A 72,089-nucleotide genomic window follows, 5' to 3' on the forward strand; every position below is an offset into this window, starting at 1 on the left:
TTAATGGTTATATCAATAGAAGGAATGGGTGATATTTGTTCTAGAAGTTTTGTGTGTGTTGGCTTAGGAGCAGGCAGTTTTGGAGTGGTAATCTTGGAAGTTTCAGGTTTAGTAGGTGTGAAGTGCTGAAGCTGTGTCCTTCAAGGAATTTGACTAGAGCAGGTAACTCGGCTTTTTGATATGTTTGTGATCTCTAGGTCTCTTTATGAGCTTCGATGTGGTTGGTTCTGTGTGTGAGATTCTGCCCTTCCATTTGTTGGTGTAGATGTATCTTCAGACAAATAAGCATAGTCTGGGACTGCAGCCATATTCAATGGGATTATTTTACATGCCTTCAAGCTAAATTTAACAAGTGCTTCGTCTCTCCCAAATAACTCTGGTCAGTCTACACCAACTGTCTGGGAGAGGTGGGCCACACTGGCTAATTTATTAGACACACTTCTTGCATTTAGCTCCGTGTCTACAATACAGTACCATAGCATGTGTTGATTGTCCTTGTTCGTTTGTGTTGTGTAGTTCTCCACAGTCTTTAGTATGGATAGGGACTGTGAGTGCTGTGTGCGCATGCGAGCCGAATTGGCGATGCTCCAGTCTCAGCTCCAGGCTGTGATAGCTTCAGTTACACAGCTTGAAGCTGCAGTGGATGGGCATCACTGTTGTGGGCTGGCTGTGGGGACCCATGACGTCTGAGTTTGACGATCAGTCCACACCGGTGGCCAGCCCGGTTACTTCTCACACTGTTGCCCCCACACCCGTGTTCGAATGGGGGTCGCCTCAGTGCGTGGCAGGTGGCGAAAGAATTCCCAGGGAGCCGCACATAGGCCTCCCCGGTTAGCCTGAGAAACAGGTTCCAGCCAATGCAGTTGCTTGTCCTGTTTCGGAGGAAACCTCTCAGTCTGCAAGATCTGGAGATTCACAGAGGGTGTATTACTGGTAGTTGGGAGATCCTACGTTAGGCATGTTATGGGGTCCCTTATGAACATGGCAGCCAAGGAGGGGAAGGAAGCCAGTGTGCAAACTGGGTTGAGTCATTCCTGATGTAGAATGGGCCCTTCGAGATGTCCTGAAGAGCTCAGGTTGCAGCCAACTGCACGACTGTACCCATGATGTATGTCACTTTGGATCAGAAGAGATTCTCTCTGATTTCGAGCGGCCAACCGAAGTGGTAAAGGTTGCCAGTTTTGCTTGCAAGACGAAAGCAGATCTCACCATTTACAGCATAGTCGATCGGACTGACTGCAGACCTCAGTACAGAGCCGAGTGAAAGGTTTGAATAAGAGGCACAGACGGTTCTGCGACTGTATAGGCTGCAGATTCCACAGGCTGGTCGGGTTTCGGGTTCCGCTGAATAGATCAGGAGTCCACTACATGCATGAATTGGCTACACCGATAACAGGGGCTATGTGGCATGGACTGGGCAGCTTTTTACGTTAGACGGTCTCGAGGAAACCCAAACAGGACTTCAGTCTCAAATGGTGCAGGTGAACACAGGAAGAACATAGATCCAGGAATCATCGGCATAACAGTTGTAAATGGTCGTAGCTGTGTTGGGACAGTATAAAAGCTCCAAGCACTAATAGAAAGCACTGATGCTCAAATCATTATGGGGCTTGAAAGCTGACAAAAGTCGCAGATAAGTTCATACGAAATTTTTGCTAAGAACTTAACGGTGTTCCGAAAGGATATGCTAAACACAGTTGTCGTGACGTGTTTGCTGCTGTTAGCAGTCGTAGCGAAATTGAAGTAGATAGTGCCTGTGAGTTATTATGGGCAGAATAAAATAACTCTGACTATACAATTACTGAAAGCTTCAAGGAAAACTTGAGTTTAATTTCAAAAACATACCCAACTCATACAATTAAAGTTGGTGGTTACTTTAATTTACCCTCGACATGTTGGCGCAAATACATGTTTAAGTCAGGAGGAACGCATAATGCATCATTAGAAATTGTGCTAAACGCATTCTCTGACAATTATATCGAGCAGTTACTTCATGAACCCACCCAAATAGTTAACGCTTGTGAAAACATACTTGACCACTTAACAACAAGTAATCCTTAGCTAATAACAAGCGTGCAAACGGATAAAGAGATTATTGAACATTGGGTTGTCGTAGCGAGATTGAATATTGTAGCCCCCAAATCCTCAAGAAATAAACGAAACATATATTTATTAAAAATGTAAATAAAAATTCATTTGACGACTTCTTGAGAGACAATCTGCACTCCTTCCAAATTAACAATGTAAGTATAGACCAAATATGGCTTGAATTCAAAGAAATAGTATCGACAGCAATTGAGCGATTTATACCAAATAAATTAGCTAACGACGGAGACGAACGCAAAATCTCCAAGATTGGCGAACTTTTACAGAAGCTCGAAATTTAACGCGGACTTCGATGCGAAATGCTTATAACAGCTTCCACAACGAAATTTTGTCTCGAAACCTGGTCGCATGTAAAGTATGCTAGCGGCAAGACACAATCAATGCTTTCTCTGCGCCATGACAATGGACATACCATCGACAACAGTTCTGCTAAAGCAGGGTTACTAAACACAGCCTTCCGAAATTCCTTCACCAAAGAAGACGAAGTAAGTATTCCAGAATTCGAGTCAAGAACAGCTGCTAACATGAGTAACTTAGAAGTAGATATCCTCGTAGTAGTGAAGCAACTTAACTCACTTAATAAAAGCAAGTATTGCGGCGCAGACTGTATACCAGTTAGGTTCCTTTCAAAGTATGCTGACACAATAGCTCTGTACTAAATAATCATATACAACCACTCGCTCGACAGAAGATCCGTACCCAAAAACCAGAAAGTTGCACAGGTCACACCAATATTCTAGACAGGTAGTGGGAGTAATTCACTAATCCACTGAATAACGGGCCCATATCATTAACGTCGATATTCATCAGGATTTTGAAACATATATTGTGTTCGAACATTTTGAATTACCTCGAAGAGAATGGTCATTTGACTCACACTCAACATGGATTTAGAAAACATCGTTCTTGTGAAGCACAACTAGCTCTTTATTCACACTAAGTGTTGGGTGCTATTGACAAGGGATTTCAAATTGAACCGTATTTCTGTACGAAACAAGCGGCTTGCATTGTAATTGCGTGATTATGGAATGTCACCTCACTTATATGAATGGATTCCTGATTTCCTGTCAGAGAGGTCGCAGTTCGTAGTAACTGATGGAAAGTCTTGGAGTAAAACAGAAGTAATTTCTGGCGTTCCTCAAGGTGGTGGTACAGGCCGTCTGCTGTTTCTTATCTATATAAACGATTTAGGAGACAATCTGAGCAGTCGGTTTAGGTTGTTTGCAGATGATGCTATAGTTTATGGTCTGGTAAAGTAATCAGAATATCAAAACAAATTACAAAACTATTCAGAAAAAATTTCTGTATGTTGCGAAAATTGGCAATTGACCCAAAATAATGAAAAGTGGGAGGTCATCCACATGAGTGCTATAAGAGATCCGTTAAACTTCGATTACACGATAAGTCAGTGGAATCTAAAGGTCGTAAATTCAACTAAATACCTAAGAATTACAATTATGAACATCTCAAACTGGAAAGAACATATAGAAAATGTTATGGGGAAGGCAAACCAAAGACTGCGTTTTATAGGCAGAACAATTAGAACTTGTAATAGATCTATTAAAGGGAGTGCCTACACCACGCTTGTGATTCCTGTTTTGGAGTACTGCTGCGCGGTCTGGGATCCTTACCAGATAGGATTAACGAAGTACATCGAGAAAGTTCAAAGAAGAGCAGCACGTTTTGTATTATCACGAAACAAGGAAGAGAGTGGCACTGACATGATAATTGTCACGAACTTTCAATCACCAATTTTCACCTCCGACTGCGAAAATATTTTGTTGATGCCGACGTACATAGGGAGAAACGACCATCATAATAAAATAAGGGAAATAAGCGCTCGCCCGGAAAGATATAGGAGTTCGTTTTTTCCGCGCGCTGTTCGAGTTTGGAATAATGGAACATTACTGTGAAGGTGGTTCGGTGAATGCTCTGCCAGGCACTTAGGTAGCGTACTCGGCTGCCATTTTAGCTAAGCCTTAATAGTAAAATTATTTAACTACACGATACAAGTTTTCAGCTTACCGGACAAACAATGTGTATTTTCTCCAAAACTAACTCGAAAATGACAGCAACACTTTTGCACAACGTTTGTTCACATGTGTCATAAGTACTGGGAGCTGCTCTGCAGCGGCGCATATGTCAAATACGCCACTGTTCCGTCTACCCAGTGGTCCATCTCTCCCGGACTCACCCTGTGGATCTTCAGAACATTTTTTTTGTGGGGAGTGGGGGGGGGGGGGCGAGGGGGGGAGGGGGAGGTGAGGATGAAGGATGGGGTATCCTTAGTTTGATAAATTACCACAAATGTTGGGTGCCTCTACAAGATCTTCATTTGCAGTAAAAGGCATTATCCGACAAGCAACACATGTTCTCCCAAAAGTGGACAAATGCATTATAGTTGACGGTGGGATATTCGAACATTTATTGTGAATTGTACAATAGCTGTAATGTGACGTGAACGGTAATACTTACAAGGGAACCTCCCCATCGCACCCCCCTCAGATTTATTTATAAATTGACACAGTGGATGGGCCTTGAAAAACTGAACACAGATCAATCGAGAAAACAGGAAGAAGTTGTGTGGAACTATGAAAAAATAAGCAAATTATACAAACTGAGTAGTCCAAGTGCAAGATATGCAACATCAAGGAGTGTGTAAGCTCAGGAGCGCCGTGGTCCCGTGGTTAGAGTGAGTAACTGGGGAACGAGAGATCCTTGGTTGGAGGCCTCCCTCGAGTAAAAATTTTACTTACTTTACTTTCGCAAAGTTACGATCTGACCGTTCATTCATTGACGTCTCTGTTCACTGTAATAAGTTTAGTGTCTGTGTTTTGCGACCGCACCGCAAAACCGTGCGATTAGTAGACGAAAGGACGTGCCTCTCCAACAGGAACCGAAAACATTTGATCGCAAATTCATAGGTCAACCGATTCCTCCACAGGAAAACACGTCTGAAATATTATATACGACACTGGTGACGGCATGTGCTTCACATTACAGGAATATGTTGTCGACCCACCTAACTTGCACACTTGGCGAACGGGTAAAAAGTTTCTTCTACCTTGCCCGATTTAGGTTTTCTTGTGGATGTGATAATCACTCCCAAAAAAGTGATGAAAACATAAAGAGTTTGTCACATAAACGGCAACAAATGAATGCAAGTTTCACAGTCGCACAGTTTTCCCTGTGCTCTGTCAAAATATACGTTTTTAACGTTTTCAAGTTTTTCCGTGTGTAGACCGTCAAATCCTGCATGTGTCCAAGCAAATCTGAACATGTCCTGGAATTTTGGAGAGCGAAGTTGATCATGTCTGAGTGCATGAACTTTGATAATTGTCTGAAAATAAAAAATTAAAACTTTTCACTCGAGGGAGGATTGAACCAGGGACCTTCCGCTCCGTAGCTGCTCGCGGTAACCACGGGACCACGGTGCTCCTCAGTGTACACGTACCTTGATGTGGCTTATCTTGCACATGGACTACTCAGTTTGTATATTTTGCTTATTTTTTTTCATAGTTCCATACAACTTCTTCCTGTTTTCTCGATTGATCTGTGTTCAGTTTTTCATGGCCTATCCCTGTGCCAACTTATAACTAAATCTGAGGGGGTGCGATGGGGAGGTTCCCTTGTTAGAGATGAATATGATAAAAAATTCGTATTTTTCAATTGATACTTTCTAAAACGCATATTTTAATGTTTACTAACTGTTGTACTTGTACATGTGTAACCTTAGAATGTGTAGAATAATACAGAAAATAAATAATGATGTACAGCTGTTCTACCTCGGAAACCATTCGGTATAGGTCATATGTCAATTATTATGAAGTTTCTTGCTTCAAATGATCGTTCCTGTCTTATCCGTGACTATTGACCATTCCTCCCGGGTCACCCTGTATAAGGTACCAACTTTCTGCTTCAAAATGATGTCTAGGTTATAAGTTAAAATTGAAAACTGGACATATTTGACGTATAATTAAAATGTTTCCCATCATTTTTTAATGCGGGGAACTGAACGGCAAGGGCTATGATCCGTGCAAGCAGTCTATACACAAATGATCTAAGTATTCTTGTATACACGATGTTTTATTTTGGGTTCTTGTATATCCCAAGCGTTCACTGGTAATTTCATAAGAGGTTACAGAAAAGCATTTCATAAACACGTGGTAGCAGATCCATGTGTTACATGATCGATTGTTAATTTGGGAGCAACGCTCGATCCGTGTCTGAGGTAAATCAGTGTACCCAGAGAGGGGAGAAGCTGTGGCGTCGGTGTCATTAAACGAAGGAACCAAGAAGAATGACTGAGTTGGTTAACTGCAGCAGATAGGGGCAGCGCTTTCTGTCCAAACAATAAGTCATAAATATTCGTAAGGCAACATTAACGTATAAAAAAAAGGCTGCAGCAGAGCCAGAAGAAAGGAACGGATGTTTTATGGAGATGGAGCAACCGTCAACCGGGATATAAAGCAGTCGCTTTGTGAGCAGTTAAGATACTCTTCTGACGTAAACCACCGAAATACGTATTTGTACACTAGCTAAAATGTAATTAAAGCAAAAAATTGCCATGTCTGACTCCTGATACTCGTTTTAAAATATCAAAGGTATTAGTTGTATTTCGTAAAATATGAAAACGGTCTGCTGTAAAAAATAAAACAAAAAATTAAAAATAATGTACTCAAATACGAGCACAAACAAACGAAGTACGTAATTTCAGGAATGAAGAGGAACTACGTGAATTACGTCCTTCCTTTTTCATACTGCACCGCAGATCTCACAGGAAAATAATTCCCAGTTGTCCACTTTGACAGCAACAAAATGTTGTTCAGTAAGCTCCATTAAGAAGATGGAAAAAAAGCCGATTTCACCCACAGTGCGATTACTGTACCACCAGCTCATCGACAAGGATGGACAGCTTTCGTCAAGAGAAGGAAACAACGACTGCAGCAAGCAGAACTCCATGTAGCACAACTAAAAAGATTTCGCTTAAGGGAATCTTCTTTTATAGGTCGCAGACCAATTCTGACACTTCGTTAATGCAGTAAAATGACCGTGGTGAAAGAACACAAACTAAGGTACAGGATGTAAATTATTTCTTGCTACGGGTACTTACAGACTTCACTAAAATTCCCAGGCATCACAAAATTGGCAGAAAAAAGAGCATAAATACGTTGAAAGTACGAGACAGGCATTTGCCCTGTGCGGGGTACACCGTGATTGCTTGTTCTGATTGGGATTGATGCTGTGCCTGCAAGTAGTTGGCACAGCCTGCTGAACATTTTTTTAGGTGGAATGTGACACTGATGATATCGTTCGGCGTAGATGACACGTGTCTGTCGATTACAGCTGTCGGCTAAACCGTAGCAGCCCGCATCTCGTGGTCGTGCGGTAGCGTTCTCGCTTCCCACGCCCGGGTTCCCGGGTTCGATTCCCGGCGGGGTCAGGGATTTTCTCTGCCTCGTGATGGCTGGGTGTTGTGTGCTGTCCTTAGGTTAGTCAGGTTTAAGTAGTTCTAAGTTCTAGGGGACTGATGACCATAGATGTTAAGTCCCATAGTGCTCAGAGCCATTTGAACCATTTAAACCGTAGCAGAATACTATGTCTGCCATTTTCAGACTAGAATAATAGGATATCAGCTCAATGTTTATACGGTCCACACTCCACAGCATAATTACTCTTGTTCAAATGGCAGCACGATACATACGGAATGGCTGCCATAGCAGACAGTTGTAAATGGTATGTGTGACTGAAGAATCGCAGTCAGAGGTCTAAACAGTAAAAGACTGCATACGCCACTGAGTACTGAGCAGGGTGGACACAATATAATGGCCCATATCTATATGTTCCCAGACACACAGCCGGCCGTTGTGACCGAGCGATTCTAGGCGCTTCAGTCTGGAACCGTGCGACCGCTACGGTCGCGGGTTCGAATCCTGCCTCGGGCATGCATGTGTGTGATGTCCTTAGGTTAGTTAGGTTTAAGTAGTTCTAAGTTCTAGGGGACTGATGACCTCAGAAGTTAAGTCCCATAGTTCTCAGAGCCATTTCTGAACCAGACACACACTGCCGGAAAAATGCAGTTGCCTTAAGGTTCAAATGGCTCTGAGCACTATGGGACGAGGTCATCAGTCCCCTAGAACTTAGATCTACTTAAACCTAACTAACCTAAGGACATCACACACATCCATGCCCAAGGCATGATTCGACCTGCGACCGTAGAGGTCGCGCGGTTCCAGACTGTAGCGCCTAGAACCGCTCGGCCACTCCGGCCGGCAGCTTCCGTAAGGCCTGCGTTCGGTGGCACCAGGGTATAACATGAGCATAGTGTTAGTGATTCGTGATTAGTGATTCGTCTGTCACGGTCATCAGCGATCAGATGGCTTTCAGGAGGCCAGACCGTGCATTCTCCGTTTTGACTCTGCACGCAGTAACTATGCTGAGTTTAGAGGTGTATAGTGTTTCCAACATTGGTACAACCATGCCCAGCCAACGAGTACATACTCCTGTTGAATAACTTCATACATTAAAACGGGGTAATATAATGAGCCTGCAGGAGGCTGGACGGACGTATCGACAGACTGCTGCATATGTTGGGCGCAATGTGTAGGTGGTGTGTCGCTTCTTTAAACAGTGGTCTGTGGAACACAAACGCACCCGTAGACCAGTTTATGGACCTCCGCGTAGTACAGAGCAATAAGATCGACGTAAAGCGGGCACTGGTGGCCGACAGAACATCACCCAGGGAAGAAAGCTGGGCTTATGTTGTTCGTGCTGCTGACTTACCAAAGGACACTGAGGATCGTCCATTTGCAGCAGGACTAAAAACACTAGTGCCTCTGGTCAGACTAACACCGAAACTACGATACCGTCAAGCACGGCTACTCTGGTGTCGTGAAAGAATGGACCGGAGAGTAGAATGGGGCTCTGTTATCTTCAGTGGTGAGTGTACGTTCTGTCTGTATGGGAGTCATCAACGTACATGTGTACGGCGTCGACCTGGTGAGACCAGCGAGGTGGAGTAATGGTTAGCACACTGGTCGCATGCGGGATGTCGACAGTTCGGATCCGGTTTTCCGGGCTTCGCTCCACGCAAATCTGGGATTGTTCCTCCGAAAGAGCATTGCCGATGTCGTTCCCCATTTTTGAAACAATCTTACTTCGTGCTCCGTCTCTAATGACCTCGACATCGACGGGACGTTGGACCCTTATCTTCCCTACACCTGGTGAGCGGTCTATTCCGGAAGGCATTCGCCCACGACACGCAGGTCATACCCCCTGTTTCGTGGTATGGGGGTGGGGGAGTGGGGGCCAATCAGTTGCAACTCGCGGTCACATTTGGTGTTTCAGCATGATAAAGTAAACAGTGCTTTTTCAGCAGGATAATGCACGTCCGCATAAAGCTGCTGCGATACAACGTGCTCTTCATCATGTACAGCTACAGGATTACCAGATCTCTCGTTAATCGAGTACATGTGTGACATGGTGAAACGAGAAGTTACTCGTTGTCCACAGCCAGGTCGTCATTCTGCGTCTTTACGGGCACCCTATACTGTGTGACACGTGTGTACATTTGGTTTGGATTTGTTAACATACAGTCTCAGAATGACGAACCACCTCTCTCATCACTTGTCAATAAAATGACCTTGTTCTTAGAGAATTGCATTTTTCCAGCAGTGGATGTTTGCAGTTTTTTCCTATTATTAATCAGTTCTATCGCCTGTAAGAACACAAGACCTCTTTTTTAAGCACTTCGTTCTGTTGAAGTGCAGTACTGTTTTAAAAGAATCTACCAAAAGCGTAAACGAAGTTACGATGAGTGACAGTATAGTGACGCATGATGGTCTAAACAATATGCTCTAGCAGCCCATAGGGGCTGGCGTACACCTCCAGTGGGCGTCAAAACGCAAGCAACCAGGTCCACGAGAGTGTTGATGGGGGGTTATGCAAATGAGGATCTTCACATGACCGCAACGTCCATTGACGTGTATGAACTGTCCCAGCTGACACTGGAGGAGAACCGCTACGACTATGAATTGTTTGTTATCCATACTCTATATTAAAATTATTTCAATTGTTGAAACAGAGTTAATGTTTATAGGTAACAAGCTTAAGGTTTATCGGCGAAGTTGATATCCATCCCGCAGAAGGTCTAGTTGAAAGAATAACGTTTCCTTCTGTACGTGATTAATGTTGGCCATTATTGTTAGTGTGCGTGGCGTAGGCCTTCGAGGAGTGTTGAGTGTAATACGTGGTGCAAGTTGGAGATTCTACGACATTCTGCAGTTGCTTAGGTTATGCTTAAAACGATCCTTCTGTGTCGTTTTATTTCAATAAAAATAGAAAAATTCATATTGTAGTTTAAAAAATGAAGCGTTCCCCTTTCTGCATGCTTGAAGGTTCCGCGCGAATTACTGATTGACGTGTCGAATACTGAAGACTAATTACGTGTGGAAACTGAACCACAAAAGAATAATAATGGCACCCAGAATGAATTAAGTTTCAATCAGGACATAGTATATCATGACTCCACACTTTGCAGCAAAAATACTCTTACTGAGTGAGCTATCCAGGCACGATCCATCATCTTTCTGACATCTTCCAATCTACCAGTACCTTTCCGCCACTTTCCAAGCCTCACACATGTTCTGCTGCATATGTTTCTGGACAAGCACTAGGGAAGAAACGATACTGCGAAGAAACAGCTTGGCCACAGCCTAGGGGATGGTTTTTATGATGAATCTTTCTTTCTGCGCCGGAGTGTGTGGTGGGTTTTTGAAACTTCTTGGCAGATTAAGATAATTTTCTACATCGGGTCTCAAACGTGGGACTTTTGACTTTCGTGGCATTGCAGTAGAGCTTCCGTGATTTCGAAATTAGGGACAAGGCAATGGTAGATTTGAATCTGTGAAGACAGATTGTGAGTCGCGCCTGCATCACTCAATAATAAAGGAGCATTGCCCTCGAAATGCGGGTTCTGTGTTCAACTTCCGTCAAGGCACACAGGTTTAATCTATTAGAAAGTTTCGAAACATGCAGGCTGATGGTACTGCTTAATTACTATGTAATGCTGGATGAACAGTTATATAAATATTATCCAGTCCACGGTGCACCTACTTGCTAGTATCGTCAAGAACCATGTAGCAAATCTATTATTATTTACTATCATTATTTTCCTCGCGTCAGAAATACGTACATTTACACAGTTAATAAACATTACGTTATACAAAACTTGATCAAAACTTAGATACTTCTACTGCCCTGCCAGAGACATAATACAAATAATTCACCGTGTTGGAGTTGGACACAGTCCACTCTAAGGCATATTCCTAACCGTCTGATATCCTCCGCAGTCGCATTACACATGTCTTCTTTGTCGTAACCCCATTTTGCCATATTAACCCTGGATCTGCCCACTCTTGATTTCAGTCTATTCAATGACTTCCCTGTCAGCCATACCTTGTCGTAAACATGTGCCAGAGTTTAGATACTGTTTTCCCACCATGAGGAATGGGGTTCTTTGCTTTCCACAGTTGTGACCTATTTCATCTGTGATTGTGACCACGTCTGATGTTCTTCGTGGATTTCAATCTTTACACTTGCATTTCTTGCCCGTGTATTGGATGAGTTACCACAAGCCCCATTTTCTTCCTTTCCTTGTTCGCAGCTATTTCTCTTCGAACATAAGGCAGTAAAACCACACAAGTAGAGTAGATTTTAAACAGCCTGTTCTAAGAATACATGTGTCGTTGAGGGTTACATGCAACTGTTTGGCGTTATCTGAGTTACACTGTACAGGATAGGCGTACTCTGCAGTGTAATAACACAATGATATTGCATAAGTTCGAATTGTGTCGGACTACGCCACTGTGTACTAGACAGCTTTCTGAGGAGTTTCTTCCTGGTGGAAACTTTCAATTTGGTGTTCATGCAATGCTTCTTATATGTTAGAGTCCCATTGAGTATAATTCCTCGGTATTTTGGAGTATCGTACTGCGCCATTTCAACACCTGATCAGATCTCCTTTCATTTCCGAGAGGCTTACTGGTTTCTCAAATGCACGCACTGGTGTCTTAGACAGATTTCGTTTAAGCTGCTTAGCTCTTTAGTATATTGACACTCCTTCAAAACATTAGTGAGGATCTTTTCCACTGTGTTTTGTAGTAAAAGCAAGATCATCAACATACAAGAAACTGTTATTAGGAGCCATTGGTTAGTAACTTCCGTTCATATGCAGAACACGATTGTGGCAAGTACATCTCCTTGAAAAAGATCCCTCTTATGTAACATTCATAGGCTGTGCTGTTCTTTAAAGTCAACGTAGAACATACGTGTTTGCAGAAAAATGGAAACGAACCTAATTACGTAGAAGTCATTGATCAGGTTGTGGAGCTTAGTTAATAGTAGCTGATGGTTGACGGTGTCGTACGTTGCTGATAAATCGCCAAATACGGCTCTAGTCATGTTACAATTTTCGAAACCAGCTTCTATGTTCTGCGTGACATTCAGGAGCTGTCCACAACTTTGGCCAGGGCAACATTCTGCTTGCTGACCTATAAGTTAAGGGTCAATTACAGGCAGAAGGCGATTTAAGCTTATTTCTAGCACTTCGTAAGAAGTGACACAGTAATGGACCTGCCCTAAAGGTCTTCGGATTGTCTCCTTCTTGACCAGGTTTTAGCAGAACAACTAATCGGCTCTGCTAAGATACTTGTAGTATGTGTTATCTGCTAGTATGTTGACCAGTACTGTTATTATTTCAGGCGCCATTGTGTCTTCAATAACTCCAAAGCATCCAAGTTCCTGAAATATTTGTGACTAGTATTGTCTGCTGTACCGTATGTTTCTGTACTATATGAAGCACTAGCAACTGCCCATGAAGTTAAAGTCGAAAAATTTCAGGCGGGCAGGTGCAAATGTCTTAGTGCGTTCAGCGTAGACAGTAAAACGAGCATCGCTCTCCAGTTCTCCGATATTATCTGTGATGTGTGGCACAGTACGTATATTTATTGTTTAGTAACAGGAAAGACAAGAAAAGAAGTTAGCGCCTACTGCCGAAATGTTCACCGCTTCAGCAACACCTGTTTTACCACGGCAGTCCGCTGCCTCCCACGCGATGTCAAGCGCTTATTTATTAGGCGCTAAGGTCAAACGTTTCCTGCACGGTCTCTAACTCGACAACACGGCGTGAAGAATTTGGCGAGCGAACGTAGCCGACATTGACCCACTGAACGCCAGGTTTGTGCGTACAGCATGTGCGTGCGGGCACACCTGCGTACTTGAATGTTGGTAATGGGTGCCTTTTGTGTACTTGCGTGTGTTCGTATGTATGTGTTTTCGTGGGCGTGTATTTTTGAGTGAGCGTCAGACTTTAACATTCAATAATATACATTCGAATGATGACGACGTTTCGAACTGTCGCTTTGGAGGTTACCTACTAACGTATCACTTTATGTTAATGAGTGGAGAAATGGAAATCTGTTCGATGGAAATAGGTACCCCAGAAAGTTCATAGGGGATACGTTTCGTAAACACTGATTAACGCACTGATGGAAGCGTAACTGCGGTTTATGAACGTCCTTTAGTGAGGCCGTAGGATCTGTGTTAATGAAGAATAGAACAGTCGAGCCGTGAGCAGGCTTTCCCACGTAGCCTCTCTAAATCCGCCACCTTTAAGAAAAGTAACATCCAATGACTACGCTACATGTAGTATTAAGTTTTTAATTATCGGCTCAAAAAATGAAGTTGCCACCATGAAACGTGGTATTGGCGCTACTCCTTCTCTAACTATTCACCCTTGAATGTAACACATTTTTCCAAACTATGGATGACTTGACAAAGATCTTGGTCATAGGAGTCTACACTTCGGCTGTTCGAGAAACGTTCCATCCCGAAAGTCACCTCGTCATCAATTTGGAAATTCCTTACTCACATAGGTTTCATCATGCAGTAGGATAGTTTCAGTAAGATTTTGGAACGTATACTGTCTTCGAACATTATGAATTACCTGGAAGTAAATGATTTATTGACAAACAGCAAACACGGATTCAGGAAATACCGTTCTCGTGAAACAAGAACTAAGTAAAGAATGCTATCGACAGGGGAAGTCAAATTGCTTCCATATTTCTAGATCTCCAGAAGGTATTTGAGACCATTCCCCACAAGCGAGTTCTAATCAAATTGCATGCTTATCACGTATCGCCTTAGTTGTGCGACTAGTTTCGTGATTTCCGGTTCTAAGTTCGTAGTAACTGACGGCAAGTTATGAGTAAAACTGAAGTAATATCTGACGTTCCCGACTGAAGTATTACAGGCCCTCTGCTCTTCCTGATCTATAGAAACGACTGAGGAAGCAATCTGAGCAGGCCTCGTAAATTGTTTATAGGTGATGTTGTCATTTACCATCTTATTAATTCAGATAGTCAAAACCAGTTGCAAAATGATTTAGACAAGATATCTGTATGCTGCGAAGTGTGGCTGTTGACTCTGAATAATGAAAACTGTGAAGTCATCCACATGGATACTAAAAGGAATCCTCTAAATTTTGGTTTCGGGGTACATCTCAATAATCTAAAGGCTGTAATTCCAATTAAATACCTAGAGATTACAAAGTTGGAGCGTTATGAGCACGGTCCTCCAGCCAACACGGGATTTTGACGCCGTAACGCGCCAGTTGGATAAGATTTGGCCAGATGTCCCTGATGAGGACATGCAAAAACTCTATTTGACAGTGCCAAGTCGAATACCTATTTGCGTAAGAGGTGGACCAATGCCTTAGTGTCTTTCTCAGTTTGTGAGGGTCTTTGTCTTGAATAAATCATCCAATTTTTCTGACAGTGTAATAATGTGTTTATGTATGTACGTCACAACTATCAATTTCCGTCCCATTTGGATAACTCCTTGGTGCGTTTCTTATTTTATTTCTTGTCTTAGAGTGCATTTTGTTGAAACCCATAAACGTAGGGAGAACCGATCATCGTAATAAAATAAGAGAAATGAGAGCTTGCATGGAAAGATTTAAGTGTTCGTTTTTCCCGCGCGCTGTTCAAGAGTGGAATGGTAGAGGAAGAGCTTGAAGATGGTTCGATGAACACTCTGCCAGACACTTAATTGCGAAGGGGAGAGTAATCATTTGGATGTAGATGTATGTACGAGGAAACAGGAAGAAGTCAGTGGGTTCTATATCATGAAAAAATCGGGGATGAGGCTAGCCTGATCGTTCAAAGAAGCAGTAAGTGTGGCAGTATCGTGAGCAGAATGATGTGGTGAGTTGCAGGGGAGCAAAGACGTCCCCTGGACAGCTACCGCAGACTGTTTGCCTTAAGAGTCTTCAGTAACCTCGTCATGGTATTTAGATAGTACGGTCCTGTAGTCGTTTTACACTCAGGAGCACAACCTGTTAGCACCACACGGTGGCAGTCTCCAAAAAGAGATCTCAGCATGACCATATTGTCTTGGCCACGCTAGCGGCGTTCTACGCTACAGTGGCGGGCGGATTTTCGGTGTCTGCCAGGAATGCAGACAGATGCGTCCGAACGAGAAGTTAACTGTGCAGTTTCATGTTTTTTACTGTCATACTTAAAACTTTGTGACAGCGACTCGTATTTAACTGCATGACCAGATTCAGTCGTGGAGACGAAAAGTACTAAAAGTGGTTTTAACTGATCTTTTACGAATAAAATAAATTGTTTGGAAGGCTTAGTTTCTCAGCCATGCATCAGGACGTATGATATAAGTGGTCAAGACGATTATCAACAAAGTAAAGAATAGAGATTCTGAAACGTATTGTATCGCCATACTTAACACCTATACTAACTAGCTGTCTCCTGACAGCAAGCTTTGTTGAAAGTCGAAAAATCCGGTCCATAGTAATCCAATTGTACTTTGAGAGTAAAACGTCTGACGACACCATTTGTCAAGGAATGTCCTCAAACGTAAAATTCAAATGGTTCAAATGGCCCTAAGCACAATGGGACTTAACATCTGAGGTCATCAGTCCTCTAGACTTAGAACTACTTAAACCTAACTTAAACCTAAGGACATCACACGCATCCATGCCCGAAGCAGGATTCGAACCTGCGACCATAGCAGCAGCGCGGTTCAGGACTGAAGCACCTAGAACCGCTCGGCGTCAGCGGCCGGCTTCAAATGTAAGAAAATATGTAACTGACATGGTACGGGAACAAGTATTGTTGCGCTAAGAAATTGCTTTCACGGCAACAAAAGCCATTAAATACGCTGTGTAAGATCACTGATCGATCACTTATCACCTCTTTCACGTCTGGAAGTGATTTGTGTTTATGAGGCTCCCTTACCAGTGGCGGCTAAGTCAGTTCAAAGGTCAGAGGGGGACAAGTTCACTCCTCCTCCAACAGGACTACGGCTAGTAAAACACTGCGGCATTCAAATCACATTTCGAGATGGAAGACAACTGTACCTTACAACAGGGTGACCAAACGTCCCGGAAAACCGGGATTGTCCCGGTTTTCATCCCTGTGTTCCGGTGTCCCGAAAATTTGTTTCTGGACGCTCAAAAGTCCCGGAATTCAGTTTTTAAATGCATTTCGTGAAACTTTCTCAAATTTTTGGGATTTCGCTATATTAAAGGAAATACAACACAAGAAATTAATTTATTTTAGCTTATTTATCTAAAACCTCCGTTGTCCCATACTAGTAATCACAGTATCAGTATTGATACACTCAGGCAATAATTTACTTTGAGCGGTACTTTGGCCAACAAGTAGTAAGTTGTATTATTGTAACAGAGCTATGAAACCGTCCGATTGTCGCGCCACTTACTCACACACTCATGTCAGAACAGTGTAGTAGTTGATGGTTTGTCAGACAAACTGCAATAGTTTTTTCTCATATTTGTGGTATTATTGCTGCAGTACTGTGAAACGCAATGCCAAAACGTGCCTGCAAGTTCAGTGACTGTTATTCCAAGGAATAGGATTTCATTAAGAAAGGTCGGTTTGATTACGAAGCAGAGTGTTCCGTATGTAACTGTTTTATTAGTATAAGTCATGGTGGACATTCCGACATAGTTGATCACATCAGGTCAAAGAAACACATTAACAGATACAGTGCACCGAGCTGCAGTAAAACTACAAAATTATTTTGTGAAACATCAGTCAAGTGATAAGAGGAAAGTCCGAGCAGCCGAGCTTACACTAGCCTACCACATCGTAAAACATCACCAAACTTATAGATCTAGTAATTTTATTAATAAGCTTAACAGCATTATGTTTGATGGTTCTTCCATTGCAAAAAAGTTTAGTTCAGCAAGAACTAAAGTGTCAGCCTTAGTGAAAGGAGTTATTGCTCCCCAGAGTGTAAAGGAAAGCCTTGAATACATCAAAAAGTATTATTTCTACTGGATATCCACTGATGCCAGCAATCTTAAGGCCACTAAAATATTTGCGTTTGTTGTTCAGTTTTTCGAAATTAATCAGGGAATTCAGACCAAACTTTTGAAGGTGAGTTCCCTACCTAATGAAACACCTGACGAAATTTCATGATTTTGTGTGAATACTAGCGAAATGGTTGATCTTGAGAAAAATAAATGTGTGGCATTTTGTGGAGACAACACCAACACAAACTTTGGTGGTTTAAAAAGACAAGGCAAATGCAACGTATTTACCAAATTAAAGGCAACATTGCATGAAAACGTTGAAGGCATAGGATGCCCTGCACATGTTTTACACAACAGCGTGCAGACATCTGGTGACAGTTTAAGCTGTGATGTTGAAACTATCGTCATGAACGTATACTCACAATTTTACATATATACTGTTAGAACAGAGAGGCTTAAGGAGTTCTGTGATTATGTGGGAACTGAATATATGACTGTAATTTGTCACTCGAAAACTCGCTGGTTATCACTGTTTCCAGCAGTTGAAAGAGTAATTCGCCTGTTTGAACCGTTAAAAGATTTTTCCCTACATGAAGACAAAGCCCCCAAAATATTGGTTCAGTTTTTCAGTAACCCTTTAAGTGAAGCGTACTTATGGTTCATTCACAGTCAGCTTAGCATTTTGCAGCATGGGTTAAAGGAAATTGAGGGAAGCACGAAAAGTGTAATAGAGGTAAATGATGTTTTGAAAAATACTCTGGAAACCGTTACTAAGAGGAGAGAACAGCAGTTCATTTCTTTTAATAATAAATCTGTCCTTAAAAGAGCAGAAGTATCAGAAGCAGCGGAAAGGAGTTTTAGAGAAGAAGTTAACAAGTTTTATGACACTTGAGTAGAATATCTCAGCAAGTGGAGCGCCTCATATTTACCCTCATCGCCGGTGTTTGATTGGATGTTACTGAAGAGAGTGCAAAAATGGGAAAGTATTGAAGAGACAGTTTCTTATTTGAAGAGTAAAGAGATTGAAATCGATGATTCCATTCTCTTTGATCAGTTCGGCATACTGACAAGTTTTGTTGAAGAAAGTCTTCACAAGTGGAATGATGAAAAAAAAAAAACCACCATTGGAATGTCATGAGAAGTGGGTGAGTTTTTTTAAAAGCTGTGACTGTCTTCATCATTACTCTGAGTTGGTAATAACTGCAAGGTATTTATTTGCAATCCCAGCCCATAATGCCAATGGAGGTGGACTCTCTTGAAGCAATCCTGCAGATCCTGTACAACTACAAAATGGATTGTGCCGAGTTTTATCACTGTGTCTCAAAGAACAAAGACATGATCAAGAAGGCTGGAGGCAGTGAAAAATACACTTTTCTCCAAGGACAGTCAATTCCATCTACAAGTGCTCAGTAATGTTAAAGCTCATGTTAATATTAATTGATTAAAAGTTGAATGGCTGTAACATTTTGTTAAATCATAATACATTTCTTTATTACTGTATACGTTTATTAAATGTCATTAATTATACAGATAATCTAGATTATATCAATCTTTTGTATCCTATTGTTAGTTATAATAATCGGGTTAACAAAATGTATCAACAAAACACCAATATTTAAAATTAGGAAACCTGGGTACATGTGGAATGAGGTGTCCATTGGCACCTGGGTGAATGTGTCCCGGTTTTCACCAAAAATAATTTGGTCACCCTACCTTACAAGTGCAACACGGACGAAGAAAGGTGCAACAGAAGGTTTGACGTACTCTGAGGTGACAAAAGTCAAGATACAGCATTATTAACATATAGAGAGGGGAGGTAGTATCGGTTGCTCAAGGTACAGGACAGTGGACTTGCGGGGCTATCATTTGTACGCAGGTGGTTCATGTGAAATGGTTTTCGACCTGATTATGGCAGCACGACAGGAATTACACAGACACGGGAAGCGGAATGGCGGTTGGAGCTAGATGCATGGGACTTTCCATTTCGGAAATCGTGAATGAATTCACGCCACAGCGTCAAGACTGTTCCGAGAATAGGAAGTTTTAGGCACCACGGACAACGCAGTGGATGCCGCCCTTCACTAAACTACCGAGACGAGCGGCGTTTGCTAACAGACAAGCAAAACTGGGTGATATAACCGCAAAAACCAATGTGGGATAGTGCGGCGAAATCTGGCGTTAATGGGCTATGACAGCAGATGAACGGCGCGAGTGCCTTTGGTAACAGCATGACATCGTCTGCAGCGGCTCTCCTGGGCTCGTGACCATATCGGTTGGAGCCTAGACGACTGGAAAACCGTGGCTTGGTCATCTGAGTTCGGATTTCAGTAGGTAAGAGCTGATGGTAGGGTTCGAGTGTGGAGCAGACCCCATGAAACCATGATCCAAGTTGTCAACAAGGCACTGTGCAAGCCGGTGCTGGCTCCATAACGGTGTGAGCTGTGCTTACACGGAACGGACTGCGTTCTTTGGTCCAGATGAATCGACCACTGACTGTAAATGTTTATGTTCGACTACTGGAGACCATTTGCAACCATCTGCGACGGAGTTTTTATGGATAACAATGCGCCATGTCACCGGCCATAATAGTTGGCGATTCATTTGAAGAAATTTATGGTCATCTCGAGTGAATGATTCGGCCACCCAGATCGCCCGCTTTGAGTCCCATCGAACATTCATGGGACGTAATCGAGAGGTTAGTTCCTGCACAAAATCCAGCGCCGGCAATACTTTCGCAGTTATGGAAAGCTATTGAGGCAGCATGGCTCAGTATTTCTGCAGAGGATTCAATGCCACGTCGAGCTGGTGCACTATGCCGAGCAAAATTAGGTCCGTCACGATATTAAGAGGCATCCCATGACTTTAGTCACCTCAGTGTGAGATCGAAACAGAGGTCATTAAGGACGAATCCTAGCTGGTTGACTATGGGTTGATTTGGAATCGGTCATCGCCCTAGTGAAGTAATTCCAGGAAATTACACCTCGAAACACAATTAAAGGACCACTTTTTCGAAAACATTTCCAAAGTACTCATCAAAGGCGGGTGGGTGGCCCAGAGGATGTTGCCAAACATGGGAAGGCGGCGGAGGGGGAGGGGGGGGGGAACCTTTTCCGTTTGATTCATGCACGTGTTGTCACATTTCTCTGTGATCACGCCACTGGACGACCATGTTCAAATTTCGTCGAATGGTTTGAAGAGTCCCTAGTTGTTCTACCCTGTACACCAGAGCAAGAATTACCGTCGTAGTGCACTTCAAAGCGGTGAGATCACATCCAACGGAGTTGTTTGCCCATAATGTTCTTAGAGTTGAATCGTTCGGGATGTCAGCAACGTCAAAATTGGCAAGAACGTCGTCCTGTTGAACATCACATTGTAAACTGTTGATTTCGACCCCAGCATCTGTGGCAAAATCAACGCTCCAAGGAAAGCGGTGGTTTCACTGAAACGTTTTATGGCAACCACTAAGGCCTTTTCGTGTCAGTTCTGCGCTGTGAAGTGTCTGAAATGTTTTCCTCACCACCCATAATAAAAACCGCGTGAACGCTGGGTGCCGGACTTCTGACATCCACCTCTGTGATAGATGTCAGTAGTGACAGAAAAGGAGTGAACACTGGGTAAGAGGGAGCGCGACGACCTTCCAATTGCGTGGAATGTCTACGGGGGCGTTGGGCATAACTGTAGTGAAATATGGTGCCAATGTGACATCATTAACGTACTTTACACTTCGAATGAACTTTTGAGCTGTGGCCTTTTTCTCACAAGTGTCGACAACTTGCTGTACAAAGGGTCGCCGAGCCCTAGGGTGACGGCGCAGGGGGCCATGCTTCTGCATCGTTACGGAGGAATATTTTAAGCTCCTTGAGCCAGATTTGAAACTTGTACGTTGCAGTGGGAGACAACTACGGGGTTTCGATAAAGTGATCTTTTAATAGTGTTTAGAAGTGTATTTTTTAGCAACATTGTCGTATCCAAATTACTGCAGTGCTGATATTTAAACGAATATTTTTACTACTATTACTTTTCCGACTCTCAACGTCAAAATATTTCTTCGACCGTTTCTCGTTTCATAAATGGGCTGGTTTGCGTCATTTACAAACCTTATTGTTAGGTTTACGTAATGAGTCCAATACTGTGGTGTCACCGCCAGACACCACACTTGCTAGGTGGTAGCCTTTAAATCGGCCGCGGTCCATTAGTATACGTCGGACCCGCGTGTCGCCACTGTCAGTGATTGCAGACCGAGCGCCGCCATACGGCAGGTCTAGAGAGACGTCCCAGCACTCGCCCCAGTTGTACAGCCGACTTTGCTAGCGATGGTTCACTGACAAATTACGCTCTCATTTGCCGAGACGATAGTTAGCATTGACTTCAGCTACGTCATTTGCTACGACCTAGCAAGGCGCCATTATCATTTGCTATTAATCTTGTGATGCATGTACCGTCAGACCGATGTTCACCAATTGTGGATTAAAGTTAAGTATTCCAGAAGCTACGTACTTATTTTACTAGTCTCAACTCCTTTAACTGTTCCAGACCTCACGCCAGCCCGCGTGAGCTTAAACGCGTGCGTTTCTGCTACCTCATAGTGGCTTGGCTGTCTTGCCAAGTCACAACAAATACTATGCACAGAAGTTTATGATGCAGGTGTGTGAAGAAACAAAGTGTTATATCAAGTGTTATTTGTCATCATTCGTTCGATATCAGCATTGCTACAATAGAAATGATGAAACTGACAGTAGTAAAATGTAAAACCTAACTAACGGAGCTCCTAATTTTTGAGGAGGTGGCAATGTACCAGGTTTTCTCACCAATGTCAGTATCTGCCAAGAAACTTGCATTCCACGTACGGTAAGTAATGAACACTAGTACAGCTTTGGATGATTTTGTGAAATGGATTGCTTCTGAGACGAAATAAATAAATACGAATTCGATTAAGACCTCCGAAAAATGTAATCGGGCAACATACTACAGATGCATCCTTCCTATGTATTTTAGGAAAACAATCTCAATGTCGTTCAAGTCTTAATCCTCCTGAACCTGCACCCAGCATTTTGCTGCTGCATCACCGCTTTAAAACATGTCGAGAGAAACTTGAGTCACGATTCCAACGCGTATTCAGAGTCTAAACCTGTTTCCCTTCAGACAGTTTTAAGGGCAGTGCAGCGAGATCCGTGTGCTTATTTGCATTTCATAAATCGTGAAAGTACTCTTACTGCAGCAAAGATGATTTATATTTCGAGTCGACGCTACGCGTTGCAGTAATAGCTTAAGTAGTGAGGGGACTAACATCGATAACCTCGCAAATGGTTACTTAAAATTACCACAGCGTGAATGGTTTAGTAGATGACAGAAGTTGCTGGCATCTTAAGTAGGATTTCGATGGATACCAATGCAAGAGAATAGTAGACCGAACACGATTGAGGATTAACGTTGAAACGACACTGTTGCAGCCCCCTTTCATACAAATGTTATTTATTACGCTTTGATTATTTTGGAATCTGCCTTGAAGATTAATTTTCTGCTATCTTTTATCATGCGTCTAGACGGAGCTTGGAGAAAGAATCCGTAGCGACCAATTACTTTTATTTGTCTCCCACGTTAGCAGCCTCTTTCTTTTTCTTAATCCATATGATTGACTAATAAGATATGTAGTGAGTGGATGTGTGGGTATTTGAGTGTTTGTATGTACTAGTAGAAATTCGATTAGTTTCTTTTTTTCCTATGCAAAGTCATAGAAATTTTCCATTGAAATCCGTTCAGACATGCCGTGTAACCTGGCGTGGTGTAGTGCGACGGTCATCCCACTTACCTTAGCTCTTTCCACTGGCTGAGCACCCACCGTGTGAAATCGTCGAAACTTTCCTACTCTTGTTCAAACATGTCCTGCATCTTTCAGCTGGCCGAGCACCGCGGTGTAAAGTCGTGGAAAACTTTCCATTGAGTCCTGTTCAAACGCACCCAGTAAACTGTCGTGGTGTAGAGCAATGGTCACTCCGACTTTTTTAGCGTATTTCGACGAGTCACGCATTCAACGATTCTTGTAGCAGTTTTTATAATGGTCCAGCACTCTTCAACACGGGAAAAGATTGGCAGATTATAGCGGCCAACGGCCGGCTGTGAGGAAGTTTTCTGGACACACTTCCTGGGCACGCCGCTGTGAGTATCTCGTGTGCTCCATGGAGCACTCTTGTCGTAAGTTTCATTTTGGAAGGAATTAGTCAAAATTTCGTTTTGTAATAAGTTAATTATCGTGTCTACTAGAATTAAAAGTGAAAAGATGCGTTTCGGAAAATCTGCATTTTTATTCTAAAAAGTTTCTCACATTAATGTGGTCTTTGATGTTCGTACTTGGTGCTTTTTCAGATGCTGAACATGTGACTTCAGCACATTCGTTAGTCGAATTCAGAACCTGCTTCTGTGGTTACTAGTTGGTTGATCAATACTTGCGTCTTGCAAAGTGAACATTTGAATAAATTTCTCTTGTTCTCATAAACTGTGAACGTGACCATTGTACCAAGTTATCATTGTGTAAAGATCTCAAGTCATTCAGCTTATTGAACACCTTCAGCGAATTACCTGCAATTTTTGTTCTTCTATATTCATCATTGTAATAACGATTCTGTTTCGTGTATGACTGTTGAGGTTGAACTTGCACTTTTATGTGATACTGAGCACCACATCGGTTTGAATGGACGTTTTGCCACAAGGAGGTTTGTTAACAGAATAATTATCAAATTACTGAGTACAGCGAGTACCCATATGCGTATAAAAATTTGTGAGTTTCGAACAGGACTGATTTTATTGCATTTTTACGGCTTTGCCCTGGATCTATGATCCACCCACAGTAGCGTCACCTAAATGCATCAAATCCAACTCCTGAGCAGAATGAACACCTATATGGCTGGCAATTTTCCGACACATTAGACTTTATTAAAATTATTAACTTCTAACAAGTGTTGTGGATCTGGACTTCCGTCCTTGGATTCCCCGTCTAGGACCGTAGTGCCTGCTGGAATTGATACGATGTGCGATGATGACAGACGCCACGCCCAACGACTAACCTGCTTTTGTTCACAGCCACTCTCCGCTGCCATTCTGCCAGAGTCTATAAATATCTGTGCAATGCTCTGATTTTCCGCCAAAAGAAACTCAGTGACAGCTCTCTGCTTGAAGCACACCTCTACTACAAACGCCATTATGCTGCTACGTATAATGCCGCCACTAACTGGAACTTCATGAAACTACAGAGACAGAAGCGGGAATATTCCATAACGTCCCACAACAAATTCCTTATTTCTTCAACCGAAATTTTCCGAGAAAGCAGTGTGTTCCATTACTTTTGAAGGTCCCTCGTAAATAAGTTTATTTGTTTATTTATTTATTTACACGTCAAGTTCCGTAGGTCGAAATTGAGGAGCAAATCTCCAAGGTCATGGAACGTATCAGAAGATAAAATTACAACATAAAAGTAGTAACAGATAAAAATAAATGTTTATGAATCAGAAAAAAAGTCAGTCCATAAGTTTAAGTAAACGCAATCAACAATACAACAAGAATCAGCTTAATTTTTCAAGGAACGTCTGTACAGAATAGAAGGAGTGACGCATGAGGAATCTCTTAAGTTTCGATTTTAAAGCGCGTGGATTACTGCTAAGAGTTCTGAATTCGAGTGGTAGCTTATTGAAAATGGATGCAGCAGTATACTGCACATCTTTTTGCACAACCGTTAAGGAAGTCAGTTTCAAATGCAGGTTAGCCTTCTGCCGGGTATTAACTGAGTGAAAGCTGTCTATTCATGGGAATAAGCCAATATTGTTAACAACAAATGACAGTAATGGAGATGTATATTGAGAGGCAAATGTCAAAATACCCAGAGTCATGAACAGGGGTCGACAAGAGTTTCGTGAAATTACATCACTTATTGCTCGAACCGCCCGTTTCTGAGCCAAAAATATCCTTTTAGAATGGGAAGAGTTACCCCAAAATATAATACCATACGACATAAGCGAATGAAAATAAGCAAAGTAGACTAATTTTCGTGTCGAATGATCACTCACTCCAGATACCACTGGAATAGTAAAAATGGCAGTTAAGTTTAGGAACAAGATCCTGAAGGTGGGCTTTTCACGACAGCTTACTATCTATCTGAACACCTAGATATTTGAATTGTTCAGTTTCACTAATCATGTGCCCATTCCGTGAAATTAAAACGTCAGGTTTTGTTGAATTGTGTGTTAGAAACTGTGAAAACTGATGTAGTGGGCCAATGTTGCAACACAACATCCTTTACTACGAAGCTAGTGTCATCAGCAAACAGAAATATTTTAGAGTTACCAGTAATACTAGAGGGCATATCACTTATATAAATAAGGAACAGGAGTGGCCCCAGCATTGATCCCTGGGGCACCGCCTATTTGACCGTACCCCCCTCAGACCCCACATCACAGCCATATTCAACAATGTGAATAATGAGCTTTTGTTCTCTGTTGCACACAACATCGGTAAGGACCATCTGTGCGGAGTTGATTGCTCGTTACTAGGCTGATCGTGACTGTATTTTGTCATTGTCACAGCTGATGTAACATAGGATCATCACTTCGAATCGGAAACCAAAATGGTAATCCACGGAATAACGCAAAACTACCTCTCCTCCCAAGAAAACGTTCAAAGCCGCACCCTCAGCTGGTAAAGACATGGCGGCGCTCTTTTGGAACTCTGAACGGGTTATTCTGTTTGGTGTCCTCCCTGTTGCTGCAACGATCAACTCAGAAGTGAATTGTGCTACCCTCAGGAAACTGAAAAAACGACTTCAGTGTTTTCTTCTCTTCAAAAATGCAAATGAACTCTCCCTTCTCCAAGACTACGCCAAGTATGTGCACTCGAAAGAAGCTCACAAAACTTCATTCGATAGTTCTTCCTCATCCACACTACAGAACGGATCTCACGTTTGCCTACTTCCATCTGTTTCGCCCAATGAACGACGCACCCCGCGAGTAGCAGCATGTGGACGATGCGGTGGTTAATGGTGTAGCAAGACGTTGGCTCCGTCATCATCCAGTAGGTTGGTACCATGTGGGCATAAAGGCTGTACCAGTAAGATGCGTAATGCCGCCGCTTTGAACGGGGACTATACTGAAAAAAAAAAAAAATAAAGGCACTACAGCCAAAAGAGTGGCTAATACGGCGTATTTAAACCCTGAATAAATAAAACATATGTTCCATTAGTTAATGAACGCTCCTCGTATTTCGATAAGCTGTAACGAAACAGTACAGATGAAAAGGCGCTTTCATATCCCAAAAGCAGGTACGTCCGAAGCACGAAAGTTATTAGTGAGGCTGAGATGTGATATTAAGGCAATTTCTAAGATGATGATATGCTAAGTGTTCGTTGCGGCACCCTTTTTTTCGCAGCAGTTTGCTTTCCGCACATACCTGTTCCCGCGTCTGATCGCTAGCGCTATCTCTCATACATTTTTACGGGAAATACCTCCCGTGGTCCGTCCCCCCGCTGCCCGTAGCAGCCGTAGAGAGAGGAATTAATGATTTCACACGGACATTTACGATGGAAACAACTTGTTTGGCAATTTGTGCTGCTTGCCCTCCTTCTATAAAATATGTTCAGAGACACAGAATTTAAATTTTTATGTTACTAGTTTCTAGAACGTGAATAGCAGCTTTTTCTCGTATTCGTATGACAAACCTACTTCGGTGAACGTTCGTTGACCACCTACCAATTCATCACCTGCACACAGAGAAAAACGAATAATCAAATATGTCCATTATTGTGTCATAAACAATCAAACTTAAAGTAGTTAAATACATAATATTAGTTATTTTTTAGTGGAACACATCTTAATCTCCTGAGAAACTGATAAAAACGAACACCATCATGTTTATGGAACTCAATTCTGGCTACCAGCTGTTATAGCAGACTCACCGGTATTTAATCATTTGCTGCGGTCGCAGGTTCGAATCCTGCCTCGGGCATGGGTGTGTGTGATGTCCTTAGGTTAGTTAGGTTTAAGTAGTTCTAAGTTCTAGGGGACTTATGACCTAAGATGTTGAGTCCCATAGTGCTCAGAGCCATTTGAACCATTTAATCATTTATTTATTGCATTCTACCAGAATCGAGTTCTTTTCACAAATCCAGAATTCTTCTTTTACTGCTTTTATTTATCACACTGTAAAGGAGCGCTATAAATTCGCGAACGTATCTTCATAGACACCTGCAGTTTTTCTCAAATGGATTTCAAAGACACTACGTCGTCTGCAAGCTCAATTCTTCAGCATTACGTGACCGTTCCGTTTTTTACAGTAGATCCCTTCACGCTTCGAAACCATCCGCTAAACAGTACATCTTCTTTTGCTGTTGAGAAAGCAAAGTTTGTGTTTCCAGCAGACGATTGTATTCCATCACCTAGCAAATGGGCAACGAGCTCAATAGTGGGCGTGTAGAAATGTTAACAAGCCACCACTTCCAGTGAGACTTCTACCATAATTAGTGTACGCCATTCTTGAAAAAACAGCATACACTTTTTGCTCGTACCAATCATTCCACATTATTTAGAGTGGATGAATCTCAGCTGCAGTCGAGTGCTTTTTAAGGCTCTTTCATACAAGTTTCCCTGCTCAGGATCTTTAATCTGTAAATTCTGAGTCGGCAGTATTTGTAAATATGTCATTAATATTCTCGCTATTGCTGTTTATTTTCTTTTACCCTACACAAGTTCTTCACCCTCAACTAAAAATGGCTCTGAGCACTATGGGACTTAACTTCTGAGGTCATCAGTCCCCTAGAACTTAGAACTACTTAAACCTAATTAACCTAAGGACATCACACACATCCATGCCCGAGGCAGGATTCGACCTGCGACCGTAGAGGTCGCGCGGTTCCAGACTGTAGCGCCTAGAACCGCTCGGCCACCCTCAACTGCCGCACCGATACGGGAAAGGACCCATTTACAGCTAGAGTTTGAGAAAAATAGGAAGAGAGAAAGAGAAGGAAAATTTATATAATGATGACTTAATTCTCCAGAGAATTACATATTCATTTATATTCAATTACATATTCATACAATTTGCTGGCTACAAGCAACGTATCTGGTTATCTAAAATCACCAGGCAGCTTTCAGCAGTAGTTTATCCTTTTAAGAATACAGAAAATGTAGCAGACTGACAGGATGTTATTAATGTATCATCAAGTAAACACTCCCATGATTCAATCAGATATAAGTTATTCCATAAGATTTCGGGATTGCAGCCGGATCTCATCGACTTCTTTCCACGATATTTCGGCTGCAAACCTTACAACCATCTTCAGGCGAGTGTTTGACACTGGAGATTGCTAGTGCAATTCGCTCTATTTATACTTAAAAGTGCCGCAGGCGCGCATGAGCAAGTTACCGTAGCATGCGCGCCACCTGTCGATTCCAAGGCCCTCTACAATATTACTGCATCTATGGAGCGCCAACGAATGCATGAAAAAAGTAAAACATGCACACAGATGTGTCCAAAACAATAAAAGGAAAATTTCAATATTAAATATAAAATTACTTGTCGCTCGGCATGTCAGAAGCCATAAAAAATTTTCTTTTGGTTGAAATTAAAGAAATCAACGGGTCCCAGGCCTTATTCAATAAAAAGCCGCCATCACGATTAATAAGATTTTCCGCTAAACGTATTTCGACGGATTCCTTCACAACTGAATCCCAGAAGGATCTGGATGGGGCCAAGATTTTCGTGGCCGAATAATCCATAGTATGTCCTGTGGATATACAATGTTCGGCTATGGCCGACTTACTGGGCTGTAAAAGGCGAGTGTGGCGCTCATGTTCAACGCAGCGGTCGTGTACTGTGCGTGTGGTTTGACCAATGTAGGCTTTCCCACACTCGCAAGGTATTTTATAAATTCCAGCCTTCCGTAATCCCAGATCATCCTTGGCTGAGCCCAGAAGAGCACGAGTCTTTGTAGGTGGCCGGAAGATTGCTTTCACACGATTCTGCCTACTTTCGATGAAATGTTCCCGACATATGGGAGAAATGCTCTGGACTTAAACACCTCCTTATCCTCTTGATCTTGTGGGTGGTCACGATTTTTCCTCCTTAAAGCAGTACTGACATGATGTGCAGAATATCCATTATGTTGAAATACCGATTTCAAGTGCTCTAATTCGTCTGCAAGGCTGTCTTTATCAGACACGACATGTGCCCTATGCACCAACGTTCGAAGAACACCCATGGTTTGTGACGGGTGATGACAGCTTGACGCCTGTAGTTACAGATCCGTATGCGTGGGTTTTCGATAGACAGAATGCCCCAATGACCCATCCACCCTGCGTTTAACAATGACGTCCAGAAATGGTAGGCAACCATCCTTTTCAACTTCCATCGTAAACTGAATGTTTGTGTGGATGGAATTCAGATGTTGTAAAAACCGTGAAAGCTCTTCTTCACCGTGAGGCCACACTACAAAGGTATCGTCCACGTACCGCCAGAAGACTGTTGGTTTCAACATCGCCGAATCGAGAGCCCTCTCCTCAAAGTCTTCCATATAAAAGTTGGCTACCAGAGGGGACAGAGGACTGCCCATGGCAACACCGTCAAGTTGCTCAAAATATTCATTATTAAATAGAAAGTAAGTAGAGGACAGGGCATGGTGAAACAGCGCCGTTATATCGGCCGTAAACTTATTGCCGATAAGTGATAATGAATCCAAAAGAGGGACCCTCGTGAAGAGTGAAACGACATCGAAACTTACTAACAAGTCCGAATCCTTCAGCTGTAGTGTTCTCAGTCTATTGATAAAGTCATATAAGTTCATTGCTCTCAAAAGAAAGTTTTATTATGTGGCAATTGACCTACCATAACTATAACACTGTGAATCAACTTCAATTGTGCTAGCCAGATATTTTATGTCCTTAGTTCTATATGTTTGTCACTGCCTTGTAGGTTTCACTGATAAGTCAGTCCGATACTTAAGGAACTAACGTTTGGAACAGGTCCAGCAACCCAGCATTGCTGTCCCGTAGAGTTCTAGTGGATGTGGTTTGATGTTGCGTTCGTGTGGGTGACTGTGATGAATAGTTGGACAGTGCAATATTGTCTGTTTATGGACGAAGGGATGAGCAGCACTGTAAGATAGCTTGCTAACGACGCTGTGATTTGCATGAAAGTATCGTCCTTGGACGGTTGTAAGGAAATGCAGAAAGATTTTGACAAAATTTTCGCTTTCTGTAATGAGTGGATGCTCTCTTAAATGTGGGCAAATGCAAGATGATGCCCCTGAGAAATAGAAAGAAACGGTAATATCCGATTACAAGATCAGTGTTGAACGTCTTGAGCATGACACATTGTATAACTATTTTAGGGTAATATTAAGAGGTGATATGAAATGGTACGATTGCATAAAATCAGAGCTAGGGAACGCAAATGAAAGACCCTGCTTTATTCGATGGGTTCTGGGAAAGTACCTGTATAGTGCATCTGTAAAGGAAATTGCACACAAGGCGCTAATGCGACCAGTTCAAAGATATTGTTCAAGTGGTTGGAGTCTTTGTCAGTAAAGCATGACAACAGAAGCACTGTACAGCGGCTTGCGGAGTATAAGGGAAAGCATAAAATCCAGTATCGATTCATAGCCTCCTCCTCTCGAGTAGCAGCAAAGGTGGATGTCGAGCTCAAAGCCCCCACACGAAGGTCAGATCACCATAGACAATGGCACATGCTCTCACCTCATGACACACTGCAGACATGTTTGAATTTTTCCTATGACATTGTTGCTATGTATGATGATCATAAATTGTACGCACCACATCTCTTCCCCCTAACGGCCAAATGCTGGCGACGGAAAGTTTTGCGCCACCAGGATTGTTGTGGCTTAATTTGAGACGAGCCTCGCCATGTAAGTATGCATTAGCGACCTGGGATACGGAGATGGGTATCACTGATAAGAAATTCCAGATAGTTTTGGGGGGCTGTTGTGTGGGAACATTATGTTTCGTTGCTCACTAGCGGGGCATGATACACTGATGTGTAGACAAATCAGTGTTGGCCGGATACAACCTTATACGCACATCGTATTTTTTGAACAGACGTCTACGCCAGCACACGATTCGAATTACTGGCTCTCGGTCTCAGTGAAGCTATGAGAATTAGAATGAGTGGGAGCAAATTTGATACAGCTATGTATTACACAGGCCAACGGCCTAGCCGCAGTGGTAACACCGGTTCCCGCCAGGTCACCGAAGTTAAGCACTGTCGGGCTGGGTTAGCACTTGCATGGGTGACCATCCAATCTGCCGAGCGCTGTTGGCAAGCGAGGTGTACCCAGCCCTTGTGAGGCAAACCGAGGAGCTACTTAGTTGAGAAGTAGCGGCTGCTGTCTCGTAAACTGACATACGGCCGTGAGAGCGGTGTGCTGACCACATGCCCCTTCATATCCGCACTCGTGACGCCTGTGGCCTGAGAATGACACGGCGGCCGGTCGATACCGTTGGGTCTTCCAACGCCTGTTCGGACGGAGTTCATTTTAGTTTAGTATGTACTATACAGTCAGCAATCGGCAGAAAAGCTCGATATCGACAGATAATAGGAAGGTTTGTACATGTTGTACACGTTGGTTATCATTAAACTGCGTTACTTGAGTCAGTGTAGAGGGAAAACGATTATCGAATGTGCACTAAACCTAACAAGGATGTCATATAAGAAATATATTCGCAGATGCAAATCTGAACTACCATCGGCTGTATAATGGAATGACGACAACGAAAATTTGAGCCAGACGGGGACTCGAACTCGGATTTCCCGCTGATAGCGAGCGGGGGCCTTACCATTTGGCTATCCGAACGCGACTCACGGCCAGACTCAATCTCCCACATGTCCCCAGAAACCTGTCTACAACCTGTACGCCTACATCCATTATGTATAGTCCCGTAGAGCGGAGGTATTTCATTTGAAAGTTCTGACTTGGTATAGGAAGATAAATACGAAATTGAAAAATGGCTCAAATGGCTCTGAGCACTATGGGACTTAACATCTAAGGTCATCAGTCCCCTAGAATTTAGAACTACTTAAACCTAACTAAGCTAAGGACATCTCACATATCCATGCCCGAGGCAGGATTCGAACCTGCAACCGTAGCAGTCGCGCGGTTCCGGACTGAAACGGCTAGAACCGCTCGGCCACCGCGGCCAGCTACGATATTGAAGTGTCTGTGTTTTTCCAAATTACGATTCAGTGTTACTTTGGACATGCATGTATGACTAAAGGAAAATTGCATCGTAATTCGGAATAATACAGGCTGCGATATCGTATATAACGGGAATGATGTGCAGACTGCGCGCTGCAGGATTTGCATTGTTAACAGTTTTAGTGTCATGACTTGCTGTTAGGCACCGGTACTGGTATGGCGAGGTAGGGCTGAAACAAGAGCATCAGTGTGCAATACAGTTGCAGACAGTCAACATCGGTCTGGACAAGGTGAGCATGGCTTTACTCATAAAGCTGTTTCATAGAAACAACAGCCTACTGCTGTTCCCGAGTATCGACCGTTAAAGGAATACAGAGAGTTGCTCTTTCCGTACCGGGTTAAAAAAAAAAAAAAAAAAAAAAAAAAAGAACTGGGAAGTTCGAATCAACTGGCGATTTGGAAATCTCTCCTCGGAGAGGCCGACGACCAATTGCTTCACAAATTGTTGAAGAAGATGCTAGGTTTATCATCTGGACACTAACACTCGCTGGAGGTTGAAGATAAGCATATAGAGGGAGGTACATAACATCCCACTTGAAATATTTCGGGCAACAGTAGAGCAATCTCTAGCGCGGTTCCAGGCTGTCATGACTACAGATTGTCGTCACATCGAGCAACGTATGTAACCTGGCAAGTAAACATGGTACGTAGTTAACAAATGTTATCCTCTCACGTGGAAATTAAAATGTGTTTCTTTCAATGGTTTATTCGTTATTTCCTTTCAGTGTGCTTTTGCAAATGTTTCCACAATTTTTCATTTTCCTACGATCACTCACTATTGATGGGGCCCTCTCAAGTGGCGAAAGTTTGATTATAACCACCTTGTACATCATAATGAGAGCACCAAAGTATCGTCATTAGAGGCGAAGTAATCTGAGGCCACATGGGCATTATTAAGTCATTTACATCAGCTGCAGCAAGATTTCTCTTTCAAAAGCTATGGACTGAACGACAAGAAAATGGTTGCTCAAAAATGGTTGCTCAAAACTTGGTGGCCCAGAAATTTCGGCCCCTCGGCGGCTGCCCAGTTCGTCTATACGTTGCCAACGATGCAGTAATTCTTTCCTCGTACTGAACGGCTTGGAGCACCAGTGAATTGGGAAGGGCGAGAGAAATATGGTTACCAGCACGTAATGCTGTAACACAGATGCAGTTACAGCGACTGCACGATGTGGTCATGCTTTCCAGATGGCCGGTGCTGAATGCGGCGAGGCGGCCGCCGCTACGCCCATTCTACAAGCCTGCAGGCGCTCCCCGCGGCGAACGGTAGAAACCTGTTCTGGTGGCCGCCGTCCAGAACGGAAATCTCTGTCACTGACCACACACGGGCCGCACTGACTCACGGCGGGCAGCCGGCCGTCGCTCCTTTTGTAAACATCCGCTGCTCATCCTCTACCTGGCAACTTATTATGTCACTTTATACTCACTACTGTGCGCACCGACGCCGAAGTGCTGTTGGTGATCCGGGACAGCTAACATCTTCACGCTGCAGTGTATTTTTTCCTCGTTGGTGACAATCATGATTTCATTTGATCTGATTTCGTCTTATATCTCATCACGTCTTACTTCAACCTTTTCATTTATGCGTACCTACTACAATCAACGTCCTCGTTAATAGTTATAAGAAGTCGATTCGGAAAGTAACTTTGATTTAATTATTAAGTAAAGCCATATAACATTTTACAACATTTTTAAGGTTTTCCTGCAATACTAAAGCACTAACTAGCAACAGAAGAGCTATTTGTATCCTACTTGTAGAGCTCTGCTTTTATCAACGTTAATCGTGATCATTGTAGTGTAGAAAATGGTTAAACAAGTCCGATTAGAATCAGTGGTGAGTACTTGAATATTTGCAACTATTTGTGGGCGGGAGTCGGGGTGCAGCAAAATTATTTCCCAACGCTCCACTCTATAGCTGAATACCTGGCGTTGTCGGGATATCTGTTTCTTCCAATCTTCTATTAGTCGATCTCCGCCTTCCCCCCTCTCTGACCATCTGCTCCTCTCCCCCCTCTCTGTCAATCTGCTCGTTCCATCTCTGTCCATACCGAGCAGGGTAGCGCAGCAGCTAGCACACTAGACTCACATTCAGGAGGGCGACGGTTCAAAAACGAGTCTGGCCATACTGATTTAGGTTTTCTGTGATTTCCCTACATCGCTTAAGGCAAATGCCGAGATGGTTCTTTCGAAAGAACACGGCCGCTTTCCTTCCCCATCCTTCCCCGAACTGAGCTTGAGCTCCATTTCTAATGACCTCGCTATCGACGGGACGTTAAACCTTCCCTCTGTCCATCTTTTCCTCCTCCCTCTCATTGTCAACCTCCTCTTCCCTGTCTCTCTCTCTCTCTCTCCCTGTCCATCTCCTCGTCGCCCATCTCTCTGTTCATCTCCTCTTCTTTTTCTCTGTCCATCTTCACCTCTCCTCTTCCTCCGTCCATTTCCCCCTCCCCCTCTCCCTGGCCATCTCCTCCTCTCCCCTCTCTGTGCATATTTCCTCCTTCCTCCTCGCTATCTGTCCATCTCCTCCTCTCTCCTTCTCTCCCACGCTAACCGCGGTAGGAGGCAGATGGTGCTTACCCGCACAGTATTTCGTTACATATTGTAACTAATATGTGTACCAAAATTGGTTGAAATCGTTTCAGGTGTTAAGGATGAGCTTTTGACCTCTGGCTTTGTACGAATACGCACATGTCACAGATATTTCACATATATTTAACGTATTTGTACACGTTGTATCTCCTCAACTAAGTGCTGTTCAATGATATAATTTTGAAAGTACATCCAGTGGTATATTGTGCGATATATGGTGCAAAGTTAATAGTTCAGAAATATTAAATTGAAACGTCATACATGTGGCAGTTTTACTACATGAACAGCGAAAATGTGGTAAGCGATTCATTTTCAAATTCTGGATGAATAAAATATGGGTTATTACGCGTCATGTGCTACACAGCTTTTCCATTCCCCCCCCCCTTAATAACGCAGACGGACATGTGCTGTATGTTCGCTTGAACAATAATGTACAGTTTTGCTGTTACAGAATGCTTTGCTATGAAAATGTGGTTTCACATTTTTGTCTCGGAGTCAGTTTTAGGTATGACTGCAGGGCACGTAAATCATTAAACAAGTTGTTTCTCCAATACGTTTTCTTTCTCCTTATAAACCGTTTTCAACAAACGCTGTATACAGAACAATGTGCTCATTTGTTTCCTTCCTCGCCGTCGGTATTACTGGAAAGATGGCAGTTTTATTTATGGCTTATGAGCTTACGATTAAAATACTGCTATGAAATCTGAATCGCCTGAAATTTTGTAATGCTACCCACTCCCGGATGTGAAATACTACAACTGAATTTGCTGTCCTCAGAAATCCAGCGCTGGAGAGGTCTCTCTCACACTTTGTATACCAATGATTCCAAGAGATTTTCCCATTGATTTTAAGCGACTTCAGTTCCCAATCAAGGTTCAATATCAGAGAGAGGGAACAAGAAGAGATGAACAGAAGGGGATGAGGAAATAGATATAGAGAGGGAGAGGACGAGATAGACACAGGAGGAGAAGAGGGGATGGAGAGAAAAAAATTGGAAAGGTTCTATAGGACCAAACTGCTGAGGTCATCGGTCCCTAGGCTTACACACTAATTAATGTAACTTAAAGTAACTTACGCTAAGGACAATATACACACTCATGCCCGAGGGAGGACTCGACCCTCCGACGGGGGGAGCCGCGCGAACTGTGACAAGACGCCTCGGACCGCGAGGCGAAGATTGAGAGAGAAGGCTTGATGAGGAGATGGACAAAGAGAGAGGAATGAGGATGAGGAGAGAGAAAGATGGGAGGGGTAGGTGGGCAGAGATAGGGGGAGGGGGTGGTGCAGAGAAGGAGGAGGTAGGAGGAGGAGATGGACAAAAGGGGGGCAGGATGAGATGGCAAAGAGAGGAAGGAAAGTTTAGGATGTATATCCAATTTCCATACATATTTAGCAGCTGCGAAACATGGCGAATCTAATAGCTATATAATAATTTTGTGTAGCTCAGTGCCCTGGTGAAAGACTTCCAATTGGGCGTCAGTTGTCTTCGTGTCCCTAACCTACCCGAGTTACCAACCAGGCAAAGGGAGTTTAACGCGGAATCCGAACCACGCGTAGCTGGCGAATTTCCACAACATTCGAGATGAATGCGAGTTCGAAAGGCAGACTGAAAAGTCAGACCTGGACTGAAATTTCGTTATTTGTATCCACCCTGTTGGTCCCATTTTAATAAGCAGCAGTGTTCATAAACAGTACCAATTCGTTTTGTAGGGTTCCGTACCTTAATCGGTAAAAATGGTACCCTTAAGGATCATTTTCCTGTCCGTCTGTCTGTCTGTGTGACTGTTGAAAACCCTTTTGCTCAGGAATGGGTTGACGTATCAAGTAGAAATTTACGTCACATAGTAAGTTCTACGGTCCCTCGACGGTGTAAGGAACTGAAACTTCTGCGCCTGTGCATTAGAAAGATACGGCAATTTATGTCACATACTCTTATACTCACAATCTCATTCATTAAAAACAATTGAGTACTTACCGTTGACCTAGAATCATGAAATTTGGCAAGAAGCGAGGGCTCATAGTGCAAATACAGGGAAGACATCTGAAAATGTTCATTTGTAATTATATAACACGAAAAAATATTAATTTTGTCATTTGTTATTCGACTTCATACTTAAAACACTCTCGAAAGTCTTGGAATTCCCGGGACCGATATCTCGCAGCCTTCAATGTCTATAAGAGGCAAAAATTGTCCAGACTTTCGACACTTGTGATGGATGAATTGTCTACATGTATAATTAAGTTTGAACTGAATCCTCTGAGAGCGAGTCCTACTCGCACCTGGATAATGTTTTTTATTTTCCTTTTTAAGGCACAAAGTCGGAGAGATCTATTCTCTCGAGCTACCGTGTGCGTAGTGACGGAAGCTACGTACTGATGTGGAGTGTTTTCTAATTATCCTCTTTCCCTGGCAGTTTCTTTAGATACACATCTGGAGTCAGAGATGGGTTGTAACAGTTACATACCTTTTCAGAAAAGTACCTGATTAAACATAAAATGTTGACTTTCTTGACCAGTATTCGCTTCCTTGACGATTTTTGTTTTAAGGGCGTTAGGACGTGGACCGGGCTATGTTGTCGTGCCTATCGTTTCGTTGCTACTGCTGGGGACATCATCTGAGGCCATAAAGACTAAAATAGCAGTTTTAATTTTAAACTAGCTCAGGTAAGCTTATTTAAGCATCAGACTACTATTTAAGTCTTTATAAGCTCCGATGATGTTTTCAGCATTAGGAGAACTGACGCTATGCATAGTAACTTGCTTTGGACCATTGCCAAATTCCCATCAAATAAAAATCACCAAGGAGACAGTTGATTAAGTTTTCTTCCATTTAGTCTCCGGTTATGATATAGCTTATGATCAAGCTTATAGACACGTGCAGAAATCGTTTAAGCCGAAAATAATGGGCTTTATTTGTCTGTGCGCAGTCGCGACTACCGGCTACCACGAATGTCAGATAGTTGCTGGCACACAATGCTGTCGTACTGCCTTTACTCACTATATACGGCATTTGTAACTTAACATATTTACTACCCTAACGCTTCTGGACTACTGGTGTTGTTATTCATATGAATATGGGTCATGTTCTGCAAATTTGAAGACGTGTTAATTTTATAATGCAAAACACAAATACAGGACGAATTCGTCATACAGAAACACACACTACGTTAGTTTCCACCAAATTTCATGTTTTATTAACTCAAAAATCATTTCATAAACTTTTCTGTGAAGGTAAAAAACGAAAAAAATCTCTCGTAATTTAACCGAATTACGAACGAAAAGATCTTTTGCTTATCTTAGTGCACCACATAAGTAACGCACACAAATCATGACCCCAGCGGGGAAGAAAGGAAAGCTATAAGAGCCAACCGAAGATGGATTTTTAATATATGCGAATCCAGTAATGGCTTGAGTTAAATAAACTTTTTTAAACAGTACTTGAGGCTGTTTGCTGCTTAAATAATGAACCTTAAAACTGTACTACAGCCACATCTCTCAGCAAGTAAACTTTTGACGATATAGCGTCATACTTCCCCTTTAAAATAAGACCACTATGGCACTAGTTCATCAGTTTTTGCAGCGTTATTGAAGCCTGAAATTATGTGGACTTAACCTGACGTCCATTAGGGCGCGATTGTCTCTGTCCACTCAGCATCGATTTTAAATACATATTTATCTCGATAAATAAATTAATTCACAATAAATACATAGAATAAACCACCACATGTTCCGACCTAGCACTTGCTCTTTCATGAAAAGAGAGGAAGCATAATGACTGATGTGTGAATAAAATGATCTCTACCACAATGTAATCAAAGTTCATCAGTGTGTTTTGACACTTACGGTAGTATCCAACGATACAACATCTCCTTGTTGATATTTATTGGGATAAATACGAAGGAAAAATGTACTTCGTAACTTAGCCACTAAGTATTGGAACTCTTTGTTTGACGATTTTTATTAAGGCCGGAGTGTTTACGGTGTAAAATTTGTTGGCTTTTAAAATATTCGTTCACGTCTTCACTATAGTCCCATGCACGAAAACGCTTCCCTTCCGAATAGTTAGCAGACTAGTTGAAACGACCACAAAATTATTCTTTGGTATCCTAATAATGAGAATTACTGTTGTATCAGACGAATATTCTTCTGTTACTTGTGTTGTGGTCTTTAAACGGCGATTTGCTGAGTCCATCTTGGAAGTTAACGGACTCGTTCAAATGGTTCAAATGGCTCTGAGCACTATGGGACTTAACATCTATGGTCATCAGTCCCCTAGAACTTAGAACTACTTAAACCTAACTAACCTAAGGACATCACACACAACACCCAGCCATCACGAGGCAGAGAAAATCCCTGACCCCGCCGGGAATCGAACCCGGGAACCCGTGCGTGGGAAGCGAGAACGCTACCGCACGACCACGAGATGCGGGCTACGGACTCGTGTGTATACGAGGTGCGGCTAGAAAAAAACCGGACTGATGCTGGAAAAAACATTTATTTACAATTATTTACAATTTCATGTTATCTCCTTCAATGTACTCTCCTCCTCGGTCTCTACACCGCTCCATACGAATTTTCCACTGTTCATAGCAATGCTGCAGATCATTTTCGGTAAGTCCATACATTACTTCCGTCGCTTTTTCTTTTACTGCTTCAACAGTCTAAAATCTAGTTCCTTTCAAAGCTGACTTGACTTTAGGGAAAAGAAAAAAGTCACAGGGGGCCAAATCAGGTGAGTAGGGTGGATGATCTAATATGGGAATGTTGTGTTTTGCCAAAAACGTCTTCACTGACAACGCACTGTGGGCTGGGGCCATTGTCTTGGTGAAGGATCCATGACTTTTTTCTCCACAAATCGTTCCGTTTTCTCCGTACTCGCTCACGTAGGGTAGCCAGGATGCTAATGTAGTAATGCTGATTCACTGTTTGTCCCTCTGGTACCCAATCAATGTGCACAATCCCTTTGATGACAAAAAAAAACAATCATCATTGCCTTGAATTTCGATTTTGACATTCGTGCTATTGTTTGGTGCAGACATGGTTCGAGGAAAGAAAGAGTGACGTCATGCTGAGGAAATGACTCCTTTTTTCTAGTTCCAGTGAATCTGCTTTGTTCGCAGAAACGTACGAAGGAAGATGCGTCCAAAATTCGTAATGCTAGAATAAAGAAGCAAAAAAGGTCTGCAGTCGCCAAATAGTTTATCTGACTGGATACCAACCATTATATAAAGATATATTTTTAATTACTGAATATCACTCACACGAGAACATATGCACAGATACAATAGAACTTACAATACTATATAGATATAGGTCTTTCATATTTCGTGTTTGAGTCACTCAGAATGCGTAAAAGAGTTTTTTCTGCGAATGTTACAGTAACAGGGAAAAAAATCGTAATTATATTCCTCTAATATGGTTTTCGTAAGGTTATCGCTCACCTTAGCCAGGGGAGGTGCACTATTTTTTTCCGCCGTTCGTTTTCTTTGTAACTGCAGCACGGCTCTAGTGCGGGAGGTAGGCACTGAGTACGGACGCGATGCGCGAGGTCGTGTCCAAAATATGAAAGTGGACATAATGCATTTAGTTAACACGGAAATGGCGAAACGATACCGCGACTGATTTACGCGGAATATATTTGTCTTGTAAATATGATCGTGTGACGTTGTTGGCCGAGCGGCCCAATCGGGGAAGTTCGGCCCCGGGCTTGCAAGTCTTATTTCAGGTGACGCCACAGTGGGTGACTCGCGTGTCGGTGATAATGAGAACACAACACCCAGTCTACGAGCGGAGAAAACCCCCAACCCGCCGGGAATCCAACCCGGGTCCTCTGCATGGTAGGCAAACACGTTAACACTCAACTAAGCAGGCAGACTTATATGTCTTGTAATTTATTATTACGGTCATTACATGTAAGCTTTTTACTAGCAAATTGTTATCACAATTTTCTTAATGTGATATATCCTAACCTTCAGCCTGAAACTGTTTCCTACAACTTCATCTATAGTTCAATTCTTTTATCTTGGCGGATCGCGCATGCCCGCCTAGACGCGGGAGATTGCTGCGTTGCCAGTTGCACACAACGCACGCGCCAAGAGAAGCTGCGCCATAGTATAGCATAGTTCGCAAGCTTACGTTTAGGGGGGAGCGCGCAGTTCATGAAGTAAAGCCACCACGGCCGCATTAACCCTTTCGCTGCTACAAAGACGTGCTCCCAGCATTCCGCGCTGTGGGCGATTTTGTCACTACACTGCTCGCCTGTGCAGACACATTGTGTTCCGACTGCTTTGACACTCTTTATCATTCGATTCCACAAAAACTATTTGGCTCAAAAATTAGATTTTTACCTATCTTCTTGACTGATACCTTCCCCCCATAAATGACTTAATTTTGTTTCGATGTTCAACGCAGTTATTATGCAGCATTAAATATAATAAACCATTGCACGAAATTTTGAAGAGTTTGCAGAGGTAAAGTCCATAGAGTATACTTTCCGGATGGTCGATTTTAGTTGCCACAATGTTGAGAATGAAATGTGGACAAGATACCTATGTATTTCATTTAAGTGCCACATAAGTGTCGTATGTAATATTGAGAAATATTCCACCTTTTGCGACTGTAACAAAAGTTTTACTTACACTGGGCACGTTTGGCTTTATTTTAAAGCACTTCATTCAATCAAAAGGAAGTAGACAAAATACATTAAACAAAACTCTGGACTTACAAAAACATTAGGACTTGAATATACCGTCTGTCAGCGAAGTGCTCAGAGCTATGTCAAATAAAATTTTGTGTGTGGCACACACAAACAGCATTTATTTGCTAAAACACTGATGAGCCAACACAAACGTTGAATATTGTGCTACCGCAGCACAAAACTACGAAAGGTGACTTGGCAATGGAGGACACAAAATACAGTCCTCTTATGATGCTTCAAAAGAGAGAAACGCGTCTGGTCTAAATAAGTCGTTTATTACAGTTGCAGAAGAGGGATATATTTCAATACCATTGGTAAAACTGCGACTGTGGAACAAAAACGAGAAATAGAACATGAATACCATTGTGTATGTGCCATACCTTTCACCGATGGAAGTGCTTTAAAATAAAGCCAAACGCGCCTGTGTAAATAAAACTTTTATTACAGTCGCGAAAGACGGAATATTTCTCAATATTACATACGACACCTATGTGGTACTTAAATTAAATGAGATACTGTTATACAGTAAATATTATATGAAATTTAGGTATCTTGTCAACATTTCATTCTCAACATTGTGGCAACTAAAATCGACCATACGGAAAGTATACGCTATGGACTTTTACCTCTGCAAACTCTTCAAAATTTCGTGCAATGGTTTACTACATTTAATGCTGCACATCAAAACAAAATTAAGTCATTTATGGGGGGAAGGTATCAGTCAAGAAGACGTGTAAAAATCAAATTTTTTGGCCAAATAGTTTTTGTGAAATCGAATGATAAGTGTGTCAAAACAGTGGGAACACCATGTGTCTGCACAGGCGAGAAGTGCAGTGATGACAAAATCGCGCACAGCGCGGAATGCGGAGAGCACGTGTCTGCAGCAGCGAAAAAGTTAATGAAGAGGCAAAGCACTAGAAATTTCATTCAAACGAATAAAATTCGTGAAGTAAGGCACTCCAATATTGTTTTTAAATAAAGAAAATATGAGGCACCGCACAAGGTTTGAACTAATAACCTTTCACTAGGCAGCCCAACACCTTAACCGTTCCGCTACCTCAACTCATCGAACAGTGTGACTCCATAAGGACTCTAACACCTCACGCAACTACTTATAAACACTGTTGGTATGACTATGAATTACTCACGCTTCGTCGAAGTACAATAGGAAATAAACAATTACCGCTGTTCTTTATTGCGAAAAAGCAGTTCGTGAGATTGAAACAAACACCTTTTCTAGCTATCGCCTGAGTTAGGAGTCTTATTGCTTGTTTGGTTTAATTAATTAATAGAATATGAAGCAGTTGGTATAAAGAATGCTTTTTCCAAACTTTCTACAAAAGAAAGTCTGCTATCAAGGCATTGCTTTTGTTCTATTACTTTCTATATGACTGAACGTTTCTAAAACTGAAGACACTCGTCCGTGCTCTGCACTGCTGTCGAGATCTGGCAACGTCGTTCTCTGTTCATTGGCTGACTGTTTTGTGACGTCAGATGCGCAGAACGAACCTAAACTCGGCCGCCAAGATATATGACGCGCACTTTAGTCTAACAAATGAAATTTGTACCAGATCGGGATCAGAATGTGAATCTCCTGCTTGCCTCCAGCAGTCATCCCAAGCAATTAGGCCATCGGAGTGCGTCTTCAGGACTGCCTCTAACTTGCAATGTCACTGACGTTTCACTCCTACTGTCACCAAACATTATACTTTCTCTTAGGTCAATCTGACGGTGTCGCCAGGAAGAGGACATGCACACATTTACAAGTGTCATATTCACGATGAAGAAAAACGCAACTCCATGACAAAAAGCGACAAAAGAAAACTCTAGTGTACTGACACGTGGGTTCGTAACGGTATTCGTCTTGGGCCAAGCTTATCACTTCTTCGTAGCAACATAACTGTATGCTCCGCGGTCACATGCGTAGCACCTCTTCTCAGAAGGTATGAACCTGATGGATTTCGCTGTAACGTTGTTATAAAAATCGGAGGTATCTGAAATTCTGGAATTCGTTGTACCTGAACTTTGCCACTGGAATTTCAAAGAAGTAGTTCAACAAATCTTACCTTGAGGCGAAGTTCTCTTTATACTTGTTCTCGGAATTAGTGTGACTACTGAATGTCATGGTCACAATTTTGTATGGTATTTACAGTTAATACGTATCATGCTAGAAATAAAAGGCTGAATTTAACGTAGTTAGGTGGTGGTATGTACTTCGAATAATTAGTTCAATAATTTACGTATAATACCCATTGTTAGTGGTACTTCTAACCGTACTCAATTTTTCTTCGCTACGAAAGCTGTAGGGCAGTCAGACGCATAGTTCAGTATCAGCTTAATGAAGACTGCTTTGAGGTTCTCATAATTTGATGCTAATGACAGAGGATTTTTACTAATAGACTGTTCTTCATTCCTATTTTAAGTTTTTATTTATGTTTTGCACGAAGTTGTGTTAAGCGCGACGTTGTCACGTATTCAAATTAACACTGTTTTGGTTCCGTGTAGGGAACAAACCGGTCCTCTTGAATGCAGTGCTGCAATCTTTTGTAGAGATTTGGAGTACACAAGTAAAATGCAAATCAGGACTACGGATTTGAGATTTTGATTGATTATAAGACCCGAAGTTTACACCAAAATATTTCCTTTCCTGTTTAAGTTAAACATTAGCATCATCTGCACTACTCTGTAAGGGTGCTTACCGCAGTTTTTGAGAGCACCTCTTTAGCACTGATCCCCCTTACAGTTTACTTGGAACTCTGTAATATTATAACATCAGGCGCGTTCGAAACATCGTAATTTTTAAGAAGTTGTGAATTTTATGTAAAGTGCTGATAAGATACTTGTATTTTCGTCATGCGAAGTTGATATTTTCGTCACCTGAAGTTGAACTGCTAGCATACTTCGCTATGGTTCTTGCTGTAAAAGAAATTAATCATGTTTCCTTTCTTGGTATATTCGTGTTATCATTTTCAGATCCGGAGTGCCAAGACAATCTCTACAGTGGAATTTTTACCCGTAAATTCAGAGTGCTGTCGTATCGGTGATTTTACACTGAGTTGGTAAAAGTCATGGGGTGCCTCTTAATATCGTGTCGGAACTCCTTTTGTCCGGCGTAGTGCAAAGGCTTGACGTGGCATGAACTTAACAAGTCGTTGAAGTACTCTGCAGAAATATGTAGAATGGAAATCAATAACGTGCTAAGTGCCAAAAATACTGTTTTTTTTTTAGTTGGATCCGAAAAACCAAGGTAAGTGCCGTCGCCAACAACGTGAAAAGCGAGGCAAACGCTACGAACATTTGTAGTGGCATATACGAGGCCCGAAAGATAGCATGAACGGTACGTGCCGGCCCACTAGTGAGGCTAAGGCGCGCTAAGTGCTATAAAACTTTCTAACTATTTGCAATGTGTGACAGAGATTTTGCTCGGATTGGAAAACGTAAGAGGCTGGAAGAAAGTCTGAGTGACAAGTACCTAAGAAGCTTGCAAGATTTACGGAGAATGCGATACCTAACAGTGCATTTGTGGCTATTATGCTCCAGCCTGAGGACATTTTTGTTTTAAAGAAGGAGCCGACACCGCACAAATTAACACAACGAAAATATGTCGAAACGTAGATGGATTCAAGTGAAAAAAATTGCACCTGGTATCGTCAAGACAAGAACAACGTTTAACGAACTTGAAGACTGGAGCACCTACAAGATTTTCAAGAAAGGGATTACCACTGACACAATAAAGAAAATTTTGAAGGATTTCATGATGCCTTCAGCTGCCATTCTCTTTATTTCATGTACGATTGTACAATTTCGGTCTTTGGCCATTTTCAAGTATCTAAAACGGAAGCATTGTACATTGGATACACTAGTGACACATGTGATTTTGATGCAGGAACAACACATATCTATAGATATACTAGACGCATTATAACGTACTTTATGGATGACTTTTTAGTAGTAAATTATGCCATGTATGTTGTTGCTCCATGAGTCCATATTATGCTTATAAAATAAATCCGAGATGTTTTACGCTATTTTAGGAGCACGTTATTTTCTATCATTTGTTGTAAAGCTCTTGTATATAAGGTTCATGTTTCAACCTACTTAACATAGGAAACTTATAATTATTTTACGGATAGTTGTTAATTAACACTGCATATACTTTTGTTTTTAATTATATTTAACTATCGTTCATGGCACAACAGGTGAGATAATGTCATGCATTCACAATTCAACAGTTTGAATCCAAAAATTAATTTCACTATGGAAAGAGAAAAAAAATAAGAACATACACTTTCTCGATTTAAAAATTTCAAACGAAAAATCTGAACATATATTCGACATTTTTCGTAAACCTCCGACAACAGACATAATTATCCACAACGAGTCATGGCATCCATGAGCACACAAGCTCGCATATTTTCATTCTGTGTTACATAGACTAAATAAATTACCACTGAAAAAAGAAATAATTGAGAAAGGGTTATATCTTCTCCAAAATGTAGCTATAAGTAACGATTATCCTATAAACTTAGTAGACACATTATTCAAAAAGAAAACCAATCAAACATATGCCAGTCCCATAGATGAAATAACTTTAACCAGGGACAAAAATGAACCACAGAAAAATAAAGTTATTTTATGGCCATATCTAGGTACTATTTCCGACAAAATTACTCGATGTTGCAAGAATACAAAATTATACACCAGTTACGGAACCACTACCAATCTACAACGGTTATTGAGATATACCACTTTAAATATTACATAAGTTACAGAAACGAAAAATGATGGCTGTAATGGAAAAAACTGAAATTTACATCCATCTAAAACATCAGTCAGACAGAATTTTAAATGAGCAAAAAGACCTGCAAAATGGGAAATTCCTAGACAACATTTTACCAGTTCTATGACGAAGCATTACAGAACCATAAGATGTAAAATTATCGCAACACTCATTAATAAGTATGACTGTAATGCGAAACATCACGCAACCATAAAGCAGTGTTCAGTCGTCTCTCGTAGTTTTCAGTACTGTTTAGTTAGAGTACTGTGATAGATTTCACACATAAGACCTTTGTACCAACTATCCAAAAATGACGTGCTCCCACAGTAAAAGAATATAAATTTACAAGACTTGAAAGAAATTACCTACAGTCATATTTACACCAATGAAGAACGGTAGCTATATATAATTAAGGACAATAGCATATGAAGATTAATTAACAAATTTCTGTAAAATAATTATATCTTCCTAGTTTAATACGTTGAAACATGAGCCTTATATATAAGAGTTTTGCAACTTCTGCTCGAAAGTAACGTGCTCCTAAAACAGCGTAAAACATCTCGGATTTATTTTGTAGTCATAATATGGAGTCATAGGAGCAACGGTACACATGGCATAATTTACTATTAAAAAATCATCCATAAAGTAAGTTATAGTGCGCCTGGTATATCTACAGATATGACTTGTTCCTACATCAAAATCACAAGTGTCATTAATGTGTCAAATGTATAATGTTTCCGTTTTAGACACTTGAAAACGGCCTAAGGCCAAAATTGTACTATTGTATATGAAATAAAGAGAATGGCAGCTGAATGCGTCATGAAATCTTGCAGAAAATTCATGGCAGCTGCAGACCCTTTCGACTTGAAAATTAAATAATAAAGTGAAAACAACCTGCCAGCAGAAAAGAGAAAGAATCTAAACAGATGCTGCTGTTTTTGACAGCAGCTAGAACATTTTACGGCCAGTTAAACAATTAATTTTTTTTTTGCTGTATAGTCTTAAAAGAAAGATTAAAAATTATTTAATAGCAAGATCGTGTATCTGTAAAACGTATCTCCAAAATATGTATTATTAACGAAACTGATAAATTCTTGAGATTTCTTTAGTTAGTACTAACCGTTTTTGTCGATAGCTGAATGGCATTTAGCAAATTCTGCATATTTCAGAAAAAAATATTAACTTTCACTGATAAAAGAAAGAGAACTTAAAGAAAGTTTTGCAGTAGTTGTGTGTCTCTCGCTGTAGACAATAAATAGAAACTACTGATGAGGTTTCTTCATTAAAATATTTTTGTCAAAAAAAATGAAACAGAATAAATCGGAATCAGTTTTTTGCCACTTAGCCCGTTATTGATTTCCACTCTACATTTTGAGCCATACTGCCTCTCGACGTCCATAATTGTGAAAGTGTCGCCGATGCAGGATGTTGTACACGGACTGGCCTCTCGATTATGTCCCATAAATGTTCGATGGGATTCATGTCGGGCAATCTGGGTGACCGAATCATTCACTCGAACTGTCGAGAATGTTCTTTAAATCCAGCCGCGAACAATTGTTGCCCGGTGACATGACATTGTTAATTGGGAACATAAGGTCCATGAATGGCTGCAAATGGTCTCCACGTAGCCAGAGATACACATTTCCAGTCAATGATCGGTTCAGTTGGATCAAAGGACCAAGTCTATTCCTGTAAACACAGCCCACATCCTTATGGAGCCACCACCAACTTGACAGCTTGGGTCTATGGCTTCGTGGGATCTGTACCACACTCGAGCCCCATCATCAGCTCTTACCAGCTAAAATCGGGACTCATCTGGCCAGCCCACGGTTTTCCAGTCATGAATCCAACCGATACGGTGGGGAACCCAGGAGAGACGCTGTAGGCGATTTCGTGCCGTTAGCAATGGCTCCCTGCTGCCACAGTCCATTAACGCCACATTTCGCCCCACTGTCCTAACGGATACGTTCGATATACGTCCCACGTTGATTTCTACAGTTATTTCACGCAGTGTTGCATTGACAGCTCTACGCAAACGTCGCTGCTCTCGGTCGTTAAGTGAATACCGTCGGCCACTGCGTTATCCGTGGTGATAGGTAATGCCTTATATTTTGTAGTCTTGGCACACTCTTGACGCTGTGGATCTAGAAATACTGAATTCCCTAACGATTTCCGAACTAAAATTTCCCATGCGTCTAGCTCCAGTGTCCAAAGTCTGTTAATTCCTATAATTCCTATAGTGCGTCCGTAAGCACGTCGGAAACCTTTTAAAAAGAATCACCTGAGTATAAATGACAGCTCCGCCAATGTATTGCCCTTTAACGCTTTGCGTACGGGATACTACCGCCATCTGTATACGTGCCTATCGCTATGCCATGACTTTTGTCACTTCAGCGTGTGAGCTGCAGAATTTCCTATACGACTTGTGACTTTGTGGTTACTTAGCGTTACAGAGAAGATGACATGTACGAAATAACACTGTACTCTGTTATCTATTGATGGCGTGCCTCCAAGTTGCGACATTTCAGCAGTGGAGGGCCTAGCGATCGCAGCGCAGTTTTAGAGAGGCTGGGGGAGCCCCCTCCAGTCTCCGGTCTCCCGGAAGGCCTCGGGTTCGCAGCCGGGCGAGGCCAGCGGCCGGCCGCGTCAAGGCTTCCCCACTTACCGAAGGCGGCTATCCCGCCCAGACCGTTGCAGCGCTATGCACTTCCGTCGCGCGTATCACTTTACGCCTCCGTCACGACAAACCCAGGCTCTCTGACCACCACGTTCTTTCAATGCTGCCCTCAAAGCCTTTCGGAAAGGTAGAAAATTTTATTGACTGCGGTAAAATCACAAAGCGAGTCCCACATAGGGTTGAATTCTGTGAATGACCTTCTACTTAACATTCAACAAGGAAAACTAGTGCTTTTGGCAGATACTAGTGTTACAACAAATCTCACTAAAGCAACAGAATAAATAGTAAGTCATATTTTCCAAATAATTATTAAGTGGTTCTCGGAAAACAGACTTTCTGTAAATAAAAAAAGAAAACTACATTCAGTTCTGTACAACAAGTAGATTCATGTTCATAGTTGATGTAACACATGAGCAGGAGTCAGTAAGTAGGCTAAAATGATCCAAATTTTTGAGTGAACATACTGACGAAAACTTGAACTCGAAGAAGCATATTACTCAGCTTCTCAGACAATTAAGTTCAGTTGCTTTTGCTCTTCGTACAGTTGCTAATCTTGGAAACAAACGTATCAACCTCTTGGCATATTTTTCATCTTTCCACTGAGTAATGTCGTACGGAATAATTTTCTGGGGTAGGTCATCAGTTAAAAACAAGGAACTGCTTGCACAAATGGTAGCAGTAAATATCTGGTGTTCACCCACAGACGTCATGTAGGTACCTCTTCAAGCAGCTAGGCATTTTAACTATGCCGTAACAATACATTATCGCTAATGAAACTCGTCATAAATAATACATCACAATCTGAGAAGAACAACGATGTACATACCAACAAAACTAGAGAGAAAAATGACCTTTTTTGTATTGTGTGTGTGTGTGTGTGTGTGTGTGTGTGTGTGTGTGTGTGTGTGTGTGTATGTGACCGCAAGACCGCTACGGTCGCAGGTTCGAATCCTGCCTCGGGCATGGTTGTTTGTGATGTCCTTAGGTTAGTTAGGCTCAAAATGGTTCAAATGGCTCTGAGCACTATGGGACTCAACTGCTGAGGTCATTAGTCCCCTAGAACTTAGAACTAGTTAAACCTAACTAACCTAAGGACATCACACACATCCATGCCCGAGGCAGGATTCGAACCTGCGACCGTAGCGGTCTCGCGGTTCCAGACTGCAGCGCCAGAACCGCGCGGCCACTTCGGCCGGCGGTTAGTTAGGTTTAACTAGTTCTAAGTTCTAGGGGACTAATGACCTCAGCAGTTGAGTCCCATAGTGCTCAGAGCCATTTGAACCATTTTGTGTGTGTGTGTGTGTGTGTGTGTGTGTGTGTGTGTGTGTGTGTGCGTATTGAACCAGGGGCCTGGAAACGATGGAGAGGCTTCGTCCCTCTGGAGCCTGCAGTGGTCTACAACAGGCCACAGCAGTCCATCCGACTCGCCACCGCCCCACACCGAACCCAGGGTTATTGTGCGGTTCGGCCCCCAGTGGCCCAGAGAGAAGTTCAATATGCAGAATAAAAATTTTTGATCATTTACCCTGTAACATAAAATGTGTAACCTGTAGTGAAGCAAGTTTTAAATCTAACTTAAAATCATTTCTGCTGGATAACTCCTTCTATTCCATTGACGAATTTCTACTTAAAAACTGGTAGCCAGTGAAAAAAATTGTTTCTAAGTGTAGTTGCGTCAGTAGGAGGAACTAAATGATAATGCGTTCATTAATGTAAATAGTAATCATATACATATTCCCTGTAAACTGACTCGTTCCACAGTTTTTCGATAAAAGAATCGTTCCAAATGTTCTATTAGGAACATGTAACTAACTAACTAACTACCTAACTAACTTTCCTCAACATTCAGTCAGCTAAGAGCATCATCCTAGGTTATAACTATTGAAGTTTATGTGACAGGTGATTCGTACAGTGATTTTGGTGATCCAGCTATACTCTGAGGCTACCAGTTGACTGATACTCTGCACTGTCTTTCTGGAACACCTAATTTACAGGAAAGGAAATCACCGTAAATAGAAGAATGTGATCTATGATACTGACTACGTTATCGATTTGGTCAAGTACATCGCCCGTTATCGTTAACTTTCCCAATAGCTGATACGATAGTTTCTCCGCTGTGAGCAGAGTGGAAGATTTCTCACATCTCTCACGTTTCTCGATAGATATGTCAAAGTTCTACGGAACAGAAAACGAAACTGATTACAAAAGAGGACGAGCTATGTCGGTGCTACGTAAAACTAATCTTGTCTGATATGAATGCATCAAGCAGTTGGCACTTTTGACAGCGAATACGTGTTAGAATCAAATGATCTAACCATAAACTTGTAGCATAAAGATAGCACATATATAAACTAACTGAAAAACTCAAAACCAAGAAATAATTAATTTACAGTACTGAAATTCTGGGAATACATTTATCTAGGTAATATATTTAAGTGATTAACTTTGCCAATCACAGGTTAGTGTAAGCGCGAGATAAGCCATTGTAAACGTGAAATGCTCGTGCATCAGTACTCGGTTAACCGCCTGAATGTTGAATGCAAGCATGCAAACGTGCATGCATTGTGAAGTGCAGATCGTGGATGTCAGTTTTTGGGATAGAGTTCCGTGCCTGCTGCATTTAATCGGTCAATACAGGGACGGTTAATAGTGGTTGTGGATGACGCTGTAGTTGTCGTCCGATGATGGCCCATATGTGCTCGACTGGAGGGAGACACGTTGGATTACGGCAAGGGAATGCGGGTTAGCGTTACCCTTCTGCGATACACTCCTGGAATGCTGTTCATAAACGGCTGCGCAACAGGTCCAGTTACCAAAATGGTGTCGAATGGCGCTAGCTGCGCAGCATTTGTGCACCGCCGCCGTCAGTGTCAGCCAGTTTGCCGTGGCATACGGAGCTCCATCGCAGTCTTTAACACTGGTAGCATGCCGCGACAGCGTGGACGTCAACCGTATGTGCAGCTGACGGACTTTGAGCGAGGGCGTATAGTGGGCATGCGGGAGGCCGGGTGGACGTACCGCCGAATTGCTCAACACGTGGGGCGTGAGGTCTCCACAGTACATCGATGTTGTCGCCAGTGGTCGGCGGAAGGTGCACGTGCCCGTCGACCTGGGACCGGACCGCAGCGACGCACGGATGCACGCCAAGACCGTAGGCTCCTACGCAGTGCCGTAGGGGACCGCACCGCCACTTCCCAGCAAATTAGGGACACTGTTGCTCCTGGGGTATCGGCGAGGACCATTCGCAACCGTCTCCATGAAGCTGGGCTACGGTCCCGCACACCGTTAGGCCGTCTTCCGCTCACGCCCCAACATCGTGCAGCCCGCCTCCAGTGGTGTCGCGACAGGCGTGAATGGAGGGACGAATGGAGACGTGTCGTCTTCAGCGATGAGAGTCGCTTCTGCCTTGGTGCCAATGATGGTCGTATGCGTGTTTGGCGCCGTGCAGGTGAGCGCCACAATCAGGACTGCATACGACCGAGGCACACAGGGCCGACACCCGGCATCATGGTGTGGGGAGCGATCTCCTACACTGGCCGTACACCACTGGTGATCGTCGAGGGGACACTGAATAGTGCACGGTACATCCAAACCGTCATCGAACCCATCGTTCTACCATTCCTAGACCGGCAAGGGAACTTGCTGTTCCAACAGGACAATGCACGTCCGCATGTATCCCGTGCCACCCTACGTGCTCTAGAAGGTGTAAGTCAACTACCCTGGCCAGCAAGATCTCCGGATCTGTCCCCCATTGAGCATGTTTGGGACTGGATGAAGCGTCGTCTCACGCGGTCTGCACGTCCAGCACGAACGCTAGTCCAACTGAGGCGCCAGGTGGAAATGGCATGGCAAGCCGTTCCACAGGACTACATCCAGCATCTCTACGATCGTCTCCATGGGAGAATAGCAGCCTGCATTGCTGCGAAAGGTGGATATACACTGTACTAGTGCCGACATTGTGCATGCTCTGTTGCCTGTGTCTATGTGCCTGTGGATCTGTCAGTGTGATCATGTGATGTATCTGACCCCAGGAATGTGTCAATAAAGTTTCCCCTACCTGGGACAATGAATTCACGGTGTTCTTATTTCAATTTGCAGGAGTGTAGAACTGCTGCTTGCCTATCGGTAGTGCCATGTGTCCGTCCGCAGGCCTGTTTTCTTGCGACCGTATTTCCCTGTGACCATCGCTGCCAGAAATCATAAACAGTGGCTACATTCCTGCCAAGTCTTTCTGCAGTATCGCGGTAGAAGCATCCAGCCTCTCGTGGCCCTACTACACTTACTACACGACTTCGTTCAAACTCAGTGAGCTATTAATAATGGCGTCTTCACCGCCTTAAAGGCAATCTTGGCTAACAACAACTCATTGCGTCCAATCTCAAAGGTACCTAAAGCTCACAACCATTACAGAGCTTATTTAAACTAAACCTGGTAAGTATTCTCATAGTGGCGCTACTAGCGGCACCCTTATGCGACTGGCACGTAATCGGAATAGACGTTGCGTTTTAGATGTAGAAACACGGCTACCAACTTTCGTTTATCTCGCACAACTCCTACTTGGTGCTGGTATTTTTTTCCGGCGGTGTATGATAGTAAGTTGGTCGTTTGGAAACATTTCCACTCAGAAACGAGACGTCGCTTACAAGCAGTTTTGCCTCACTGCTAAAGGCTGGGGTTAGTTACCGACAATTTTGACACGGCAATTAGTCGAAGTGTTTCATCGAAACGAACTGAGAAACGGAACTGTGTTGTTGTATGCAAAGAACAAATGAATAGATATCTTCCTCGAAATGGGAAAACCGAGCCAGTTGCCGCCGTGGTTAGCACACTAAACTCGCATTCGGGAGGACGACGGTTTAAACCCACGTCTGACCATCCTGATTTAGGTTTCCCGTGATTTCCCTTAATCGGCTCTGGTAAATGCTGGGATGGTTCCTGTGAAAGGGCACGGCCGACTTCCTTTCTCATCCTTCTTTTACCCAGTGGCACCGATTACCTCGTTGTTTGGCCCCTCCCACGAATCCACCAAACAACGAAATGGGAAAGAACTTTCAACAGCCAATTTTTAAAACTTATTGTATCCAGTTCTAGCAGATTGTAAATAAAACTGTTTAAACTGAATGCACCGTGACATCTAATACAGAGTGTACCAGGCAATGTGTGCCTAAGTCATCGAAAAGGAGCCACTTGGTTTTGCTATTTTAGCTAATGAACTGTAGACTCTAGCTTACCGTAACGTCTCCCTATTTGAGAAGTTGTCGACAGCATACAAATCTGACACTTCCGATATTGACAGTTGCTTTATGTTACTTGAAACGCACATCAGAAACGATTATTGTCATAGATACGACGGGCGTTTGAAAAGTCCGTGCAAAGTCCAAGAGATTGGCACCATCGGCGCGTATCGAGGTCACGTTTAGTTACTAGCATCTTAGGAAAGAACGCACACCAAGTTTCAGCCATATTGGTCTATTTCTTTGTGTTTCGCATTCGTGTGAATCAAGGAAGTCGAGTGACTGCCAAAAAATGGACGCAAAAGGATTTCGGTGGTGATTAAACATTACTTTATAAAAGGCAAAACGCCTCAGGAGACTAAAGAGAAGCTTGATAAACATCATGGTGACTCGGCACCTTCGATTAGAACAATTTATACGTGGTTTCAAAATTTTCGGAGTGCCCATATGGGCACAAGTGATGCTAAACGTTCTGGACGCCCTGTGGAGGTTACGACTCCAAAAATCATTGATAAAATCCATGATATGGTGATGGATGACAGACGAGTTAAGGTGCGTGAGATTGCTAATGCTGTGGGCATCTCGTATGAACGGGTAAATAATATTTTGCACAAACATTTGGACATGAGAAAGCTATCCGCAAGATGGGTTCCGCGATTGTTTACACTTGACCAAAAACGGAGTCGTGTGAAGCGCTGAAAGCTTGCTTTGCAGATGTTCAGGAAGAATCCGCAGGGCTTTAAGCGTCGTTTCGTCACGGTGGATGAAACATGGATACATTACTATACTCCTGAGACCAAACAACAACCTAAACAATGGGTTACCAAGGGAGAATCTCCACCAAAAAAGGCGAAGACCATTCCTTCGGCCAGAAAGGTTATGGCGACTGTCTTTTCGGATTCACAAGGGATAATTCTCATCGACTATCTGGAAAAGTATAACACTATTACAGGTGCATATTATTCATCGTTCTTGGACCGTTTTAAAACCCATCTGCAAGAAACACCCCGGCGATTGGACCGCAAAAAAGTCCTTTTCCATTACGACAATACACCAGCACACATCTCAGCAGTTGTGGTCGCAAAATTAATGGAAATAGGATTCCAACTCGTTTCACATCCCCCCTATTCTCCAGACTTGGCTCCCTTGGACTACTATTTGAAGAAATGGCTGGCGGGACAAAGATTTTATTCCAACGAGGAGGTGATTGCAGCAACTAATAGCTATTCTGAAGACTTGGACAATTCCTATTATTCGGAAGGGATCAACAAATTAGAACAGCGTTGGACGAAGTGTGTAAGTCTAAGAGGAGACTACGCCGAAAAATAGAAAAGGTTTACCCCAAACAGGTAACTAGTTTTTATTTTTGCACGGACTTTTCAAACTCTCGTCGTATATGCAGCGAGAGTCGTAAAATTCACTAAAAATAACTCTTTTTGAATTGAGTGTAACTAGTGATGCCTTCGAAAACACCTAAACTATTTTGTGGCTAATTTTGGTAATACTTTTTGATAATACTTTATCTTGTAAGGTGACATACAATTTTCCACTTGTTTTGAGAAACTAATTTTGTACACCTTAATTTTTATTCAGTACTCGATTCGGATATGCTAGCTGGGTTTACTCAAAATAACAGGGTAAGAAGTTAGTTTACTATGTGTTTGGGATGAAATGTTTTCCACGAAATCAAGTAAAGTCTACAGTAGACCAACAGTGGGGTAGGGGAGTAGTTGGAGTTGACCATAGATTTATTTTCGTCCAAAGGTGTGTGTGCTATACGTATGGTGAAAATTTATACTGCGAGTAACTGTCCTTAATTCTGTACTATCGTGCATCCAAAATTAAATGTTTTGACATATTGCAATGTAATATGTGTGTGCTTTGTGTATTGAACGACGGAGAGGCTTCGTCCCGCCGTAGCCCTCAGTGGTACACAACCCCCCAACAGTCCACAGCAGTCCACCCGCCCCACTGCAGCCGCAAATCGAACCCAGGGTTATTGCTGTTGTTGTTGTTGTTGCTGTGGTCTTCAGTCCTAAGACTGGTTTGATGCAGCTCTCCATGCTACTCTATCCTGTGCAAGTTTCTTCATCTCCCACTACCTACTGCAGCCTACATCCTTCTGAATCTGCTTAGTGTATTCATCTCTTGGTCTCCCTCGACGATTTTTACCATCCAAGCTGCCGTCCAATACTAAATTGTTGATCCCTCGATGTCTCAGAACATGTCCTACCAACTGATTCCTTCTTCTACTCAATTTGTGCCACAAGCTCCTCTTCTACCCAATTCTATTCAATTCCTCCTCATTAGTTATGTGATCTACCCATTTAATCTTCAGCATTCTTCTGTAGCACCACATTTCGAAAGCTTCTATTCTCTTCTTGTCTAAACTATTTATCGTCCACGTTCCACTCCCATACATGGGAGTCCATACAAATACTTTCAGAAACGACTTCCTGACATTTTAATCTATACTCGATGTTAACATATTTTTCTTCTTCAGAAACACTGTCCTTGCCATTGCCAGTCTGCATTTTATATCCTCTCTACTTCGACCATCATTAGTTATTTTGCTCCCCAAATAGCAGAACACCTTTACTACTTTAAGTGTCTCATTTCCTAATCTAATTCCCTCAGCATCACCCGACTTAATTCGACTACATTCCATTATCCTCGGTTTGCTTTTGTTGATGTTCATCTTATAACCTCCTTTTAAGACACTGTCCATTCCGTTCAACTGCTCTTCTAAGTTCTTTACTGTCTCTGACAGAATTACAATGTCATCGGCGAAACCCAAAGTTTTTATTTCTTCTCCACGAATTTTAATACCTACTCCGAACTTTTCTTTTGTTTCCTTTATTGCTTGCTCAATATACAGATTGAATAACATCGGGGATAGGCTACAACCCTGTCTCACTCCCTTCCCAACCACTGTTACCCTTTCAAGTCCCTCGACTCTTATAACTTCCCATCTGGTTTCTGTACAAATTGTAAACAGCCTTTCGCTCCCTGTATTTGACCCCTGCCACCTTAAGTATGTGAAAGAGTGTATACCAATCAACATTGACAAAAGCTTTCTCTAAGTCTACAAATGCTAGAAACGTAGGTTTGCCTTTCCTTAATCTTTCTTCTCAGATAAGTCGTAGGGTCAGTATTGCTTCACGTGTTCCAACACTTCTACGGAATCCAAACGGATCTTCCCCGAGGTCGGCTTCTATCAATTTTTCCATTCGTCTGTAAAGAATTCGCGTTAGTATTTGGCAGCTGTGACTTATTAAACTGATAGTTCGGTAATTTTCACATCTGCCAACACCTGCTTTCTTTGGGATCGGAATTGTTATATTCTTCTTGACGTCTGAGGGTATTCCGCCTGTCTCATACATCTTGTTCACCAGATGGTAGAGTTCTGTCAGGCCTGGCTCTCCCAAGCCTGTCAGTAGTTCTAATGGAATGTTGTCTAATCCAGGGCCCTTGTTTCGACTCACGTCTTTCACTGCTCTGTCAAACTCTTCACGCAGTATCATATCTCCCATTTCATCTTCATTGGGGATGTAATATGTTCTCCCACTGACGTGACTGGCCTCAGACGCAAATAATTTAGGGAAATCTAATTACAATATAGTCGTTAATATTTTTTCTCTCCTCCTCGAAATGAAATATGCGAAACACGCAGCAGCGAAAGTTTTAGAAAACTAGTGCTACTAGCAACCTCGTATCTTTTATTGTATTGTAAAAATGCTAGGCGATCCTTACAGGTGCTTGCCTAAAGGAACTCTAGTGAAGGAAGTCTTCCGAAGCTATAGCTAAGCCGGTCGAGTGACTAAACTATAATCATTAGACTATTGCATGACATTTAACGTTTGATTGGAAAATAGCGTTCTATCTTTTACAATAAAAGATAAGCGGTTGTTTGAATTGAAATGGTTAGAGATTCTTTTCTGCGTTTTTGTTTCAAAGTATATGGATACTAAATATACTCATACTGCCTACCAAGCTGTAAACTACACCTCAAATTTTTTGTTTGTCAGTCGTGTGGATTTTTCATAGTATTACATATTTCATTCGTCGTTTGAAGAGCCAGAGAGTAGACTCAACGGATGCAGTAGCCAACAAAATTTTGTGGAAGTTTACTGTAAGGGACGATAAAAACGTTTACGTTTGAGAACACTGCTGCAACGTATATGCAACGTAGCGCGACTCCGATGCGGGTATATAAGCACCGACATGTAGGAAAGGGATTAGTGAGGCAATCGTGTCTTCCCGACGTGCGTGCGGGAACTGCGGAAACGTGATCTATGACGACTTTATTACCAAATGCGTCCAAATAAAACCACAGTGCTGTTATTCTTTTCTTGAGTGCCGACGGACAAACACTGGTGGACATCCATCAGAGAATGAAGAATGTGTATGGGGCAGCAAGTCTGGTGCCCCACGTTCTTGGTAACGCACATGCTCACACCTCAGATGTTGTAATATACTAGTTACACCAATTCAAGTGCGTCCCGAAGGACAAACACTGGTTGACATCCATCAGAGAATGAAGAATGTGTACGGGGCAGCAAGTCTGCTGCCCCACGTTCTTGGTAACGCACATCCTCACACCTCAAATGTTGTAATGTAAAAGTTACACCAATTTAAGTGGGTCCCGAAGGACAAACACTGGTGGTCATCCATCAGAGAATGAAGAATGTGTACGGGGCAGCATGTCTGGTGCCCCACGTTCTTGGTAACACACATCCTCACACCTCAAATGTTGTAATGTACAAGTTACACCAATTCAAGTGGATCCCGAAGGACAAACACTAGTGGACATCCATCAGAGAATGCAGAATTTGTACAGGGCAGCATGTCTGGTGCCCCGCATTCTTGGTAACGCACATGCTCACACCTCAAATGTTGTAATATACTAGTTACACCAATTCAAGTGGGTCCCGAAGGACAAACACTGGTGGACATTCATCAGAGAATGAAGAATGTGTATGGGGCAGCATGGTTGGTGCCCTACATTCTTGGTAACGCACATCCTCACACCTCAAATGTTGTAATGTACAAGTTACACCAATTCAAGTGGGTCTTGAAGGACAAACACTGGTGGACATCCATCAGAGAATGAAGAATGTGTACGGGGCAGCATGTCTGGTGCCCCACGTTCTTGGTAACGCACATGCTCACACCTAAAATGTTGTAATATACTAGTTACACCAATTCAAGTGGGTCCCGAAGGACAAACACTAGTGGACATCTATCAGAGAATGAAGAATGTCTACGGGGCAGCAGGTCTGATGCCCTACATTCTTGGTAACGGACATCCTCACACCTCAAATGTTGTAATGTACAAGTTACACCAATTCAAGTTGGTCTTGAAGGACAAACACTGGTGGACATCCATCAGAGAATGAAGAATGTGTACGGGGCAGCATGTCTGGTGCCCCGCATTCTTGGTAACGCATATGCTCACACCTCAAATGTTGTAATGTACAAGTTACACCAATTCAAGTGGGTCTTGAAGGACAAACACTGGTGGACATCCATCAGAGAATGAAGAATGTGTACGGGGCAGCATGTCTGGTGCCCTACATTCTTGGTAACGCACATCCTCACACCTCAGATGTTGTAATGTACAAGTTACACCAATTCAAGTGGGTCCCGAAGGACAAACACTGGTGGACATTCATCAGAGAATGAAGAATGTGTATGGGGCAGCATGGTTGGTGCCCTACATTCTTGGTAACGCACATCCTCACACCTCAAATGTTGTAATGTACAAGTTACACCAATTCAAGTGGGTCTTGAAGGACAAACACTGGTGGACATCCATCAGAGAATGAAGAATGTGTACGGGGCAGCATGTCTGGTGCCCACATTCTTTGTAACGCACATCCTCACACCTCAAATGTTGTAATGTACAAGTTACACCAATTCAAGTGGGTCCCGAAGGACAAACACTAGTAGACATCCATCAGAGAATGAAGAATGTGTACGGGGCAGCATGTCTGGTGCCCCACATTCTTGGTAACGCACATCCTCACACCTCAAATGTTGTAATGTACAAGTTACACCAATTCAAGTGGGTCCCGAAGGACAAACACTGGTGGTCATCCATCAGAGAATGAAGAATGTGTACAGGGCAGCATGTCTGGTGCCCCACGTTCTTGAGAACACACATCCTCACACCTCAGATGTTGTAATGTACAAGTCACACCAATTCAAGTGGGAGACACTTGACTCCCACCCTGTGGTACTGATCTTTCCCATGGGATTACCAAGGGCTCGGTCCCTTAAAAAAGTCCTTGAGCCGTTGACGAATCCTATCGAGGCTTCTTCAACAGCATAAAACGGTGTTTTACCAAACTGGTGTCTTCAACCTGGTGCGACGGTGGGACGATTGCCTCAATGCGGCAATTTTGCCTGTCTGGCATACCGATCCTGGACTGCACGACTTTCGAACAGAAACTTTAGGATCGCACCTTCTACTATGTTAAATTCAGCGAAGGATGGTGTGTATAGCACCATGTACCATCAAGTAGCACAGTACCACGCTTCACAGATTTTTAGATACAGTGAAGCAGGACGGAATCTGAGTACAAACAGAAAGTGTCTGCACTAACTTCTCGTCGTCATCGATTACCAGCATGGGCAAATGCGGAAGGTGAGGAGGAGGTGATGGGTGGTGTTGACCAAAGAATAACGTCGGCATTCGTATGACGAAAACTATGACAAACGTAATTCAGAATAATGGAACGAGGATCGTGATTTTAATGTCGTACCCACTGTGATACGTTGTCCTACGATATGAATGAAGATGTAAGAGGTTTGTTGTTATTGTGTGAATGGCGACGTCCTTGAAGTCGTGTAGTTTGCAGGAACGCTTAAATAACTTGAGATAGGGCTGTAATGCGAGTACGGATGGTACGTTAATATTAGAGTTTGCTTGAAAATGCTGTTGACAAAGACTGGTTACAATCGTTGTAACTGGAAACGGAACTAAATATAAACTGTGCATTATTATCTGGCGGTAATTGCGGTTATAGTAGGAAGCATGTGTAATGACCGTTTCATTGCCAAGAGTGAAAAACGAGGGACTGTGACTGAGCGGAAATCTGACTAGCAAAACAAAGAGCGTGATTCACCGGCAAGCAGCAGAAAGAAATAAGCGAATGTTTTTGGCAGCCTAGCTGTAATGTTCGGTCCTTTCACTCGGTGTAAAACCTCACCTCAGACTGTTGTTGCTGTGGTGGTTCAGTCACTTCCTTCTGGCCTTTCACTCTCTTATGGATAGCTGCTTCGCTCAGTGTTTGATGTAGATTTTAGAATTGATCAACTCAGATTTCCGATCGGTATGAATGTTTTGGAGTGGTGAACTTGCACACTTACACGAATACCTGTGCTCAGTGGAGACATGAACCCCAGCTGGTCACCCTTGTCTGCTGCCTGCAAGGTCTCTTAAAGTAAGCCGACTTAGCTAACGGCAGTTACTGGCTCACAGCGGCGCTATCGTAACCTCGCCATGAGCTTTAACCTCTCTTGCGTACCAGGGTGGGTTTTCGTTCGCTGGAGCTCGAAGTGTGCCGTCGTGTCTTAGTGACTCCAAATTGCCTCAAAATGGTGCCTTTAGGCTCAGCAGTTACCTGATAAATGAACGGAGTCGACAGTATAACTTTTTACCTTTTGCGAGGGATATTATGTTTTTAATGAATTTTCTAGATTGGCTACGAGTACTTCTGTTCGCACTTGAGTGTTGTAAAACGGGCCATCCGTATCTTGGAAATGAATTGAGCGCGTGATACATTGGCCAGCTTGCGAATACTTAACGGCTATTGTTCATACTAAAGTAGTTGGTTGGTTGGTTTGGGGAAGGAGACCAGACAGCGTGGTCATCGGTCTCATCGGATTAGGGAAGGATGGGGAAGGAAATCGGCCGTGCCCTTTCAGAGGAACCATCCCGGCATTTACCTGGAGTGATTTAGGGAAATCACGGAAAACCTAAATCTGGATGGCCGGACGCGGGATTGAGCTAAAGTAGTTCATAAGATTTAATAAAGTTTGTATGGTACACAAAACAGATCAGAACACTGTTACAGAAGCAACGGAAAACGCATGCCAAATTAATATAACGTAAAACAGCAAGATTGGCGAAGGTTTCCAGAGGCTCGAAATTTAGCGCAGTCATCAATGAAAGATGCTTTTAATAGTTTCAACAAGGAGATAGAAATTATCCTTCATGTGAAACACAACTAGCTCTTTATTCTCACCAAGTAACGAGGGATATCGTCAGGGAATATCATGTTTTTAGATTTCCAGAACGCTTTTGCCACTGTTCCTCACCAGCGACTTCTAATCAGATTACGTGCCAACGGAGTATCTCCTCAGTTGTACGACTGGATTTGTCTCGAAATCTGGCAGGAAACCCAAAGAGATTTTGGTCGCATGTAAAATACACCAGCAGCAAGACGCAATCAATACCTTCACTGCACGACGACAACGATAATGTTACTGATGACAGTGCCACTAAAGGAGGGTTAAAATACGGTTTTGCGAAATTATTTCAGAATATGAAGTAAATATTCCAAAATTCGAATCAAGAACAACTGCCAGCATTAGTAACTTAGAAGCAGAGACACTCGATGCAGCGAAGCAGCTTAAATCGGTTAATAAAGAGAAATGTTCCGGTTCAGATTATGTACCAGGAAAGTTCCTTTCAGAGCACGCTGATACAACAACCCCACAATTAGCAATTACACACAACTGCTCGCTTGTCGAAAGATACGTTTCTTAAGACTGGAAAGTTGCACACGTCACATCAATAACCAATACAGGAAATAGGAGATATCACTAACGTCGATTTTCAGTGGGGTTTTGGAACGTACACTGTGTCAGACAGTATGGGTTACTTAGATGAAAACGGTTTATTAGCAAACAGCCAACAAGGAGACAGCCGGCCGGAGAGTCATTACAGCAAAGACGTTTTTCGTCGCGGCGAGAGCTATTTACGAAATTTCAGTCACCAACTTTCTCTTCCGAATGCGAAAATATTTTGTTGAGCCCAACCTACATAGGTAGGAATGATCATCAAAATAAAGTAAGAGAAATCAGAGCTCGAACAGAAAGGTTTAGGTGTTCGTTTTTCCCGCGCGCTGTTCGGGAGTGGAATGGTAGAGAGATAGTATGATTGTGGTTCGATGAACCCTCTACCAAGCACTTGAAAGTGAATTGCAGAGTAATCATGTAGATGTAGATGTAGATGTAGATGTAGACTTGCATAACAATTCAGCATGTTGTTGTTGTTGCTGTGGTCTTTAGCCCAGAGACTGTTTTGATGCAGCTCTCCATGGTACTCTATTTTGTGCAAGCCTCTTCATATCCGAAAAACAGCTGCAACCTACATCCTTCTGAATCTATTTAGTATATTCATCTGTTGGTCTCCCTCTACGGGTTTTGCACGCCACGCTTCCCTCCAATATTAAAGTGATGATCCCTTGATGCGTCAGAACATGTCCTGCCAGCCGATCCCTTCTTCTTGTCAAGTTGTGCCACAAATTCGTCTTCTCTCCAGTTCTATTCAGTACCTCCTCATTAGTTACGTGATCTACCCACCTAATCTTCAGCATTCTTCTGTAGTACCACACTTCGAAAGCTCCTATTCTCATCTTGTCCACATTGTTTATTGTCGGTGTTTCACTTCAATACATAGCTACACTCAATACAGATACTTTCAGAAAAGACTTCCTGACACCTAAATCTGTACTCGATGTTAACAAATTTCTCTCCTCCAGAAACGCTTTCCTTGCCACAGCCACTCCACATTTTATATCCTCTCTACTTCGACCACCATCAGTTATTTTGCTCCCGAAATAACAAAACTTATTTACTACTTTAAGTGTCTCATTTCCTAATCTAATTCCTTCAGTATCACCTGATTTAATTCGACTACATTCCACTATACTTTTCTGCTTTTGTCGATGTTCATCTTACATCCTCGTTTCAAGACACTTTCAGGACAATTCAGTAAATGTTTCAGAAAAGCCAGATCATGTAATGAGTATTTACTAGCAGTAAGTGAATCCTCAGAGCCGTTTCTAGAGAATCTCAAAAGTATTTCGGCATTCAGAGCGACAGAGCGAAAAAAGCAAAAACAGGTCGCCCCCTCCACTACGCCTTTAACTCGGATCCTGGGTACACTTTTCACTGAGGCCCATCACGAGGAAGAATCATAATGAATATGAAATGAGACATAAATTAACAGAAATTGAATATCTAAAATAAACTACTTACAGAGTCTGCATTACCAAATAACTACCATAAATCGGTCGCATTCAAGCTACGAATAAACGCAACGAAAAGTCAATATCTTGATTCAAAAAAAAAAAAAAAAAAAAAAAGAAAAGGCTGCAGTATTCCTTGTTACATCAAGGTGCTTGCCGAATATTTATATCAGCGTCCTATTGGGATATTTGTCTGTTTTCGAGAACTCGTCTTACAAGATTAATTATGTCATTTAATGCTCATAATATGCTTTCTTTCCTTGTGAATTTCAGCATTTTAAAAAAAGGATATGAAATTCAAATAATCTGAAAACCAGCAAAAAAGCTTAATTTGAGTCATGTGATGTCTGTGACGTCACTGACTATCTTCTGACAATGCTCTTGCTGCCATAAAGCGTATTCACAGTGTTATTTTGTGTTGGAATTTACGTTGTTACTGTAGGAATACACGCAGTGCCAACCCGTTGTTGCCTGTAGCGTAATAGGTAGCGTGCTCGAGTTCTATTACAATGTGTGCAGGCTAGAATCTCAATCCGAGGACTGTTTCTTCTCTTTCTTTCCTGTTCTCTTCGTTTTACACTACCGTTTTCTTACGTTCATGTAATAAGACCACGACATTAAGGTTCTGCTGCGTGAGCTATATATTTTATAGACAAAATTTTCCGGTCACTTAAATAACTGATATTGAGGAGCAGAAAAACTGCGATGCGTAAAACTGTTGCATGCAAACGCGATGATGCTATGCATTTCTCCTCGAGTGTACCCGGAAAACAGTAGTAGTCCTAGCAACAACCACAACAACTATCAATCAGAACGTTTTCTGAATAAATAAGTTTCCACTTTGTTTTATTGTGCAGGCTTTCACAAGTTACATTGGTAAACGTTTTTAACAGGGTCCGAGTAAAGAATCTATTTACAGATTTCCTCAGTTTTAAGACAACTCTCCAACTTATCTCTGCGTCACAGTAGTTCCATCCCAGTTACCATGCAATGCAGTTTCCACGTTTTCTATTTCCTGGACATAAAAATTCTGGTTTTCTTGAAGAACGAAGAGATCGTAAATTCATCAACTTTCTAAATGTTTCCTCTACCAGCCTTTCACAAAATTCTACATCTACATGGATACTCTGCAAATCACATTTAAGTGTCTGGCAGAGGGTTTTCCGCTGTTACTTAAAAGTGGTAAACGTGTTTTCCGTCACCAAATACCAAAACTGTTTGCTGGAGAAGTATGGAAAAGCACTCGTAACTTCAGCTAACACTCCCATAACACACGCATAGCTACCGAGCGAGGTGGCGCAGTGGTTCGACACTGGACTCGCATTCGGGAGGACGACGGTTCAATCCCGCGTCCGGTCATCCTGATTTAGGTTTTCCGTGATTTCCCTAAATCGCTCCAGGCAAATGCCGGGATGGTTCCTTTCAAAGGGCACGGCCGACTTCCCTCCCCGTCCTTCCCTAATCCGATGAGACCGATGACCTCGCTGTCTGGTCTCCTTCCCCAAAAACCAACCAACCAACCAACGCATAGCTTTGCCTTACACCTAGTCTGTTACTTCAGCGGAGCTTTAGACAATAACAGAGCGCTTTCAATCACGTGATAAATACTGAAATTTAATGATTTTTAGCTTTAATTAGACAAAGATAACGAATATTTTGTAAGAATATTGATCTAAAACGCTATTTGCATGTTACAATATTTCGGAATAAAAAAAACTCGAACCTTACTTTATCACAGGAAAATAGCCTATTCCAATTATATAAATAACTGTTCCACTTGTGGCGGTTATTTACACACATCAAAAAAAGTTTTGCATCACCCCAGTTCCCAGAACTCCTGAAGATAGACGCTGACTGTGGATATTGTGTCACAGGCACAGTCCGGTTTGACTGTTCAGAGATGTCACTAAACCCGCCCAAAGATGTAAACAACCATTGATGATGATGAGCGTTTGGCGTCATTGGCCGGGAGGCCCCTCGCGGGGCAGGTCCGGCCGCCATATCGCAGGTCTTATTACAGTCGGCGCCACATTGGGCGACCTGCACGCCGGATGGAGATGAAATGATGATGAACACAACACAACACCCAGTCCCTGAGCGGAGAAAATCTCCGACCCAGCCGGGAATCGAACCCGGGCCCAGAGGTCGGCAATCCGACACGCTGACCACTCAGCTACTGGGGCGGACAACAACCATTGATGAGCAGCGCCTGTTAGGCGGAGGGGGTCCGACAGCCGATTAGTTCCAGTCATTCCACCAGGAAGGAGGTACACGACTCGTGTTGTCTGTAGTTCAACCATGCCTAGACTGTCAATAGCGCGGTTCGATCGAGTCCGCATTGTTACTTTGTGCCAGGAATGGCTCTCAACAAGGGAAGTGTCCAGGCGTCTCGGAGTGAACCAAGGTGATGTTGTTCGGACATACAGGAGATACAGACATACAGGAACTGTCGATGACATGCCTCGCTCAGGCCGCCCAAGGGCTACTACTGCAGCCGATGACCGCTACCTACGGATTATGGCTCGGAGGAATCCTGACAGCAACGCCACCATGTTGAATTATGCTTTTGATGCAGTCACAGGACGTCGATTTACGACTCATAAACTGTGCGCAATAGGCTTCATGATGCGCAACTTCACTCTCGACGTCCATGGCGAGGTCCATCTTTGCAACCACGACACTGTGCAGGGCGGTACAGATGGGCCCAACAATGTGCCGAATGGTCCAGTCAGGATTGACATCACGTTCTCTTCACCGATGAGAGTCGCATATGCCTTCAACCAGACAATCGTCGGAGACGTGTTTGGAGGCAACCCGGTCAGGATGAACGCCTTAGACACACTGTCCAGCAAGTGGAACAAGGTGGAGGTTCCCAGATGTTTTGGGGTGGCATTATATGGGGCCGATGTACTCCGCTGGTAGTTACGGAAGGCACCGTAACGGCTGTACGATACGTGGATGCCATCCTCCGACCGATAGTGCAACCATATCGGCAGCATATTGGCGAGGCATTCGTCTTCATGGACGACAATTCGAGTCCCCATCGTGCACATCCTGTGGATGACTTCCTTCAGGATTAAGACATCGTTCGACTTGTGTGGTCAGCATGTTCTCCAGACATGAATCCTATCGAATATGCATGGGATAGATTGAAAAGGGCTGTTTATGGATGACGTGACCCACCAAACACTCTGAGGGATCTACGCCGAATCGCCGTTGAGGAGTGGGACAAACTGGACCAACAGTGCCTTGATAAGCGTATGGTGGTACAACATGCAATGTGTGGTTTTTATGAGCAATAGAAAGGGTGGACATGATGTTTATATTGATCTCTATTCCATTTTTCTGTACAGGTTCCGGAAATCTCAGAACCAAGGTGATGCAAAACTTTTTTGATGTATGTATTTGACACGAACGGACAATACCAGAAGGCAGGCAATAATAATTAGAGAGATGAACGTCGTAAACTGTAGTCAGTTAACAATGACCCTGATCAAGATAAAAAACTGTTGTGTCAAATAAACCACTGTTGCAACTAGTTACATGTGCTGCAGAGGCGATACCTACAAGATGTAGGCTACAACCCTCTGAATAACTCAACTTTTTCTCCACATTTAATGTCTGCTTGTGATACTGCAGTGGAGATGATTAACTGTAATAATATTTCGTCTTGTGCTCTTGTTTGCTATGTGCAATATTAGGTTCAAGCGATCCATTTGTACGGGTCGTGTTGAAGTAATATCACATATTTTGTGTTTCATGCGAATGATCATTTTGATTACAAAGGAAATGGACTCGTTGATCGCAGTAACAAGTAAAGATAATTTGTTCCTCATGAGGCATTATATGAAGATAAGGAGATAGTATGTGAAGGTACACCAAGGACAGGGCTAAAGGTGGTGCAAAAGGACGAGTGCGCTAAAGTAAGAATCAACTGGAAGGACATGGAAGGTGCAAATAATGGAGAGAAAACAAAAGAAAAAAAGTTGTAAGTGTAAATTGAAGATACTCGGACAGAATGAATCTGTTGTCAAAGAGTGCCGAGCAACTTACAGTTTACTTTAATATTACAGCCATTGAAGGTGCAGACTGTGGAAGAGTTAATCTCAACCCAATGAAAACAGTGACCAAATCGTTGTGTTTTACTGTAGTTTTGGCTGAAATTCGATATGATGAATCATTTTTACGAATGCTAATGGTAATTGATGGGAAGTACCCTTTTTACCTCACAATTCACGTCAATTCAAAGATTTGTCTCATAACTGTACAGTTAGTGAGCCACAAGGGGTGTACTGTATCTGTTCGTAGTAGCCACGTCCCCCACTCCCTTTTCCTCTGTAGACCATGATACGTATTCTAGATAGTTAAAAGGTTCTCGGGCTGCGCGTTGAATGGTGTCTTGGAAACTGCACAATATTTCAACACAGCAGCTGCTCGTCATTTTCGGATGCAATTGACAATGACGGTAAGCTGTCTCTTTGAAATACTGTGTAGTTTACACGACACCATTCTACCCATCGCCCCAGAATTTTTTAAGAAGTTGTTACATAGAGGAAGCCGCGAACAGCATACATTCCCATGTGCCTCAGATCTGTAGTCATATACTTCCTCTAATCACACAAACACTTGCCGGCCGCGGTGGTCTAGCGGTTCTAGGCGCGCAGTCCGGAACCGTGCGACTGCTACGGTCGCAGGTTCGAATCCTGCCTCGGGCATGGATGTGTGTGATGTCCTTAGGTTAGTTATGTTTAAGTAGTTCTAAGTTCTAGGGGACTGATGACCTCAGAAGTCCCATAGTGCTCAGAACCATTTGAACCATTTTTGAACACAAACAATTCCAGCTACAACAATACAATGCTACACCGCACAGTGTGGAGATTTCTTAAGAAACGTGCGATTTCAGTTAATGGCCAAATACCATGGTTTTCATGTTTTCTTTCAGACGACAACCATGTGAACCACTGGCAGTGTTCTCAGTATTTTTCCACCGAAAGGTAGTTGTTGTTTTAGTTCGTCATGGAACAAAAGAACGTTGTTCTGAAAGTTGACGTTAAGGAAAGGAAAAACGGTGAGAAACACGTGAAGTATAAGTGCGAGGAAATAAGAGAGCTCGAGTTAAAACGCTTACAGTACGAAAATCTGACAGAAAACCGTGATAGATAGATACCCTGGAGAAGCATGCAAATTCAAGGTAGGTATTTTAACATAACCTCTAATATTAACTTCATTGTATGATTTCCTCAGAGTGTAGATGTGAGAATTAATATTTGGTTTGTTATGTTTCAACAGCTATGCAAAACAGTGTTGCATAAGAACAGATATTGAGGAACAGCAATGAGAAGTCTTCAAAAATTTTGACATTTCTACTCATGCAACAAGAATGGGCAAGACGAATACTTTCGAGCTTGATGGAAGTTGTTGTAGTACAGAGAAGAGGACTCTGCTTTCCTTATGGTGGTAAACATAAAAGTCATGGAATCAATACAGAATTTCAACCTCATCTTCAGGACAACATGTGATAAGAAAGTCAGTATTTATTAGTATATATGGCATCACAGAAAGTTTATTCCGTGGGCTGTTTCCTGTTGATAAACGAGAGACATGTGTACCTGGTAATGCAATCAGTGGAGATATAACAAACGTAGCCGTGGAATATAGAAAATCTTTTCCCTATAGGAAAGTTTATTACTTAGGGAACGAGAAACAATGTCAAACAGATGTTTGAACTTTTCTAGGAAACGCATCCTGATTTTTATTAAAGTGAAAGAAGCGGAATAGTTAACGTAAACAAGGAACGATAGAGCAACTATCTATACCGATTACAAGGAGAATCTCCACCTCCCCACAATTCTTGTTGAGGAGGCACTTTACCTTAGGAAGCTCACTCTGGGTTTGTACTGTTCTCATGATCACAGATCAGGAAAAATAACAAATTTTTCTTGGTTGATGTTTGCAAATCGACACTGTACATTTGGCAACGAGCGTTCAGGCTTAGATCAAGCGCAGTTAAATGTAAAGACTGCAGGGCACACACAAAAACAAAATATGTTCGTTCTGGTCCCGTTTCCTGAAAGAGCAACATTCATTGCGAGATTTATTGTCGGTAGAGTCAACGCGAAGGAAAAGCTATGAACTTCAAAATCGATCGTATGGAACTGGAAATGCGAAAATGATGTGCACTAATGACGTGAGAGGATAAATATGCGGTAACGCGATGTCTTACCGACCGCCCGGTCATGTTAAATGCCTTCAGTTGTTGCGACAGGTTTCCATTCGCTGACGAGATCCTGGTTACACATCTTAAAATATTCATAAGACAGTATATGTAATTATCGAATAAAGAAAAGTGCTGCTGAGATCTATGGCTCCTCCTATCATTTAAGTGCACGCTGAAGTGTCTATCTGTCAGCTTCGAGTGCTTTCGGAGTAATGAATGAGGCGCTTTGATAATTTGTGGCTTTAGTCCAAGCGTACTCCAAACAAGATACTGCTGATGAAATATCGCATACGAAGGTTACACGTTGTGAGAATCCGATGCTCGTATCTAACAAGAACGACGGTTTTATCGCTTGTGAAGACGTAATGAGGAACTACATGTACGTGTACTTCGAAAAAACTAATGATGAGCAAAATGCATTTAAATGAAGCACTGAGCGAAGCTGGATACTCACAGCCGTGATGAGCATGGAAGAGTGTTTGTAAGAAACTGTCCTAATGACTTACTCTGTCAATGCGATACATCAGGGCCAAAATTTGATTGGGAATAAAGTTTTTTATCTTTTTCGATGTTATGGAAATCATCATGACCAGGAAAATACTCTAGTACCTCTGAAAGTAATGTGAGGTACTTTACATACCTGATAGAGTTTTGAAAGCTAGAGGCGGATATGTCTACTAATGCGTGTGGTCATTATTTAGTTCATTTGCTCTTAACAATGGTATGGATGTTCATACCTACTCTCATGGTATAAAAATAGACAAGTAAATAAATAAAATCTGGAAACGAGGATGAATTACCCAAGCCTTATTAAAGCACGCTGATATTACATTTAGCTGACAACGTCTACTGGACAATGTTATAGAAGCAAAACCTACCGAAAACGATGCATTTTGAATAGGTTTGTAGTGTACCAGTCCTTTTCAAA

Source organism: Schistocerca nitens, chromosome 2, assembly GCF_023898315.1.
Source record: "Schistocerca nitens isolate TAMUIC-IGC-003100 chromosome 2, iqSchNite1.1, whole genome shotgun sequence".
In the NCBI taxonomy this organism is placed as follows: Eukaryota; Metazoa; Arthropoda; class Insecta; order Orthoptera; family Acrididae; genus Schistocerca; species Schistocerca nitens.